Genomic DNA, 61,280 nt, shown 5'->3' with positions numbered 1-61,280 from the left:
AGATGCTATTAGTGTGTGGCAAGGTTTGAGCTCAGTGGACCGAGCAGACAGAGGAAGTGTGATTGAGGCTCTTTATCAGATCCCAACAGATCCAACTGCTAATTACATCTTCCACAGTTTTTCAGGAAAGCCTTACATTTTGGTTTGTTCCACTTTTTGAAGGCAAAAAATATACATTTTTATATCCATCACTTGCCAAATATGATATATTGTGATATAAGTGTGTTACCTCACACTGAAAACAGATCCCAACTGTCACACACTGTATTTAACAGCTTTAACCAGGTACTTCTCTGGGCTTCATAGAATAGATTTTAATAATCTTATGGCATGGTTTATTATTCTTGTTGTCGCTACCGTGGATTTCATGGCCCGCGATGTGTTGTATAGTTCCCTGTGCATTAGCTCTTACAGTGCTTGAGTTCCAAGACCAATATACGTTAAGAGTTTTGTATTGTCTAATTTGTGTTTATTCCGACCACTTGGAAATCTTCTGGAAAGAAATTTTACAGCTGGCTTAGTCGATGCTCCTAAGGAGATCTCCATAAGCAGATGGTGGAGCTTTTCCCAAGGATGTGATTGTTTATGAATTATGTGCATGTGTGTATGTTGCTTGTGGTGTGTGCATTTCATAAAAATACAAATATTTATTAAAATCACATCCATATTAAAGTTGACCATGTGCTGTAGTCACAGCAACCATACATTCCAAAGCGAAATCTGATCCCAGAGAGACAGTGAAACAGAATAAAAACGTGAGGCTACTCGGGAAATGTGGGCTGTGTGGTCTTCATAAGGACTGAGAACCAAAACAGGCCGAACCATCAGGAAGGTAGGAGCCAAGAGGCTGTGATGCAGAAACCACTTATTTATTGAGTTCTGAAAGAGTTTTCTTTTAATACTCTCTTTGACATCCTTTCTTTTATTTGTAATTTTAAATTCTCTTTCTGCCCCTCTTTTCTTCAGGGGGAGAAGGAGGCGGGACAGATAGAAATCCCAATCGTGTTTCAAGGAAATGAGTTCTTCATTTCTACATGTTCACCGATGAGGTGGACCTCTGCCCCCATACTTTCCTGGAAACGATCACAAAGGAAATGATTCAGCTATAAAAATTCTCCAGGAGTGGTCAACTTTGGGCAGAGCTCCGTACTGAGGAGACAGAGCTGCAGGCTAGGCTGGAGGCTCAGTGGAATGAGAATCTGATATTATAATGGCTTTGCTGGGGCTGGTTCCCGTAGTGATGGCAGGGATAATGGAGACCTGGGGATAGAGTACACTGTGTGATCACGGCCATTGAAACACGATCAGCCAAGGAAAGCATAGCACTCAGGAGGCATTTGTGGGTTCAAGCCCCACGTCTGACAGCTCAGAGCCTGGAGCCTACTTCAGATTCTGTATCTCTCTCTCTTTCTCTCTCTCTGACCCTCCCCTGCTCATACTGTCTCTCTCTGTCTCTCAAAAAAAATTTAAAAAAGAAAAACAACGCAACAAGAAACACTGAACTTCCACCCACTTCAGCAGGGAGTCCCTTGGGAATCATTGCGTTAGCCGAGGGGGAGCCTCCGTAATGGCAGGAACCTTTGCAAGTTCCATAGGATGTGGCATTGGCCTTTTGCCCACGTGCATTAACTGAGGCACGTTCCCTTACCCCCAACACACACACGTGTGTGTGTGCATGCACTTTCCACCTTTCAAGTCACAATACCAGATCCAAATTCCAAAAAAGCTATGAAAAAAAAAATTAGAGATGTACCTGCTGGTTTTCCGCCCAACTGCAAGATACATAGTTCAAGCTCGGCTGTTTGCCAAGATTATCCTAAAATAAACAGTAGAGTTCAAAATTGTCAAAGAGAGCAGTCCATGAATCTGGAAGTTCTATGGAAGCTGGAGCCCCAGCTGGCCTAAAAGAAAGCAGTCCATGAATCCGGAAGTTCAATGGAAGCAGGAGCCCCAGCTGGCCTGTGTTCACTAGTTTTCAAACAGCATCGATTGTGAGGCTTTTAGCAGCAGGTTTCTGAGGATGAGGAAGAAGGAACGTCGGCTCTGGTGGTGCGAAGTGAGATGCGTGGTCCACACCGCTTCCCCGGGGTCCTGACCTCCCTCAGCGGGTAAGGTCTGTTCCATGGGCCAGAACTCTCTTGCACTACAGGGCCTTCTATCCAGTCAGCTTCCTGCAGAGGGGTCTGTGCTAATACTTCAGAGGCTGTGACGTTAGAGCAGTCACAAATAGCAACCAGGGGCACCTGGGTGGCTTAGTGGGTGAAGCGTCTAAATCAGGTCATGATCTCACCATTTGTGAGATCAAGCCCTGCTCACAGTGCGAAGCTTACTTGGGATTCTCTCTCTCCTTCTCTCTCTGCCTCTCTCTCTCTCCTTGTCTCTCTCAAAATAAATAAATAAACTAAAAAAAAAAAAAGACAAATGAGCAATTAATATAAACTACAGAAATCCTCTCTGGGAATATTGTGAAGTCCAGGGTAACACATCATGCCTCAAATGAGTCATGGGTCACTCTCCTCCTCCTCGTCTCCTCTATATGGGGAAAGAGGTAAATAAAGATCCATGCGATTTTTGGGATGTAAGTTGCTAAGAAATTAAGAAACATTGGGAAGTGGGATACCTGGGTGGCTCGGTCGGTTAGGCGTCCAACTCTTGATTTTGGCTCAGGTCATGATCTCACCATTTGTGGGCTCAAGCCTCGGGTCAGGCTCTGTGCTGACAGTGCAGAGTCTGCTTGGGATTTTCTCCCTCCGTTTGTGTCCCTCCCTCTTCGCTGCGCGCTCAGGCTTCTCTACTCTCTGGGTGGCTCAGTCAATTAAGCGTCTGACTTTGGCTCAGGTCATGATCTCACGGTTGTTGGTTCAAGCCCTGCGTCAGACTCTGTGCTGGCACCTCAGAGCCTGGAGCCTGTCTTCGGATTCTGTGTCTCCCTCTCTCTGACCTTCCCCGGCTCATGTTGTCTCTCTCTATTTCAAAAATAAATAAAAATAATTTTTTTAATTTAAAAAAAGAAACACTGGAAAGCAAAAATTAATTTAAAAAAATTTTTTTAATTAAAAAAAAGAAACACTGGGAAGTAATTTCTTCCCCACCAGAAATCCAACTCTCCAGACAGTGAAAGGTTGTTTCCGTTCTCTGGGCTTGGGGAGAGGTCAGATGGCTGACAGCGCTGGCGTTTTCCCCCCACCAGCCACACCCCCACGCAGCAGGTGAAGCCCGAAGGCTTACAGGGGGCCCTTGAAGTAAAGCCTTCAGGACCTAACAGTCTGGAAGACAAATAAACAAATATCTACTCTAACAGTTGTGTGTGGCTTGGTTGGCATTTTCATGGACAGCTGATAACAGAGTCCCGTGAGCTCCATTAGCAACAGATACCCCTGCAACATGGGCGCACATGTCCTGTACTAATATTCCAGTATGGTGTGACACGTGGCCACAAACTGAGAGGCTTAAAGCAGGACTCTCCTTATTATCCCACAGTTTCTGTGGGGTGGAAGTCCAGTCCTCTGTTCCGGGTCTTCCTAGGCTGACCTCATGTTGTCAACCAGGGCTGTGGATTCATCTGGAAGTTGGGCCCCTCCACCAAGCTCATTGGCTATTTGGTGGAGTTCATTCTTTATGGTTATAGGATTGAGGCCCTCAGCATCTAGAGGTGTCCTGCATCCCCTGCCATGTTCCTTCTCCACAACATGGTCATTTGTTTCTTGAGCGTCAACAGGAGAACTTCTGTACTGCTTTGAATCTCTCTGACTTCTTCAGTTTCTGATCCTAAACCCTCTTTTAAAAGACTCACCTGATTAGGTCAGGCCCATCCATGATAATCACCCTAGTGATTAACTCAAAGTGAGGTGATTAGAGGCCTTGATCACAGCTACAAAATTCCTCCGCCTTTGCCATATCATGGAATCTACTTTTGGGAGTGATATCAGATTTACAGGTCCTGCTCACAGTTAATGGGAGAGATATTTCATCAGATTGTTTAAACCAACAAACAACATTAAGGACCCAACACTACTGTATAAATTCTCTATGAGGCATTAGCTGTGGATATGCAACCTGGAAATGTTTCTTTATCCATAGCAGTAACCACACTTAAAAGGGTCACTCTGGCAGTGTCAGTAATAAAGCTCTTGTGATTCAAATATTACAGTCCCGGGGCGCCCGGGTGGCTCAGTCATTTGGGAGTCCGACTTTGACTCAGGGCATGATCTCACGGTTCAAGCCCCGCATCGGGCTCTGTGCTGGCCACTCCGAGCCTGGAGCCTGCTTCAGATTCTGTGTCTCCCTCTCTCTCTGCCCCTCCACTAATCATTCTCTCTCTCAAAAATAAACATAAAATTTTGTTTTAAAAATTAAAATAAAGACAAAGTGCTCCTCTGTGCTGGGCACTTGCTCATGCTTCAGGGCTCCCATGAAGTGCAGACACTGGAAGCCTACGGTTCACACCCAGGACTGGGAATGACCAGCCCTCCGTACACCCACAGATCTCTCATATCTCGTCGGGCCACAGCGGCTTGTCTGGAGTGTCCTGCTCTCCTGCACTGAGTTCTGTCCTTTGTAAGATAATGTATACACCATTCAGAAGGGAGATGTTTATTTTTGTTTTGAAGACCCCTGCCCCCACCCCCGCACAGCCTTACGAAGTTTATACTTCCTTTGAGCTCTTCGGTAACACCTCGTAAGCAGCATCGTCTCAAGGAACCATAACAGGAGTATTTTACATTTTTAGTAGCCCCATTACAAAAAAGGAAATAGGTTAAATTCACTGTGGTGATACTTTTATGTAAAGGACTATATCTGAAATGGTGTCATTGCCAGATGTCATTAATGGAAATGAGTTAACGAGACATTTTACATTCCTTTCCCTCTTTTTTGGGCTATGTGCTCAAATTCCAGTATGTGCTTCACACTGACCCAACAGCTCGGTTGCCCAGCCATATTTCAAGTGTCCGAGAGTCCCCCGTCTCTAGAGGCTACTGCCTTAGACAACACAGCTTTGGAGTATAAACCGGAGGCGAAGCTTTCTGCTCTCCTGCCTTGTGTGTGCTGCCCACAGGGCTGCAGAATGAATTTAAAGGAGGCCTGTAGCACATCATCGTGCTGGTCTATGCAGAGACCTTGCACACGTTGGGTTTGGGGCGGGGGGCAGGCAGAAATCCATAAGGCCCCAAACACCTCTCTTCCATAAAGCCCCTGCCCCTTCAAGCTGGCCTGAAAGCCACACTGTTCAAAAATCTCCAAGATTTCCGACCTGCATGGGCCATTTGCCTCAGAAAAATCACAGTTCAGGAATGCTTGGATGGCTCAGGCCATTAAGTGCCTGACTCTTGATTTGGGCTCAGGTCATGATCTCATGGATCCTGAGTTCAAGCCCTGGATCAGGCTCCACACTGTTAGTGTAGAGCCTGCTTGGGATTCTCCCTGTCTCTCTCTCTCTCTCTCTCTCTCTCTCTCTCTCCACCTTTCCCCACCTCTTCTCTCAAAATAAATAAATAAACTTAAAAAAATAATCACAGTTGCACATCTTCCTCAGGAAGGAGGAAGGGGCTGGAATCTCCATCAGCCTTCTTTCTTGAAGAAGGAGCCTGCCGCCTCGTCAGTATGGTGTAGCAGGAACAACACGGCTCCTGGAACAGAAACACAGGATTCCTTGCTCACCTGAGCCTCCCCTAAGCCTCTCTGGTCTTTGGTTCACTCACCTAAAAAATGGAGATCATCTTAATTACGTCCCAAAGCTGTGGTCAGGCTTAAACAGCATGGTTTACATAAAAACAGACTTTGCAAGCCTGTCTCGTGTTATGCAAACAAAAGATTATTTCCAATATCTCTTTGAAAGGCAGACAGAGGCTGACCACAGAGAGCTGTGAGGAGGGGCATTAAGCTCTGGTGATTTTAATGCGGTTCCAGGGGCATTCTAAGCCCTGGGCATTGAGGGGGTCATCAGAAGGACCCCGGATCAGGAAGGGTAGGACACAGTTCACGAAGTACCTATGAGGAAATGAGCAGTCCTGAACAGATTCCTGGCTCTGAAGATTCCCTTCAAGATAATCCTGTTCGTAACAAGATGACTTTTCTTACAAGGCCTCAAAGCACGGACGCGGATGTGCCTCCACACAGACCCTCAGCACTTCCTGGAAGATTCCAGCCCTCTTCCTTGCCTCAGAATCTGGGTCACAGGTCAAGACTCCCATCCTTAGCACACACAGCCCAGAAGAGGGTATGGAATGTCCACTGACCCACAGTGTCGGGAAGACCGCCAGAGGCCCAGGCCTGTCCCACAACCCCCAGGGGCCTTCAGAACTCCCCTGGGGGTGCGGCAGTCCCCGTGGATCAACTTCCCACTGCAACTCCTTCTGGGCCTTGGACCCGAGGCCTGGAGACCAGATGGTCCAGGAGGATGAAAGTCTGGGGAAGCGGGAGAGCTTTATAAATGTGGTTAGTGGGTTCCCAGGGGAGGCCTGCTCTGAGTAACGCTTTCCCAGCATCAAGTGGGTCCCCATGGCGGACTTCCATGTGCCCCTTTCTTCCAGGCCAGCCAGCCAGCAGCAGCAGAATCCAAACACAGCCTGCCCCCTGGGGCTCCTATCAAATTACCCCTCATAGCTACCGATGCCTAGCAGTGGACTTTGAGAGGATGGAATTGGCCCCCTGGGCCAGGCCAGTGATGTATCCACCCCTTGTCTCTGGTCCCAGTCAGTGATTCTGAAGGAGCAGGGCAGTGAGAAAGCACCTGATTACTTCCATTCTCCAGCCTCAAGGGTTAGGGTTCTACCCGCTCGCCCCTCCCCACCCCCATCTTGCCTTATGTCCCGCAGAGATGGATACGGAAGTTGATCCTCTAGCACCTTCTAGAGAGGAAACCATTTTCATAAGTTGTCCCTGCTCAGTGACTATGGGGGATCCCACAGAACAAGAAGGGAGGCCCCACGGGCACAATCCCTGAGGCCTACCCAGTGTCAGGCTCCTGTCATTTATCTCCAGATACCGTTTTCCTGTAGGGGTGGGCGTGGTCCCCCACAACTTCGCTCCAGTCATCTCTGCCAGTTCCTAAGTGATTGGCTAGATATCCATTCTTAACCTTTTACTTTAAACTGTGAGATGGAGAGTTGCAAGGGTGGGGCTCCTGGCTGGCTCAGTAGTGAAGGGTCCAACTCTTGATTTCTGCTTGGGTCATGATCTCACCGTGTGTGAATTCGAGACCCACATGCGGAGCACTGCCAGTGTGGAGCCTACTTGGGATTTTCTCTCTCTCTCTCTCTCTCTCTCTCTCTCTAATCCTGTGCCATTCACTCTCTTTCTCTCAAAAATAAATAAATAAACTTCATGTAGCACCTGGGTGGCTCAGTGGGTTAAGCAGCTGACTTCAGCTCAGGTCATGATCTTACAATTGGTGGGTTTGAGCCCCATAGCAGGCTCTGTGCTGACAGCTCAGAGCCTGGAGCCCGTTTCTGATTCTGTGTTTCCTTCTCTGTCTCCCCCTCCCTCCCCCTCTCTCTTGCATGTGTTCTCTCTCAATAAACATTTAAAATTTAAAAATAAATAAATAAATAAATAAATAAATAAACTTTGCAGGGCACCTGGCTGTCTCGGTGGGTTAACTGACTTCGGCTCAGGTCATGATCTCCGGGATCGTGGCTAGAGCCCAGCATGGGGCTCTCTGCTGACAGCTCAGAGCTTGAAGCCTGCTTCAGATTCTGTGTCTCCCTCTCTCTCTGCCCTTCCCTCTCCCTCTCTTCAAAATAAATAAACATTAGAAAATAAATAAATCAATAAATAAACTTTATATTTAAAAAAAGAGTTGCAAGAGTTGCAAGGTCACCAGGGCCCCCTCTGGACACAGGTGGCGGGGTAGGGGAGAGGTGAGACAGGCCATGCCCTGGGACCTCATTCTTTAATGCAGAGCCAAGTCCCAAGGAGGTAGGCTGGCGACTGTTAACAAACCGCACATCACAAACCCAGGAGCCCAGGAAAAAAAGGCTTCTTCTCAGGAAAAGCAACAGGAACTGATCGGGCGAGTCCCTCGCAGCTCACTTCCTCTGCTCAACAGCCTCATCCAAGAGCGACGGGGGCCCCGCCTTCTAGAAGGCAATTCTCATCCTGTACCATCCGGTGTCCTCCTCCATCCTGCCAACCAGTCTCCACCCCGGATGGAAGCGAAGGAGGTGTTCGATTTTGCTTAACCAAGGAAGAACGTTCTTCTGGAACAGTGCGCGGTTCCCAGGCCCAGAGGCGCTCTCCCGCAGCTGTCTGTCCGAGTCAAAGCGGAACCGACAGGCATCTCCAGCTGGGCCCCGCGGTGACAGACAGCTGGCTTCCTGCTCGGGTTTCCTCCCCAGGCCCGCAGGCTTCCCCTGAGGCTCGATCGCCACCCTGTGGTCATCAGAGGGGACCCCGCTTCACTGACGGAATCTTCTGTATAGAACCAAAGGCGGCCCCTTGGAAATCACCTGGCTTCCCCATTGCAGACAGGAGTCTGTCTGTCTGGAAGGTAGTCTGAGGAAGCCAAATGGATGCCTTCCACTTTTTACAGGGCCTTCACACTTTTCCCGTTAAGACACTTTCCAGAAGTTGAACTAGGGTAGGCTTTATCCCTTATTCTAATCCATCCATGGGAAATTACTGCCAAGATGGGTTTTCATTTTCCACCCACGCTGGACCCGCAGCTGTCCCAGGGCTGTCTGATACACAGCCTACTGCTGAGGCCAGCTGGTGAGTTTCTAGTCTAGCTTCTAGACACTCGTGCGGGAGGGGGCTGCTGGCTTTGCCAAGCAAAGTGTGATCCAACAAGACCCAGAAGAAGTAAACAGTACCAATTGCTGAGAAGGCCGATCCTTGGTGCAAAGGGACATGCTGACCCGGCTTTGTGTAAGGGGACAGGCAACTTATGAACGGGGGACGCGGTCCTATGACTTGGGATATCGCTTACCCTTATATTTCCCTTATATTGGACATCCTTCTAACCGAAAACCAAATCTCAAGGAGAGACGAGGCTTACCATGCAAAAATCTCTGGGAGAGAAGTACACAGCAAATGAAATAAAATTTACCCTCCCATGCAAATGGCTGATAACTATTTAACTATGCCAATATTTATTGAGTTCTCAGCACATGTTTGGTGGTTGTCCTGAACTTTAAAAAAAATTTTTTTTAGTATTTTATTTTTGAGAGACAGAGAGAGAGAGGGAGAGAGAGAGAGAGAGAGCGTGAGCAAGGGTCTGTCAGAGAGAGAGGGAGACACAGAATCTGAGCTCAGGCTCAAGGCTCTGAGCTGTCAGCACAGAGCCTGACATGGGGTTTGAACCCACAAACCGTGAGATCATGACCTGAGCCGAAGTTGGATGCTTAACCGACTGAGCCACCCAGGGGCCCTACCCTGAGCTTTTAATGCATGTAGTCTCATTTAAGTCTTACAGCAACCCCTAGTTGAGTAAATGTTCTTTTTATTTTACAGATGAATAAAGTAAGTACAGAGAAGTTAAAAACTTGCCCAAGGTCACACAGTTCAAGAATGGTAGATGCAGGCACTGAATGCAGAGGGTCTAATCTGGAATGTGGGCATGTCACCACCTCTCTCTGTTGCTTCTTCGTGCAACCTGGTGCATGTGCAGTCCAATAAGAGGGAGAGTTCCGGGTACACAAAACGGGAGAGGCAGAGCAGTAGTGATGGAAAGCGTGGAGAAGGTCAGGCGGCTCCGACCTTCACTTACCTGATGATTTCACACAGGGCCGCCCAGAACACAAGGACCAGTGCTCTGGACAGACTTGGGAGTTGGCTCCCTTCCTTCTTCAGTCTCTGATGGAGCATAAAAGGATTCCCACTGTGTGGCTTTATTGAGAGTAGGTCTCACATTGGCCACCCAGTTGACTTCCCAAATTGGAGCAGCCCTTTCAATCTTTAGTCTTCATTCAAATGAACTTCCCGGAGGTTCCCTTCACCACGGACACTGTTTGCCTCTTGCTGGAGATCTATTAAGCATTCTCAGTGTTGGATGCCATTTAAACACACAGGAGAAAAGTAGGATTTCTCAGAAATGAAGTGTTTCTAAGGTGATGTTTAAATTTTTTAAAATGTTTATTTTTGAGAGAAAGAGAGAGAGAGAGAGTGGTGGAGGGACACAGAAACAGGGAGACACAGAATCTGAAGCAGGCCCCAGGCTCTAAGCTGTCAGCACAGAGAACGACAACGCAGGGGTCAAACTCGGGAACCCGCAAGATCGTGACCTGAGCTGAAGTCGGATGCTTAACCGACTGGGTCACCCAGGTGCTTTAAGGTGGCATTTAAACACAAGTGAAGAATTGAGACGTTTGTCCTAATAAACTTGGCTATGTTCTGATTTCCCATGTCATATGCAGACTGAAGCTGCAGCTGATTTGCTAAGTGAATTATTTGGATTCTCAGTTTCATTTCTGAGAGCGCTGAGGCCTTCAGTGCTGACAGACAGCCAGTTTAGGGACCAGAGAGTGGTGGTCCCATATTTCTACCCTCCGTTTACTCTCTTCACCAGACAGAAATCTTTAAATGTTACTGATGATTTCCTCTGAACTGTTGAGTCACACTTGGTTAAAACTGCCCTAAATTTGTCTAGACCCAAAGGAATCTGTGCCCAACATGAGGCCATGTCTCAATCCTTTCTGGGATTGCAGAACCAGCCTTTGGCAGAATTGTGAAAGGTGGAGAAACATGGGTCTTATCTACACTATCTTATCCCATCTGACTTGTAACTGTGTTTCTTCCATACACTAATATGCACGTATACAGACACACACACATGTACGTACATGCGCACATGCACACACACCTCCCCTCCCCAAACTACTGGTCTTATTAAGCTTCCTTGGTAGCCAAAAAGAGACAATAGATTCTGCTATTCTTTGACCTGACTCATTGTCTCTAGAATCTGCCCACTTTCCTCAAATATCTGAATGGAACCTCAGGATCCCAGGTTCCCCTGCAGCCATAAAATGGGTGACATAGTTCATCGGAAAGGAGGACCTAGAGCAGAGAAGGTGTTAGATTGTCTGTAATTTGCCTGCATGCAGGGCCACGTCGATGTCACGTTACACTGGCTACAGTCCTCAGGTCGCCTCTAATCCACAGCTGGAGGAGGTGAGATGCTTGTCTGCAGTGTTCCCATGTGGTTAGCATTTGAAGGACCCAAAAAGACTGTATGCAGAAATATCTAAGGCAAAAACTTTTCTTTTCTTAATTTTCTTTATGTTTATTTATTTTTGAGAGAAAGAAAGACAGAGCACAAGCAACGGAGGGGCACAGAGAGGGACACACACAGAATCAGAAGCAGGCTCCAGGCTCTGAGCTGTCAGCACAGAGCCCAACACAGGGCTCCACCTCACGAACCATGAGATCATGACCTGAGCCGAAGTCAGATGCTCAACCGACTGAGCACCCAGGCACCCCTCTATGGCAAAAACTTTTAAATATTGCTATCTCAAACCACATCAGACGATTTTCCTAAGTATAAAGGATGGAATCATCTCTTCGTTAGTCAAATGGAATTATGAAACAGTCACAGGAAGAAAACAAGGCCCAGTGAACTGAATGTGGAGTAGAATCTTGGATTACAAGTATATTTGGTTCTGATCTTCCTCACTTGATGGAATATTCCATTGGTTGATCCAGTTAGACTGCTGGCTCTCCACCAGGATGATTTTGCCCCCCCCACCCCCACCCCGGGACATTTGGCAACATCTAGACACATTTTTAGTCTTTATAACCAGGCAGGTGGTGCTATTCCTGCCTGGTGAGCAGAGGCTAGGACACGGCTAACATCTTACAATGCACAGAAGAGCCCCCACAACAAAACATATCTAGTTCAAAACATCAACAGAGCCCAGGCTGAGAGATCGCAGGCTGAACACTTGTCTGTTCTTGGCCTTCAAATTGTTTGGTTGCACATGCCTAGCATGAACCTTCCATCTAAGATGCTTGCTGGAGAGCAATTTCACAGAGCAGAGACCTCTACATTTACAAAACAGGTTAGATGACTTTTGTGGGACTCAATGGATAATAAATACATTGATGTGTGACAGAATTTAGCATCTTGTTTCCTTGTAACATCTGAAGTAAGGGGATATTGGTCCCAAGCACTTCTCCCACCCACATGCTCCAGATATTACTAAAGAACTTGACATTGGTGGATGGCCAGATTGGCTCAGGCGACTTCACAGAAGGAAATGAGCCAGATGAGGAAAGGGGAAAGGACTAGGGATGGGAGGCAGGGGGGAGGAAGCACGAGACATTGTCAGACTCTCAAACTGCTCTGACTGCTTCCCACCATATAAGACCAAGGAGCCAAGCACCTGATACAGAGAATTCTCTGCCTTCTTATGTTGCTTGTCTAAATCCCAAATCCCATACTGCCTAGAGATGACATCTGTATTTCTCCCATCCTGAATGCCTATTTTTCCATCACTACCCCAACACCTCAAAAGAATAAAATATCTTCTCATCCTCCTAGAATGACTGAGAACTTCAGGCTCAAAGAAAAGCTAAATGACATGCCCAATCTATGAAGTGCCCGATTCTTAATCAATAGAAATGACCATCGATCATCAACGGAGATGCACCTAGGTAGTAGGTATGCTGCTGGTTGTGAGAACCTACAGAGAAATATATAAATATTTGACCCACACTCTGGTACCTTCTTATAGTTGTTTTGACTAGCAGGGGTTTTTTTCCATGTTTTTTAATTTATTTTTGAGAGAGACTGTGAGTGGGGTAGGGGCAGAGGGAGGGGGAGAAAGACTCCCAAGCAGGCTCCTCACTGGAAGTGCAGAGTCCCATGTAGGGCTTGAACCCACAAACCGTGAGATCATGACCTAAGTCAAAATCAAGAGTAGGATGCTTAACCTACTGAGCCACCTATGTGCCCTGCAGAGCTTGCTTCTGAGGTAAGACCCTGAGAGATTGTGGAGGGAACAACCTCCAGGCCTAGCTGGAAAGGCAGGGTGGGTTTGCAGGCTGCAAAGCCCATGGGGAAGAAGCTGTTTCTTTTCAATCTGGTCTTTGGAGATAGAAGTCTAGGCTGGTGACCGGATAGTGTTTCCTCTAGTCTGAAAATTAAAGAGTAACATTTGCATGCATTTAACCCTAAAATATGTTCTTACCTTTATCCCACTTTATTACTCTGCACCCCTGAACCTGCAGAGTGGGATGGGAGGAGGTGGTCCACTCTTACTTCCATTTGACCGATTAGGAAACTAAGACCCAGCGACCATGTGATTTTACTAAAATTGCATGGCTGGTTAGATGTACTTGACAAGGGCATCTGGCTTTCAGACCCGTTTTCCATCAGAGCAGCAGTTCCCAGAGCCATCCAGGGACCAGTGGCAGCAATGTCACCTGGGGACGTGTTGCAAGTGCAGATTATTAGACCTACCTTGAGTTACTGAGTCAGAAAGTCTGGCAGTGGTGCCCTCAATCCATGCTTTGACCATCCCTCCAGGACACCAACACACTGAGACTGAAGGTGCTGTTTGCACCTGCTGAGTACTCTCCTCACACCTTTCTATTCAGGGGGTTCTTCTTACCCCATCATGTTTGCTTCCAGCATGGCCATGAAATGTGCGCTTAGAAAGCTGTACCCCAAAGCCTGGACCACTCAGGCTCGTTGATGCATTTTCCTTTACTAAACATCCAGAGCCAGCTCTTCGTGGTGTCTGTGCCAAAGGGGGACTCTCTGCTCTTCCCCACTCACTCACTCACTCACTCACTCTGTCTCTCTCTAAAAATAAATAAACATTTAAAAAAATTTTAACTTTCTTCTACCAGATACTTTACATTTGTTAATATAGTAGTTTTATACATGAACAGTATATAAAATATACTTTAAACTTAAACAGATCTGAGGAAGAGCTTCAGACAACTCTACCTCTACACACATACACACATCTATGTGCAAAGCTGGATACACGGAAGGTACCAACTAAATATTTGTTGAATTTATTAAAGGCCTATTGTTAGAATCAGAGGAGGAGGAAAGCAAATGCCATTAAGTGTGTTGCAAGGAGGAATGTTCCTCTAATCCACAGCACTATTGTGTCGATGCACTGTTATGTGTTGAGTACCATTGTGTCTGATGAAAAATAAGTATTTGATTTTAATATAACTGACAATACAAGTCAGTTGTATGTATTTTAATATAACTGACAAACAAGTATCGTTGTATGTATCTTATCTCCAGTAAAAATGAGAGTTTCAATAACTTAGCTGTTCATTCATATTTATTGAGTCCCATGATGTGCCAGCCAGGTGTGCTCCCAGGCATTGGAGCAAATACGGTAAATGTGGGCCTGCCCACGCGGAGTTTACAGTCTATGGGAAAGACAGCCAACTAAACAAGGGATTTACAATGAGGTGTAATAGGTGCTGTCACAGGATACATTAACGACCTTTGGAACACATGGCAGGGTGACGGAACCATGTGGGGATCAGGGACAGAAAAACTATATGGCCACACTGGAGGCTGGAGGCCTTGCTCCTTGGAGGCCTATTCAAAGCAAGGCTGATAAAAACGGCCCCAAACTGCACTGAGGCCCAGAAAGGAAGATCTGAAGTAGAGAAGGTGCTTCTGTGATCTGGCTGACATCAGCAGGTGGGTCACTGCCATGACTTTTGAGAAAGGATGGAGATGATGCTGAAGGTCAAGAAGATCACGCCAGCTGTGCCTCCGATCATCAGGCCCATGATGCTGCCGTGCACCTGCATGGCCTGACAGCGCTCCCCCGTGTAAAAGAAGGCATGACTGGAGACACACCTAAGGGAACAGGACACAGGAGGATTGTGGAAGCCACCCGAGCCTCGAGCGCTTTGTATCTACAAGCACCGAGAGTGGCAGCCAACACTTACTGAGTGGCCCCACGTGCCTGGTCCCATTCTAGGCTTCATATGAGTCAACCCAATCTTATGCCCTTGAGGTGGTAGTTATTACCAGGCCTTTCTTCTTATCATCAATTTGCAGGAAGGTTATATCAATTGCTTAAGGTCACATGGTTAGTTTTTCACAATTAAAGTTTAACTTCCAGACATCTGTCTCCAGACTGGGGACTCTTGGCCACCATGTGCAAGGCTTGGGAGGAAGGCTTTGGGTACTTAAAGAATATGTTGTCCACACTGGTTCAGACTAAGCTACAAGGGAAATTCTCCAGAAAGAGTCTGATTCAGTGCATTAGTTAGAGCTCAAGAATTTCTAGACAATATCAATTTGAATGTCACTGTAATGTGAGCATACTGGCACCTATATCCCAGGTTGCCCTGGAATTTGCCAGCTCATGAGCACATTGTGCCTATTGTTGTGTTTGGTACACAGTAGGCACACAATGGTCACATCCTGGGTTTGCTTGTTTGTTTTTTAATGTCATTTGGTACAGAGATCAACTAACCTCAGAACCAAGGCATTGAGGGTGATGTTTCATCCCTTCTATGGTAACAATTCTAGCCTTTGTTTCAAACAATATCCTCATCACAAAGTCTAATCACAGAGCCAAATGGGACAATCAGAAGTCACAGACTCCTTTCACTAATGCTGGAACTATTTCTCCTTCCTCATCTTTAGCCTAGACGTTGGCTTCATAAAAATCAGTGCATAACAGCAAGTTTGCTCAATTCTTTTCTGCCCAGTCCCCTCCCAAATACAGATTAATTAATTCTTGAGCATTACCTTAGAGGAGCATATTCTGCAAGCTGTAGGTTTGTGGAAGAGGAATCCTTTGGTTTAGCAGAGGGGGACACACAAGTGGAAGGAAACCACTGGCTTTCCTTACTCTGAGGATGAAGGCAGTTGGGCACATGGAAATCTGGCATCCAAGGACTATCAGCTAAGATGTGCAGACCCAAGGCTGTGGAGCCCTCAAGAAATGAGGAGGACATTCTCCAATAAAAGGAACCAGGCCTCTTGGGAAAAGTGGTCCACTCCAGGACTGAGACAGAGAAACTAAAAGATAAACTTGGAGTGTCCTGTGGTACCAGAAAGTAAGATTGTGTTCATGGAAAAATGAGTGTGTACAAAAATAACACAGGAGCCAGTCTGGAAGAGCTCCCAAAGGCCAGGGCTGGGACAATATGGGCAACTCAGGAAACACTGGCATTATGGAACTATGGCCCATAGAATAAAATCAACATTTGTGTGTCCTTGGCGATAGAAATAAATAATTGCGTGAGTAAATGAATGGGGAAGAGTGGACAGTTATTCTTTACAGAAGAATGTCACTTAATGAACATGGAAGGAGTTGGGGGGAGTGGAAAACCACTCTCGGAATATTATAGTGATATTGTTGCTGCAGGTTCACTGATGGATGTTGACATCAGCGGATTTGAGGAAAAACAGGATGCCTGCATGATCTCTGAATGTCTCCCCCAAGACATATATTAGCAACAGAATAAGGAATGGATGCCCTTTGGTCAGGTGATCAAGGTTAGAATCACCAGTCACAATGCCCATTGATATCAGGTGCCCTTATTCTTGCCAGAGTGTACAATCTCACCCTACTGATGAGAAAACATTAGACACACACAAATTGAGGAACAATCTACAAAATAATTGACCAATACTCTTCAAAGGTGTCAAGGTAGTGAAAGGGAAGGAAGACTGGGGGTTGTCCTAGTTTGAAGGAGGCTTAAGGAGACATGAAACTAAATATGATGTGGGGCCCTACATTGGATCCTGGAACAAAAAAAGGACATTGGTGAAAAGACTGGAGAGATCTGAATAAGATCTGTGGGTTGGTGTAATGCTATTGTAACAGCATTTAGTTTCATTAATGTTCATTTCTTGGCTTTATTAATTGTACTGTGGTTAGGTAAGATGTTAACATTAGGGATTGGGGAGCTCTGCAGTATTTCTGCAATGTACCTGTAAATCTAAAATTATTTCAAAATAGGTGTTTAAAGAAGAAGAAACAAAGTGGAGATTGAAAAGAACTTTGAAGAAACATAGGCGTTTTGAGCCGAGCAGACTGGTCGCTCCCTCTGCTACTCTTCTGCCAAATGAAATTGATGCTTCCATCATCACATATATCCTCTTATGAAATATTTTATGCAAACAGCAAACATTATAAAAAGAACAAATAAATAGAGCCACCTGTGCCGACAGACAGACCTGGGTGCAAGTGTTAGCTCCAGTATTTGCCATCTGGGTAATTTTAGACAAATTATTTCACCTCTCTAAGCTTCAACTTCCCTATGCACCACATGAGGATAAGGAGGGTCCTTATGTCACAGGGTGAATGTGAGGAGTATTTCAGAGAAGGAATGTTTACTGCTCAGGAGAGCCTATGACACATAGCAGGCCATCAAAAAATATCAGATGTTCTTATTACTATTATTGAAAACACAGCTATAAAAATAGTACAACAGAATAAACAGACAACGAAAATCATAATTAACAACAACATTTGCAGTCGATAAAGAAAAGGTTGGCCCTAAGTCTCGCTGAAGCAGGTCATGGAGTAGAAAGTCCCTGGGCTAAAAGCCCTGGAATATTTATAGTTGCTGCAGTGGGATTCAAAATCACAACATTCAAGACCCTGTTGATCACATTGAAGACGTAGGGAAGGGATAAAAATCAAGAGATAGGAGATTTGGGATCTCTTTGCCCCAGCAAGACCCCTGCTTTTCCCTGAGAGCATAAGCCCTCTGATTCAGGGCACAGCTTTGTGGGGTCAAGGACAGCCAGTCCAGTTGACCATCTGATGTAGTCATTGTCCTAACCTGTCTTGTACTGGGGGGAAGCAAATGTTGGGCTCACCTCTGCTGACCCACCACCTGCACCCCCCTCCCCATGGCCACAGAGCCTACCTGCAGCTCGCCATCCCCTTCACGTTCACACAGATGCCTTCATTTTGGCAAGGGTTCGGGTCACATGGGTCTCTGAAGTACTGTGGCCAATTGTCCTCCAAGGGGCCTGTGTTCTCCACTGACCGCTTCTGTCGGCTGGGCTGCCCCGGGTCCAGGTTACTGGGTAGGGCTTTCTCTAATGAGGCTTTTCCTTCTGCTCCTTCTGAGGTCTGCTGCTCCCGGCCTTGGAGAACAAGGCCTTGGGGAATCAGCCTTGTGTTTCCAACTTGAACTTCAGTATGGAGAAGGTGGGTTATATCTTGAGGAAATAGACAAAGGGTGGTGAGAAAGATCTATAATTAATCTGACTACAATTAACTTCAACTTCTGGGGAAAGTTCCCTGGGCCCCTCTATCCCTCATGGATGCCACCTTTAGTGACATGGAAAGGCGGCCTTGAATCCAGCTGATTCTCGTGCTAGCTGTTTTTATTTTCAAAATAATCCAATCACATTTTTATTTATTCAACTTAAAAAAGAAGCACAAAGCTAGCATGGAGACACTGATCAAAATGAAACTGAAGTTAGCCAACTGTCATGTTTGATAAATTATCACAAAAGATGGCACTAACGTTTCCGTTTCTCCCAAGCACAGTTAAAATAAAGATGGGAGTCCTTGAGCAATTGCTCTCCTAGCACACATCTTTTTCGTTGGTTTGTTTTTAACCTGGTCCTTTAAAAAAATGTTTTATTTTCCATGAGATGCTTAAGAAATCAGTGTAAAACCAGTAGAACCCCCAGAGCAAAGGATTAGTTATTCAGGAAAATCAGCAAAAGTACCTTCAAAGTCCACAAAAAGTATAAGGTCATCATTTTTAAGGAAACTCTTCCTTTTTAGCATTTCGTGGGAAAGAAAATTACTCCAGCCCCAGTCGACGCTTCTAAAACAATCACAGTCCTTATCATAGGATCCCCAAATGGACGGCCTGTCCCAGATGATGGAGTCGTTTAAGGCTGCAAAGTTATATACAACACAAAATTACATTACCTCTTTATACTTCACTCTGCAGCTTGTCTTTTATGAGTGTATAGAGCTTCATCAGAAAAAAACTATGTTGGACAAAATTAGATTATTTATGCTTTCTCAGAGAATTAAAACTCATAATTGGGAAGGAGGAGGGGCAGAGAACCAGAGCTCTGAATGGTCATTTGTCCACAATTAGGTCACTTCCTCAGTGAAGAGGGAAGGACAGAACAGTGTCCTTTAAGGCTTCCCTTTAAGGCTTAAGGCTCATTTGAAAATTTACAAGTCTGTGCATTTCTTTATTGATACAAATTGGTTTCATTAACATGCTGATGATCACTAATATTTTAGGAGTCAGTGCATTTGTTCAGCACAGAGGCTAAGAAATTCTGAGTATATGATAAATGATTAGCAGTATCTGTCATTTAGACTGAGTTCAATGAAGCAGGAACTGCCTGATTTGCTTCTATGCTAGGTGCCGAGCACTGAGTTTGGCCCAGTGCAAGTCCTTAATAAATGCTTGATGAGTGAATTAAAAAAAGAGAAGGGAGATACGATGACACTGAAAATTTTCAACTTACTATTCTAACATGATTATGCTGCTGATACACCCAAGGAGGAAATGTGAGAGGAGGTATTAATCTCTCATACACAGATGGGAACAACATCTGTGGGCCCTTTCGGGTTGAGGGACAGATCTTAGAGCACCTACCTGAAGATGTCTGGGACTTGGAGGTAGTGAACACCATGCTTGAGGACATTCTATTTCTGGCATCAGGTTCTTGGTCAAGTATTGTCATTACCGCCTGTCTGTTTTCCACCGGCCATTCCAGGATAGCATCATTCTCCCCACTGCATAGGTGAAAAGCAACTCCTAAGTAGCCAGATGGACCATAGCTTGTTCTGCCATGAGGGTATAAGGTCAACCCAAAACCATATCCCTCTGAATTATAGAATCGAGGGCTCAGAAGCCTGTCCCCTTTAACCGTGCTCTGAAGGACCTTCGAGAAATTCCTTACTGTCCAAACTCCTGCAGGGCATGGGGTTTCTGTCAGGGTGATATCATCCAGGAAAATTCCCCCAGTTGAGTTCTGGGGGTCACCTTTTGAGCCCTGGAAAAGGTAGCGAAACTTCGTTTCTTCTCTAAGTGTCACATGGGCAATTTTCCAATTTTGGTCCAAATCTCCTAAGGACAGAGAATAAGGTTGGTGACCACTGTGGCCAACACTTATTGAACACAGACTATAAGTCTGGTACCAGGTCAAGCACTTTATAAGAATTATCTAATGGAATCCTTATAGCATCCTTATGAGGTAGATACTGTTATAAAGTGGTTAAGGAACTTCTCCAAAGTCACATACCTACTGAGGGAAAATAACTGTCAGCAGATACACCATAATTTATCTTCATAGTCATATTCAAATTTTTTAAGGTTATTTACTTTTGAGAGAGAGAGACAGGGAGAGTGTGAAAACAGAGAGAGAGGATCCCAAGCAGGCTTTGTGCTATCAGCACAGAGCTCGACACAGGGCTTGAACCCATAAACTGAGAGATCATGACCGGAGCCAAGTCAGAGGCTTAACCAACTGAGCCACCCAGACACCCCTCATATTCAAATCTTAATCAGAATTTGTTTTCCATTATTATTCAATTCTATGGGTTTTGTGTTCCTCCCTGGGTTTCCTGGTACAAATGCACCCTTAATGTTTGCACTGAGTACCTAAATATTAGGCTGAACCATATAAAATAGTCATTTAGCAAACCCAAAGTCAAATAACAACAATTCATATGGCCCTACCTATGACTTGATGCCAGGGAGATACTTGATTGGCTCTCCAGTAAATGTTCACACAGAGGACAAGCTAGATCTCCCCTAGGCAAAACAGACTCACCGACCAACACCCAATTTTTTTTCTCTTCTTCATATTATGTGAAATTCCACCAAGTAGGGGATCTATCCTCTTTCAAGAAGCAAATAATACAAACAGAGTTACTACTATCCAGATATTCACATGCTAGTGAAAATTAGGTCTACTTGCTTTTTTTCCTGAGACTGAATTGGAGGTGAGAATTCTGAATAAAGAACTGAGGTAAGAAGTGAGAAGGTCATTCTAGACCAAGAGGTCCTGGGCTGGGCAGCATAACAAACCAGAAAGGAGCTTGGGGGTCCAGGGCTTCTTGCAAAAGTGTATTTCAACCTCACTTAAATTTTTGATGTAGTTTTTGACTTCTGAGTGGTTAAAATATTCTCTGAGGCATTAAAACATACCAGACATTGTGCTGGGTTCTTAGAAGAGGAGGAAGGGAGATGGAGGAAAAGGGAGGAAGACAAGGGAGAGGAGGAAGAGGAAGAAGAGGAGAAGGAACAAAGAGAGGGGGAAAGGGATGAACAAAAGGGGAAAGAGAAGAAGGATCAGCATCCCAGATTTAAGCCAAATCAGCCCCTGCACGAATGTCTCCAGGTACCTTGAAAGGTCTGCACCTTGACCAGCTTGCGAACATTGCCTGTGCTGTCATCCCTCTTGACCCAGACGACCAGTCGATCTGAAGGGCTTCCTGTCATTTTATAGAAAAATTGCAGGCACTGCTGCTTCCTCTTTGGGTAAAGAATCCGAGACTCCAGCAAGGCTGCCTCTTCTGCCACCCCCGATCCAGTGCCAAAGTGCATGAAGTAGCCGGCACCTGTGGAGAGAGCACCCCAATGATCCATCTCCAACTGCCCACACCCCAGGAGGCCCTGAGCACCAGCCAAGTGAAATAGTGAGCAACAGCCATTATCCAGACAACAAAAGCTAGAACTCTCCTGAGGAAAATAAAAAGAAGGTGAGTCATCAGTAAGTCTTCTCTGTGTCTCCATGAACAGACTCCCTGCCTCAAGTCCCAGCTTCCCAGTGCCTCTTCTGATGCCTTTGTCCCCAAGCGTGTAAAGTGTATACCTCTGGCTTAAGGAGACGTGGGTTTCAAGGAAATTTGATGGAATTTAGTGTCTTTGAGATTAATTCTATTTTCCTCATTGGCTTTCTAGGGTTTTTTTATGCCTTTTTTTATTTTGAGAGAGGCAGAGAGCAAGCAGGGGATGGGCAGAGAGAGAGGGAGACACAGAATCCAAAGCAGGCTCCAGGCTCTGAGCTGTCAGCATAGAACCTGACGCGGGGCTCAAACCCACGGACTGTGAGATCATGACCTGAGCCAAAGTCAAACGCCCAACCAACTGAGCCACCCAGGCATCCCATTAGCTTTTTAATTTAAATTAGAGATTCATTCCAAGGAAAAGAGCCAGTCTCCTAGTTGTATAACAAACTGTGGGATCCCAATATTTAGAAACTGGAATTTAAATATTTACAATATAAAGGCTCAGTCTCACCTGTTTCTAGCCTGTAATTAGATGTATTATTGATGGTAAAGAGGCATGTTTAGTGTGCCATAAGAAGGGGCATCCGAGGTATATTAAGGGGACTAGTTGAGGATTTCTCCCCCGTGTAAAGACAGCTTTGAAAGAGCACTGAAAAGGAGACTGGAAAAACGTCTACGTTTGTAACCAAACTGGGGTGTGTCCAACTCCTGTACCTAAGAATTCTCTCCCCCAAAAGAAGCATGCAGCTAAAGGAATATGTCACATAGAAAATCAAACATCAAAGTCAAGCACAAAGAACAATTCTTGCATATAAAGGAGTCCTTTAAACTGTATTACAGAATTCAACTTCTTACCAAACAGCCCACTCAAAATATCTCACAAAGTACGCATGAAGTGAACTTGTAGTGCAGTTCTAGGATCTTGGGTTATATGACTCTCTGCTTCACCCAGCCTCATACCACTGTGCCTTCCTCAACGGCAGCAAGCATCAGTGTTTAAATAAGCATTCTATAAAGCCTAACAATATCATCATGGCTTTAATATTATATCAGGGAAAATTCTATTTTCTTGCACATTCTTTTCAGTACTTGAACTTACTAGCCTGAACTCTCTGCATTGTGAATTACTGAGTACTTGGGTTAAATACAAGAGGTCACATAGCTAAGAAGGTCTCCAGGGGGTCCTTGCTGGGGAATTCCACCCAGGGGCACTGAGGGGTAGGAAATGAAAGTCTAATAACTCAGGCTTGGGAATCAGGGTCCTGAATTCTTGCCCATGATCTGCCACTAACTAGAAGGTGCCCATTCACCTCTCCTGGTTTCTCCAGGCTTCTATCCCAATGGATCCTTCGTGCTCTTTGAGTCCACACATCTACCTTAACACCACCAGTGCTCTCCAGCAGAAAGAATACACTCCCATTAAATGTCTCTCATGGAGGAAGCATAATGACTCATCAAGCTAACTTGATAAAACATTTTAGATATTTCTTTTTTCCTTTTATATTAAGAGGCTAAGGTGTTGTTCCTATTAGGGTACTGGGACCTTGCACATGAAGGTCACCCTACTGTTTAGCCTGAAACTGTACATTAGCCTGGCAGCCAGCCCACAGGACAGACTGGATGAGAAGCTCTGATGGGAATTTAAAGAGGACTTCAGACTTAGATCACCCTTTAGACACTTGAGACTATGCATATGGTAATATGATGTGTGACAGAGACGTTCACCCTTTGCCAAGGCTGGAGGGAGAATGAGATTGTTCTCTGACTTCTGACCCGAGTGGCCTGGCATCTAGGTGACAAGCTGGGTCCCTTCTGTGAAGGAAATATAACCAATTCTCACAGGTAGTGACAGTCTAGTCTTTAAAAACTGAATATAATCTATAGGGTTGAGCTTTGGGACAGGCACAAAATAAAAGGATGCTAAAGTAGAAATAAAAAATGAATGGAACCTCTGGACAGAAAGGGAAGATGGAAACAAATAGGGAAGCTGCTGGTTTGCAGCTGGAGGATTTGTATGCATTATTTCCTTCCATCCTCATGCTTAAGTATCAAAATCCTGGAATGCTCAGAGAGGCTGACAAAAGCAAAGACTTAGGGGAAAAAAGCACCAACAAAAACAACTTTCTGTAGTTACAATTATCAAGTGGTGGGGTTAGATTTCCTGTCCAGGTCTGTCTGACTTTATGGCTTTTTTGCTATACAAACCACACCTAAGAACTATCTGAAACTATACCATCCAAAATGGTGGCTAACAAAGATGGTGATTGAGCACTTGAATTATGACCAGTCCAAACTGAGATGTGCTGTGAGGGTAAAATACATACCAGACTTCAAATAACTAGGATACAATTGTAGAGTAGCTTATTGATAACTTTACTATTGATTGTATGTCAAAATACTAATATTTTGAATATATTGGGTTAAATAAAATATATAAAGGCAGTTTCTCTTGTTTCTTTTTTATGTGGCTACTAGAAAACTTCACATGATGTATGTGACATGCGTTATAGTTCTACTCAAGGGCACTGTTCCAGAGACATTACCTTTATTTACAAAATCATGTCTTAGCAACCACATGTCTGTATTAGTTTTGTCACCACCTAAATGCATCTTGCTTTGGCATGCCCACAACTTACATGTTTTGGGTTCAGCTAATGATTAAGAGATGAGAAAAGTTTTTTGTGCTTGTTCAGATTTCCACGTTGGATAACTAACACTGCATAACATTGCAATTGAGACAAGACATGCAGGCTGCCATTCCCTAACTGAACCTGGTGAACCGCATCAGTGTGCTTACTTTCTGCTTTCACTCACCCGTGCATTGTCCCACCAAGGTGTGATCCACTTGTCCAGGCTGAGAACTGTCCTCATGGACCCAGTCAGCATCATCTCTGGTGCCTTGAATCATCCCACAGATGTTTGCCTTCTCAAAAGCACAGTGGTCCAAAAGGGTGTGAGTTGTGGCTGCAAATGATAGTTGTATCACCTGGTTTAAAGTTTAAGCCTTCTTATTTCAAATACCTGATGTCTCATGCTAAAAAGACCTCATTGTTCAGATAGAGCCCACTTTCTTGACTTTTTTCAAATGCAAATCCTGCTGTCACCTATTATGTGTTAGAATATCCAACCCTACCTACCTCACAGCCCTACTCACCTCACCGCCCTACCCACCTCACAGAATCAAATGATGAAAAGACCTGTCATCATGCTTTGTTATAAATGACAACCAAGAACTCCTATAGATCAAGAAGGAAGTACCTAGTAGATCTCTGTGCATATTAAGTCTTTTGTATGTACATATTAGACAGAATTAAAGAAGGTGTCTCTTAAGTCTAGTGGAGTCATTTTAGAAAACACCCCATCTCTGAGCAGTAGATTACTCTAGAACAACAACCATGGTTAAAGAATTTTGTAGGATAAAAAAAGTACTTCCAAGCTTGTTACCTATCTTAAGATTTACATAATGAAGCACCCTTCAAAAGGAAGCTAAAGAAGTTGGACAATTACAGCTTCTTATATAATTGGTCCAATACTATTACTTTGCAAAACACAGTCAAGTAATTGATCTTCATAACCATCCTGTGAGGTAGGTTTTATCATGTTTTCTACTCTAGTGATAGGCTAAGGTTATGTGGCTTGTCCACTGTCCTTCACTAGAACAGGAAGGAACAGGTAAGGGGCATGTAGGGGAAACTGGAGGAGCAGGGGGAGTTCTGTTGAGGTTTGTTTACCTACTTCTCAGACCCTGCAGTACTCACTGCAATTGTACATTCGGTTCAGCCTCTCCAAGTCAGTGGAGCTGAAATCCAGACGCTGCCCAATGATGGTGTTAAACTCAGGGATCTTGGCTGTGATGGTAGGAGCGCTTTCATTCTTGTTAAACGAGAAAGGCTCATAGTGCATCAAAGACTCGTAGTCATAGGGCGTGTTGAGGTCTGTGATGAAGGTGTCATTATAGGTGTTAAAGTTGTGCTCATAACCTAAGAGAGAGAATCCACAGGTCCTCTTTAGTTACGTCATTTCCCCTGCCATGCCCCCTTAGACTAGCTACTGAAGCAGAGACTGAGAAGAAAAACTGAATATTTGATTTAAATGTATACATACTTAACATTGTTTATGTTAGCATAATGTACATAATATCAACACATATTATTAATTAATAGTAATGGATTTTTTTTAAGTAGGCTTCATGCCCGACACAGAGCCCAATACAGGCTTGAAAATCACAATCTTAAGATCAAGACCTGAGCTGAGATCAAATGTCAGACACTTAACTGACTGAGCCACCCAGGTGTCCCTAACAAATAATATTTTAATTATATTAATATATAATAGTACATATACTTATAAAATTTTAAATATATTTTAAAATAAATATAAAAACACATGTCATAATTAATATGTAAATTTGCACAGTTCATTAAATATATGTATATACTGAAATCAAAGATTCATTTTACAAATAAATGAATAAATAAATTTGTGTGTATATATATATGTATAAGGTTTTAAGAAAGAGAAGATAAAATAATAAAACAAGAAAGAGAAGACAAGACATTAAAGCAGAAGCAGGTGTTCCAAACAACAGGAAAAGGAAATTTGTGAACTCGGGAAAATATTCAGGATTGATACATCCTGCTAATAGGCAATTACCTCATCCACCAAAAGCTGTACCTGGTCAGCAACTCATGGGTTAGAAAGGAAATCCGAGGGGCAGAGGGAAAGGTAAGTAGCTTCCAAGAAAGGGGCACCCTGTCAATCAAGGCTCACATTTTTTTCCAGAAATGGTCTCATGGACAGAACAATAAAATAGGAAGAACAATATTGGCTTTCCTTTCAAAATAGAAAGGGAACTATTTTTATGAGACCAGCACAAGGAAGATAATATATATTGCAATGTGAAATGTTGGAATCAGAAAACCAATCAGGTGTTCTTTTAATCCACTAGCCATCAGGAATTAACTGTTTCAGCTGCAGTAATGCTAAGTTCACAGATTTTTAATTTCCTTCTAAGGGAGTGACAGGAAAACTGAATGAGAATGCTCATAACTCCCCCAGTCATGACTTCCCGTCTTCTTTATTTCTCCCTTTCTAGCTTCCCATCTAGCTGTGTTTAACCACTTTGCAAAGACATCAACACAGGTGCATTCAGGATTGAAGAAGAGTGGCACAACATCACAGTGGTCTAGCAGGTGCTGTAGAGAGTCTCTAAATGCTTTTGGAAAAGCCAATGAACCCTACTGATCAAAACTTGATTTTATTTATTTAAAAAAATTTTTTTTACATTTACTTATTTTTGAGAGAGAGAGAGAGAGAGAGAGAGAGAGAGAACATGAGCGGGGAGGGGCAGAGAGAGAAGGAGACACAAAATCTGAAGCAGGCTCCAGGCTCTGAGCTAAAATTCAGCACAGAGCCTGACACAGGGCTCGAACCCATGAACCATGAGATCATGACCTGAGCTGAAGTCAGACACTTAACCAACTGAGCCACCCAGGTGCCCCAAAACTTGATTTTAACTATTAATAAAAATACCAATGTTTTATCCTCCCAATTCATGGGGATTTCACGGAGACTTAACTGGAAAGGGATCAAAGCATGTTTGAAGGTAGGACAGGACTATAAGAAATAAATGACCCCAACAGAAGGGGAAAGTAACTCCTTTCAGAGCACTTGGCCCTAGGTTGTCCTACCCCAAGGGACAGAACTACAAAGAACATCCAGCCAGTGTGAGGACTGGAGCTTAGTCTGGAATCTCCTGGTGTCCTGATGAAACCTTAAGAAAGGCACTTTCAAAATCACTGGATAGATTTTCCTTAACTTTCACTAAAATCACTGACTTTTAATAGATCATTTTATTCTTTACCATTCAAGGATTCTTAACAGAATGGTTCACCAAATAAATGTTTTGAATAATTTTTACAATTTTATTCAACACATTTTTGCTGAGCCTGCTGTCTACATCCTGGGAGCTGTGCTAAGTGGTAGTGGCCCCTGGCACTGAGTAGGACAGGCCAGGTCCTGCCTTCAGGGAACTCGTAGCTGAGAGCCTTTCAGAGGAAGTAATCTTGTACACCAGAGAGGCCAGTCAGCAAATCTTTTGTGTAAAGGGTCAGGAGGAAATTATTTTTGACTTTGTGAGCCATATGGTCTCTGTCACAACTACTCAATTCTGTCATTGTAGCACAAAAGTAACCATAGCATAGGAAATATGTATGGGCATGGTGTGTTGCCATAAAACTTTATTTACAAAAGCAAGTGGATATGGCCCACAGGCTGTAGTTTGTGGAATTCCGCTTGACCTCAGAGATTGAAGCCTTTCCTTGATGGGAGAAAAAGATCCAGAAAACGTATTTCTGGCTTATGAGATGGAGATGGATTTGGAGAGAGAAGTACATTGTCAGTATACTATCTTCTTAGGTTGAACAATTAGATTGGCATCTATGAAAGAGGAGGTGTGATAAAAGTTATAAACTACCCTGAGCAATAATACTGCCCTTCCTTACTGTAGTATTAATTTGATCTCATTTGAGAACAGTTCTCCAAAGAGAGTGGGCAATTTAGATATATGGAATTATACCTGATGATAATCTAGGGAGGAGGTAAGCAACATATGTTGAGTAATTCATGTTCAATGAGCTGAGCAAGTCTGTAAATTACCCTGGCAAATGAGTTGGCTCCCTCTGAAAAAGGGAACTCATTGGCCTAAAATAGTTTTTTATTTTTTTTAATGTTTATTTATTTTAAGAGAGAGAGGGAAAGCATGAGCTGGGGATGGGCAGAGAGTGGGAGAGAGGGAGACAGAGAATCCGAAGCAGGCTCCAGGTTCTGAGCCGTCAGCACAGAGCCTGATGTGGGGCTCGAACTCACTATCATGACCTGAACTGAAGTCAGATGCTCAACCAACTGAGCCACCCAGGCGTCCCTGGCCTAAAATAGTTTTAAAAGCACTAACCATTGTGTTCTTCAAGACTGATAAATGTGAATGTTCTCTGTATCCTTATTGAATGTTCAGCAGAACCGAGTCTATGTACAGGGAGGTAAGAAAGTCAAGTCTCTGGGCAAATACAAGCACAGTCTAATAGTTCCCTGAGCCTTGGACCAATGATCCCACTCTCCTTTCTCTCCTACACAGACCCAGTTATAAAACACTTACATCTAGGAGAGAAACACATTAAATTTGATATGTTATCTCATGTCTGGGTGAATACTTTCTAATACTTCTCTAGACTGGACTGTGAGGCAAAGAAGAATATCAGTTTAGCTCCATGGTTGGGTGGTAGGATGGATGGAAGTGTGTGTATGGCGGCGGGGGCAGAGTTCAGTCACGGTCACGTATTAGGTTTTGGCAAACCACACAGTTTTGCTCCTTCCCCCACCACTTCACATTCACCGAAATATCAGAACATGAGGTGGTGGGAGGGACCCAGACTGAGAAACCGCTTAGGTGATTTTGATATGACTGGCCATCACTATCCCTACGTCATGTAAAAATCATTGACCCATCTTACTTCAAAATGAGCTAGTTCTGGCAGAAGTCCTTTGGAGATTTGTATTTCATTTTAAAATATGATGAGTTCTTACAAATCCCTAAAAGTCAAATCATTATAGATGCACTGCTGTATATGAACCCATATATGAAACTGGTATCTAAATAAAACAGGTAATTATAAGGCAATTACTTGCTTTGTGAAAACCACAATTGGTAATTATAAAAATATATTAATACATAAAAGTTTTATTAATCTATTGCTGCCAGAAAGAATGTTTTCCCACTTCTTAAACTAATTCCTAATTAAAAACTAGATGTTTTCAGAATCACAGCATTGGCTCTTTTCCCAGCACATTAGGAAGCTGTTCAGTAAACAATTGTCTTCGTATACTGGAGAGCACGACTTAGTTGTCTCAAACAACTAGGAAAGGTGATGCCAAGGAAGTCGAAGGAAACTACAGAACACAGAAATTGCTAGAATAACATACCCGCATAACAAGAAGTGAAATAAGTCTGTGTTATCCCTTGCACAATGTGGCTGGGGGCAGAAGGAGAGAAGTATTTAGGTAGAAGGAGGGAGGGGAAGGAGGGGAATACGAGGAGGAAAGACCAGTAAATTTTGACTAACTAGAACTCAGACCATCAGCCAGAATTAACACAACTGGGGAGACAATTTCAGATGAAATAATTCATTTTTGCTGTTGTTATGGTTTGTTTTTAAACACCTATCATTGATTTGGTAAAGCACCAGAAAAGTTTTTGAGTAGAATATATTAAAATCATAGCTTGTTCAACTAAACTTCATGCAGACTCCTAGACCTACATGAGATTTCACATCCAGAAAAATGGCCATGACATCCCCAGAGGCCTAATTCAATTCCCTATGACAGGATGATAGATAGCATTTTAGATGGATTTTCAACAAAAACACCCAAACAAAGCAAAAGCTTCCAATTAACTTTCAGTTGACATTGAGTTAGCCAACACATACTGCTCCCTAAGGCCCTTATCTGGGGTCAGTTATGATCAGATGAGCACAGCCCACAGAATAGGCCAACAAATCATAAACCTTTCCTTAGCTGGGTTCCCCGCTGAAGCTTCTATCTACACACCGATGTGGCTTGGACATCCCAGGGTTGGTCCCAGCAAGTGATGAAGATAAATCCCACCCAAGTCCTGTGGGTTCGTACACACCTGGAAGAATTTCATCCCACCAGATGTTCACATAGTCATCCCGGTCAGTTCTTGACTGCTCATGGTAAAATCCCAAAGCATGAAGGATCTCATGTTCAATGATGGCCTTATAGTCACACCCCTGGCCAATGGAAAGGTTCTGTCCCACATGTTGATCACCAACCTCAGACCAGCACCTTTAAAGAAGAGAAGAGGGAAGTTTTCTCCTAAAGAACTCTCAAGGGGCTGTAATTCATGAGGTTCCAGAACACAAATTTGAAAGAAGTGAGGTTTGATTTTAAGAAAGAAATTATCAATAGCATTCTCATAAGCTAATAGTTCAAAATAGGGGATAGTTAAATGAGCAATGCTCCTGGCAGGGAATAATATACAGTCTTTAAAAGGGGTGGTCCAGTGTCCCCTGGCTTAGTCGGTTAAGCTTCCAGCTCTTGATTTTAGTTCAGGTCATGACCTCATGGTTTGTGAGTTGGAGCCCTGCATCGGGCTCCATGCTGACAATGCACTGCCTGCTTGAGGTTTGCTCTTTCTGCTTCCCCCCACCCTCCACAGGCCACATATGTTCTCTCTATCTGTCTCTCTTTTTTCTCTTTCAAAATAAATAAATTAAGTTAAAAAAAATAAAAGTGATGCTTTATTATCAATGTGGTACATACTCGGAGACAAATCAATCCTAATAATGCACCAGGTAGAAAGAATTAAAAATTGGCATTCTTTCTCACCTCCACAAACTCAAAGGACACTATTGCCTTTGTACCACAATATTAAGTTGTCTCTGGGGGGTGGCTGTGGTTGATTTAAATTTTCTCCTTTGTACTTTAATGAATTTCCAAATTTCCTATAACAAGCAGTTATAAATTTTATGATCATGAAAAAGAACTTCATTAAAGAAGCAAGTCCACTTCTTTGGCTGTCAGCCAATCTGCGACATGATGAAAGCACAGAGTTGGCTGCCTACCATTTTTGAGAGGCTCTGGACAAGAAGCACTCGTAACCTCCTATAGAAAACAATAGACTCAGGAACTGCTGGCAGATTCTCTGCATATATCATGATGCAGTTTCTTGCCCCCTTTGTTCCCCAATCATTTTTTGTCTTTTGTCATAAATCCAACTTTCTGCTCTAGTAGCAAATTCAAAGCTTTCCTCCTCCTACAAATTGTCTCCTCAGCTTTAAGTTGTAGAACAGGATCCATACTCTAACCAGCACTCAACAGAGTAAGAGATTTGCTCATACTTTAAATTTTTTCTTAATGTTCATCCAGTTTTTAGAGAGAGACAGAGTTCAAGCAGGGAGGAGCAGAGAGAGAGAGACACAGAATTTGAAGCAGGCTCCAGGCTCTGAGCTGTCAGCACAGAGTCCTACGTGGGGACTTGAAATCATGAGCCATAATACAAAGTCTGAAGTCCAACCATCTGAGCCACCCAGATGCCCTGCATACTTTTAAATGTGACCAACGGACTAAAAGTTCTTTGACAATCACATTGTTTTACCTGCCATTATTTCCCCCAAGATTGCTAACATCATATACCTTCAAATGCTAATGGGTTTGATTTATACTCAAAGGTAGATCTTAATTATCTTCCAACAACTTTTTAAGGTATAATTCACATACCATGAAATTCACCAATTTTAAGAACGCAATGCTCTTTTGTAAATGTACTGAGTTATGCAAGCATCACATGATCATTTTGCATCTCTGACAGTAGCATTTTATTCCAAACTAGATTGACTCTGCAAAATATCCACAACCCAGAGGAAGCACTTATTTATCTTTTTTCAAACATCCCTCCCCTAACGGAAATATGTAAGTTGCAAAAATGCCACAACTCCACCATTCTGACTCTTTAACCTTGTCTTTGGAGAAAGAGTCCAGTTAACCACCCTCTTCCCCCTTCAGGGGACTGAAGGTTTTTGGGTGCTTTGGTCCAGGTTTTTCACCTTTCTTCTGTATTTTTCCCTTCCTGTAACTTAAGGCACAGGCAATAAGAATCTCCCAGACTCAGATTTTAGGAGAAAAAACATCCCTTAAAACTGACTTATCCCTTCCTCATGTAATTTTGGATTGAGTTTCAAACTGAACAGGAGCCCAGAGAATTTTACTAGGAAAAAGAGAACTTTGGAAAGTGGTCATGTTAGCTTCATTTTAGTTTTAAGAGAAAAAAAAAGAGAGAAAAGTGGTAGCTAAAAATGGAAATAAAAGTGTTAAGAAAATGAACTTTTCTCCCTGAAACCTTCAGACGAGATCAGGCGCGTTCAGGGTGGTATGGCCGTAGACCCTGAAACTTTCAATAAACAATTCAAGGTTTGGGTACTTTCTTGAAACACAAAGGTTGCCAAGGGATAAGATGAACACGTCAAAAGCAGAGAAACTCTAAGATCTATGTTCTTGGCAAGGCCCGAGGTATCCTTTATAAGTTTTTCCTTCTCAGAAAAAGGAATGTGTGGACACTGTTGGTTGCCTCCACTTCCATGACCCACAAGAACCTCAGAACGTGTCCAGGAGCACATTCACTATCCCAAAATCAGTTCTTCTGGCAATATCTCAAAGCTCAGTGAATGAAGTAGCCACCAGCCAGTCAGTGAATCAAAAATCTTAGAGACACCCTTGATTCCTTGTTCTTCTTAACCCTTCACATCAACTAACCACCAGCTTTGAGAAGTTCCCCTGTTTTCATAGTTTTGAAACCCCTTCCCTTTTCTCTATTCCAACTGCGTCTTTAGCACGTGTCCATTTTATTTCTGTCCTGGATGATTGGGACATTCTTTAACGGGTCTCCCTTCACCAGTCTTGTCCCCACTTCAATTCTTTATCCACGGTTGCCAGAGTAATCTTTTTAAAATGGAAAACTGAATGTATAATGAGTCATGCACAAAAGAGTGGATTCCCTCACAAGGGATTTGGCTATTACCAGGCTCCTGCTTATGGCCCTGGCTCCACGGTTCATCACGCTGCCCTTAAATGCCATTTACATGAGCTCTCCACGTAAGAATGTTTATGTTTGCTTTTCTCTTGTCTCTCTCCTCTTCCTCTTGCTCTTCCTTCTTTATCCTTCCCCCCTTCCTTTCCCTCTCTACCCATCCCCCACTTGGTACCTCCCTCTCCTCTGCCTCTATGTCCTCTCCCTCTTCATTTAACACGCAGAGTGGCTGTCCCTGATACTACATTCCACACTACGTGAGAGTCCCTGCTTCTGCCCTCTTAGGCCCACGGCGCTCCCCTCAGCATATATAACTACTGTTTTTCTCCACCACCCCCCAGCTGCCAACTGTAAGCCTCGTGAGGTCTGAGACCCTGTGGCATGCTTCTTTGTGACTAGCACACTTCCTGGCTCAGAGTAGATGTGCATAAACTGTACTTTTAATGAAAGTCTGAGCTAAGAAAAAAAGCCACTCGGGTAAGTAAGGAACTTGTGTCTAAGTGGTCGTCACAATTTTACTTTGTTCACTGCTATTTTTTGCATATTTTTTTCCTTGAGAGGCTAAATCCCGTGCTAACTTCCTTCCCCATCTCTTATCCATCCATGATTAACAAAACCCCCATCAGAACTAGACAACCAAAGCCTCGCAACACCTAGAGGCGGTTTAGGGAACTGCAGCACGAGGAAATGTCTCTGTTTTAAAGACACAGGTGAGTCATAGCAGATGACAGCTTCGCTTCCCCACCTCATCTAGCCCAGGTTGGTTGACATAAATACTACTGGGGAAAAAAAGAGCTTCTTTCTTGATGTACCATTTATTTCTCCCAGGAAACAAATACCTACAAATTACACATAGAACTTTTCAAAGAGGTTCAGCCAACAGAGTACTATAATTTAAAACGGAACCATAAGAAGGGTGTAATTTATACTGTAATACACCTGACTTAAAAAAAAAAACCACACATTATACAAGTTAAACCATGACCTAAACCCAGGACAAGAATTGACATAAACCTCCCTGTTGCCCAGAGATATCCAAACAACTCCTCCTTCTTCTAGAACATTGAAAATATGATAGTTTCAAAATTCACAGAGCAAGATTTGATTCTGCTTTTAGTTTCTTTTCAGTTTCTTCTTTTGGAAGACATTCATTACTTTTTATAAATCAAAGGATACATGATTACACATGTAAAATTTTATACATACCCAGAAAACTTCTGAAATATGATATATGAGCTCTCTCCTTCATAGGGCTTGAAATCTACACAGGACCTGAGGCGGAACATTTCAAAGGCATAAAGAATGGCTCCTTTGGCATTCAGTCCTACAAAAATCAGTAAAAATATCAATGAGCATTACTTAGATCTTAAATTACATACATAACATGGTTCATAGAGAATCTTGCCACCACATGAAATCCACAGAGGTCTATGATATATTTTTTGGTAGGTAGTAGATTCCTTGGAAACTAAAACTATAAAACTAGTCCTGTATATAAACATTAAGTGCAGGGGCACCTGGGCAGTTCAATGGGCTAAACTTCCGACTTTGGCCCAAGTCATGATCTCGCGGTTTGTGAGTTCAAGCCCCACTTTGGGCTCTGTGCTGACAGCTCAGAGCTTGGAGCCTGCTTTGGATTCTGTGTCTCCCTCTCTCTCTGCCCCTCCCCAGCTTGTGCTCTGTCTCTCTGTCTCAAAAAGAAATTTTTTTTAAAAAACACTAAGTGCAAACTTTAAATACCTAATGTAAACATAACTACAAAATTAGAATATACTCCTATGCGTAGCTGAACAAAATTATAAACTGACTTCCTCATTTCCTCCCTTCCCCTTCCCCCATTCAAGCAGAGATCATGAATGCAATTGCCTCAGGAGAGTCACACTGCAAAAGAGAAGACACAAGCCATTTGTCTTCTGTGAGGATAAAGTCTTGGAGAGAAATAGTGAGAATGGTGCTTACGGTGGTCTAAAAAGATAACCCTTCTTGCTGGAGGAAGACAGCAGAGTTTGGAGAGATTTATGAGTTCTGAGAGCATGAGTAGCACATATGGTATTTTGCCCTGCCTTCCCTGCAAGGCTCCTGGAGAGATGGCAAGACTAGACAGGTAGGGCTGGAAACAGCCTTGGGAAAGATTTCCTTTTTTTTTTTTTAAAGAAAAAAATTGTTAATGTTTATTTTATTTTTGAGAGACAGAGAGAGAAAGTGTGTGCAAGTGGGGGAGGAGAAGAGAGAGGGAGACACAGAATTGGAAGCAGGCTCCAGACTCCAAGCTGTCAGCACAGCTTGACCCCGGATTCAAGTCGGATGCTTAACTGACTGAGCCACCCAGGCACGCCTGGAAAAGATTTCTATAACCCCAACTTGGAACCACGGCAGCAGAAGCCTAATGGACCTAAAGAGACCAGAATGGATGGTTACTTGTAACCTGTAGGTTAGGACCAATGACCAAAGATCAAATGTCTTTCCTCTCCCTTAACAGGCACATACGCTGGCATTGCAAAAGATAAGCATGGGGTGGAGAGGAAAGATACTCTGGAGGAACAGAGATTATGTTTTACTTAGTATGTGGTTTCTTTTTTCTCCTCTCAACTCATTGAAGTTAGAGCTCTAAGTTAAAAATTAAGCTGTGTTATATAAAGTTAAATTATACTTCTTGTACACTTGATTTTGTGCATTGTCTCAAAGAGTTTATACTTCTTGGTCATTTACCTAGTACTCACTTTACGGTTTCCTGGCCCTATTTCATTTAATAAACTACCAAATGGAAGATTCTCAGTTCAGATGCCATAAAATTATATCAAGTTCATTAAATAAACAATCAATGGAATAATCCATAAATTACTTATGGAAACAACACAGATAACACAGAAAACAGCACAATTAAACTTACTGAAAATTTTTCACAAAAGTTGTCAAAAACTGGGACAAAATATTTGCAAAATACACATCTGACAAATGAATTATATCTAGAATCTGTAAAAAAAAAAGTGAACATTGGTGAATCTCCAAGGCATTTTACTGGGCAATCAAAAAAACAAAATTATGAGTCTATTCATATGCAATTTTAGAACAGGCAGCAAAAACAAAGGAGTTGTTTCTGGAAGAGTGAGAATAACCATGGGAGAGCATGAAAGAACTTCCTGGGATAATAAAAGTGCTCTCTCTTTTTTTTAAGTTTATTTATTTGTTTTGAGAGAGAAAACTAGAAAGGGAGGTGAAAGAGCAGAGAGAGAGGGAGAGAGAGAATCCCAAGTCGACTCCATGGTGCCAGGGCAGAGCCTGACACAGGATTCAGTCCTATGAACTGTGAGGTCATGACCTGAGCCAAAACTAAGTCAGAGGCTTAACCAACTGAGCCCCCCAAGGGGCCCATAAAAGTTCTCTTAATAGGAATTGTATGAATATGTTTACAGTGTATAAGTGTACTATATAAAACCCATTGAACTGTATACTTAAGACTCATGCATTTTACTCTATGTGCATTTTACATTAAAAAGAACTATAAATGGGGGCGCCTGGGTGGCTCAGTCAATTAAGCCTCCGGCTTCGGCTCAGGTCAGATCTCATGTTTGTGGGTTCGGGCCCCGCGTCAGGCTCTGTGCTGGCAGCTAGCTCAGAGCCTGGAGCCTGCTTCCAGTTCTGTGTCTCCTTCTCTCTCTGCCCCTCTCCCTCTCATGCTCTGTCTCTCTCTGTATCAAAAATAAATAAAACATTAAAAAAATATTTAAAAAAAGAACTAAAATAAATATGAAACTTCAGTTAAAGATATGCATGCTGAGGTGTTTGGGAGTAAAGCATACTTGTCCCTGCAAATCACTTTGAAACGTATCAATACTAGAATGTATTGATAGGAGTTTAAGAAGATAAACAAGATGGATAGATAAGATAAAGCAAATGTAGCAGAATGTCGTTTGTACAATGTAGGTGAAGAGTATATGAGTGTTCACTGTACAATGCTTTTAGTTCTTTGTATATTTAAATTATTTTAAATAAAATGTGAAAAAGAAAAGGACAATAATTAAAACTTTAAAGAAAGAGAAAAAAAAAACCTATTGACTTAAATTATATTTCCAGTAAAATATGTCCTTCAAAATGAAAGCCAAAAGAGTATTTTGAAGAAAGAAGAGAATTTGTCACCAACAGTTTTGCTGTACAAGAAATGCTAAAGGAAGTTCTTTATGCTAAAGAGAGGTGACAGCAGCTAGGACCTCAGAGCTGCAGGAGGAGTAAAGAACACCAGAAATAGCAAGTAGAAAAGTGAATATGAAGACAACCTTTTTCATTCATGACTTTAAAAGACAGCTGATAAAAGCAAAAATGATAAGACTGTATTATGAGGTTTATAAAGTATATAGTTGAAAAGTATAAATCAACAATAGCACAAAAGGAAGGGATATAAATATTCTAAAATGCTTACCTATCACAGTGTTTTGAATAGAGAATGTATTCAGTAAATAGTCTTTGAATGAACAAATAAATGACTAACTTAGACCACTGGCAAACAAAAATAAAAATAAAGAAATGAATAAAATGCTTACATTTTATGCAAAATGGCACAATTTAAGTCTAAGGGTACTGTCACACATTAAGACTAAAAATTGTAATCCCCAGGAAAGCTCCACAAAATAATACAAAAGGATAGAGCTAAAAGGCCACTGCAAGCCCCAAGTGAAATTTTAAATTCTTGGATTTAAACACAAGAAGGCAAGAAAAAAATAAAAGAAAAAATAAAAGACAAATAATAACTGTTAGTTCTAAATCAAACTATATCAATAATTACATTAAGTGTAAATAGACAAAATATTGTAGTCAAAATTCAGAGGTTGATAGACTGGATTAAAAAAAGTAAGACCTAAATATATACTGTCTGAAAAAGAGACCCTTTCAATATAAAGAGGTTGATAGGTTGGAAGTAAAAACTTGAAAAACATACACAGTGCAAACAGTAAGTTTCATTAAGTTTGTGTAGCTAGATTTAAATTAGACAAAGTAGACTTTAAGACAAAGAGGATTGCCAGACATAAACAGAAACTTCTCTAAATGAGAAGAGTCAGTTTAGCAAGATAATATAACAATGTTTTTGCACAGAAGAGCAGTTTACAAAAGTGCTAAATTATAGGTAAAGATATTAACACCACTCTGTCAGTAACAGATAAAGCAATTAGTCCAAAACTCCATGCAGTTATAAGAATTTGAACAACAAAATCACCTTCACCTATTTGACACTGATAAAATAAATAACATGCCCCGAAACAGCCAAATGCAAGTTCTTTTCAGTGAACATGGAAGAGTTACAAAGATAGACCACAAAACATGTCTCAGTAAACTTCAAAAGATTGAAATCGTAGAGTATGTTCTCTGACCTCAACAAAATTGAGCCAGAATTAATAATAGAATATCAAGAAGAGCGACAGACATTTCTAAATTGAAAAACACACTTCTAATTTTCCATGGACTTTTAAAATTTGCAACAGAAATTAGAGCATATCTAAACTAAACTTTAATAAAGATAAAGCCATATCAAAATTTGTGGAAAACAGTAAAAGCAGAATTTCAAATAAAATTTACAGCTTTAGATGCCATACTATAGCATTATACTATATTCAAAAATGAAGATTTAAAATTAATGATATAAATTTCCACCTTTGTTATTAAAAAAAGAAAAGCAAATTAAACTGGAAGTAAGTAGAAGAAAGGAAATAAAAAGACAAGTGAAAAGCAACAAAATAGAAAGCAGACACGCAAGAGAAAATTAACAGGTAAAAAGTTGCTCCCTTGAAAAGATTAATAAATCGATACACTGCTTAAAAAACAAAACAAAAAAGGCAAGTCACAGACTGGGAGAAAATATTCACCATAATAAATAAAAATTTTTAAAAATCATAAGAGTGAAACAGGCATTTCATAAAAGAAGATACACAAATGTCTGATAGCACATGAAAATGTGGGAAATATCATTGGTCATTAGGAAAATGCAAATTAATATCACAATTAGAGTCCATTTTACAACCAACAGAATGGCGACAATTAAAATGATTAGCTCTACCAATGTTACTAAAAATGTGGAACAACTGAATCACTGCTACATTGTTAGTGAGAATGAAAAACTGCACAGCCACTTTGGGAAACTCCTTGGCATTTTTTACTGAAGTTAAATATATATTTACCATATAATCAAGCAATTCTCTTTCTAGTCTTTTGCCCAAGATAAACTAAAAAATACATATTTATGGGGCACCTGGATGGCTCAGTTGGTTAAGCATTCCGCTTTAGCTCAGGTTATGATCTCAGAGTTTGTGGGTTCGAGCCCTGAATCAGGCTTTGTGCTGACAGCTAGCTCGGAGCCTGGAGCCTGCTTCAGATTTTGTATCTCCCTCTCTCTCTGACCCTCCCCTGATCGTACTGTCTCTGTCTGTCTTTCAAAAATAAATAAAAAACTTTTTTAAAAAAGTACATATTTACACAGATTTGTACACAATGATCATAGCAGCTTTCTTCATAATGGCCCCAAAGGTAAAACAACCCAATGTGCATCAACTGAAAAATGGATAAACAGCTGCCATACTACTGAGGTATATTACTGAGTAGTAAGACAAGAATTAACTACTGGGCCACAACAATATGAAAATACTTCAAAAACACCTTGGGCAAAAGAAGCTGATACAAAAGAGTACGTACTGTGTGATTCCATTAATTGGTGAACCAGGTAAAACTAATCTATAAGGTAAAAGAATTAGAATGGCCGTGTCTTTTGGAGCGTTGGGTAGGGATTGGCTGGAAACCAGCACACGGGAAATTTCTAAAGTGGTGGGAGTATGGGTTACATAAGTTTATGTATTTATCAGAAGCCATGGACTTTTACACTAATTTGTGAATTTCACTCCATGTAAATTTAATGTTAATAAAAGAATTGTATACAAATATGAAACTCTAGTATGTTTGTTTTTCCAATGGGTTGGGCCCAGGCATCTGAACTATTTTTAACCCTAAAGGTGATTCTCTTGTGCCACTACTTAAGAATCACTATTGTATCCTTACTGCTTCTACCTTATTTCAGGCCATCTGTCTTCCAACTTGCTCTCTTATCTGTTACCTATCTTACTGCTAAAGCGACCTTGCTACTTACTGAAGCTATGGCCAGCAGACCAAGAACATTAGCCTCAGCTGGGGGATGGTACAGAATCTCAGACCCCTCCCCACCCTCTCTGCAATTTCACTCCCTCAGGGGAGCCTTATGCACATTAAAGTCTGAGAGGCTTGACTTTCGCCTCATAGAGGCATGGTGAACCTTAAATAAAATAGCAGATGACCAGCACATATTGGTGATCCAAAAATCACGTCTATGTCTTGATGGAAGGGGGACAGAGAAGGTGCGACAGACAGGAAGAAAAAGTGGAATGGGGAAGAGGCCCCTCTCAAAAGTTAATCTTTCTTCAATCATATTCCATTTATGGAGCACCAACTTATGGGTGTTCCATAAATTTGCAAATGTGCTGGCAAACACTGGGGGAATAAAAACTCAAATTTCCAAAAAAAATTTTTTAAAAACCCAGTAACTGAGAATAACAGCATTTGTTCATATCTAGCTCTTATCCAGAAAAGGGACCAGCACTAATAACAGTGGTGGAAAATAAGCATAAGCTATATCTCCGGAGAGCGGGAGTAGCCTGGCAGGCCACCAGGATGGAGCAAGCCTGTCCCCGCCTCTGCTCTCCCCTGACCCCCCTCCATCCGTGTGGAATGTGCCTCACAGCATTGCACCATAGCGGCTGTGCAGCCGTCAGTCACCTGCTTGAGGTCAGCCAATGTCCACACGTGACTTCGAATATTTATTTATTTCCCCTAAGTGTTACTTCTAGCAATGAGTGAACTACAACTTATCCAGTCCTTTATCTTAAGAGGGAAAAGAATTGAAATGATTAATACTGAGGAGGAAGAGCTCTGGGCATGTGAAACACAGACTTTTCTATTTCTCAAAAGTGTGAAATTTTTGTTTTTAATTTTTAGATGTTTATTTACTTTTGAGACAGGGAGAGACAGAGTGTAAGTGGAGGAGGGGTAGAGAGAGAGGGAGACACAGAATCTGAAGCAGGCTCCAGGCTCTGAGCTGTCAGCACAGAGCCCGATGTGGGGCTCAAACTCATAAACCATGAGATCATGACCTGAGCTGAAGTTGAACACTTGACCAACTGAGCCACCCAGGTGTCCCTAGAATGTTTGTTTTATAACAACAGGGGAGAAAACCAGTATGCTGAAAATATATTTAGGTTCATCTGTACTATTATTTAAAGTGTAAATGTTTCATCATTGTGAAGCCAAATTATATTTCATTGTGTTTTTGTTCTTTATGGTGCTCTTGGTTTTATTAACATGTTAATGTGTTCTGCATTTTTAGAATTGTTATTTAGTATTCTGTAATTTTTAAAATTGCCTCTTGTATCTCCAACTGGTTAAGCACTGATGTCAATATAATGTTATACATTTCATCCCATGGATTAAAGAATCATCAGGACTTGGAACCCTCATATGCATTGGTGTTACTCCCAATCTGAAGCTGATAAACAGGAGGAGTTGGGGGGATGGAGGAGAAGAGTAAAACCCAGAGCTTCTAATTAAAACAATTAATATTACCCAGATTGTCAGCCAGAATGTAAGGGATGGGGAACTTCCATCTGGTGTCAGGGTTTCTCAGCCCATTTCTGGAATTCTGTGGAAACAAGGCAAAGATGACTGGGAAGGCAAGTCCTCAAGGCCCCCTGGCCTCCTCTTTCACTAAACTTTCACACCACAAACAATGTGTCACACAATTCAAACAATTTACTCGCATTTGTCTTCTGATGACAAAAGCAATAGAAGTTCATTACAGATAATTTGGAAACTTCAGAGAAATTATTAAGGACAATGTTTAAAAGACCTGCAATTTCCAAAAGTTGAGATAGTCACTTTCAGCATATTGGTACATTGGGGCACCTGGGTGGCTCAGGTGGTTAAGTATCTGACTTCGGCTCAGGTCGGTGCCAAGAGCTCAGAGCCTGGAGCCTGCTTCGGATTCTGTGTCTCCTCTCTCTCTGCCCCTCCCCTGCTCATGCTCTATCTCTCACTTTCAAAAATAAATAGACACTTAAAAAAATAAACATATTGGTACACTTCATTCTCTGATTCACTTACTAGGGAAATTGGGAGAACATGTAATATGGTAATTACAGACTGTACTGTTTACTTATTTTTCATCTCTTTTTCTCATCATCAACCACAGTGGAAGCCCTTGTGGGTACAGATGATAGATCAGATTTTTTCATGTCCTCCACAGTGCCCATCCCAGGGCTGGACACAGCGGAGGCTCCCAGTCATAAAAAACAGGCAGTCTTGAGGATCTTCATTGTGTCCTTGGCAGGTACTCACCCTTTGGAGGATGTCCCCTTGAAAAAGATTCAAGCCTGCAGCTAGATGAAGATTTTAAAAATATATATTTGAGTGAGCATTACTAAAAGGCATCTCTCATTATAAAATTTATCTTTTGAAAGGCATCTCTCACAATAAAATTAATCTTTTCCATTGTAAATTTTTCAGTGTTAATATTTATCTGATAAAGTTCACTTTGAAATAAGGCAGAATTTCCTTTAATTGAGGAAATGTAAATAACCCATGAATATCATGTATTATCACATCCTTGGTCTTCATTTTAGAACAGGAAACCTGGTCCAAGAATCTTTAAAGTAAGAGATGAATTAGAAGGAATCTTTTTGATCACTGACTCCAAATCTCTCATACTTTAGGGGAGCACAAGGGAATCTGGAGACAGGAAGTAAGGCAGTAGGTGGTCAACAGTTGAGTGAACTTGAGAACTGCTAACTTCCAGGGTACTTTCTGCTCTTGTTCCATCCTTCTTCATGATTCCAGGTAAATGGGTTGATTTGCTCTTCCCCATGAATAAACAATGGTACTCTCCAAAGCTAAACTCAAGATGATGCCCTTGCAATAAAGACCAGGCAAATATGGATAGATCCACTCAAACTGTATCTCTAAATATCTATCAGGAGCTTAGCATGATAAAATTTCTCCCTGATGGTGTTCTTTGAGTCTGGCCTCATAGTGTTTCTGAAAATAGAATTAAAAGGGGAAGATTCTTGTGGGAAGAATTATGAGCATTTAAAAGAATATCTCTTCTTATCATAACCCTCATATTTGATAAGCAGCCACCCCTGTAAAACACAAAGTACCTCAAACAGTGTCAGTGAATTATACTTCATTGTGAGAACAGCTCCTGATTTAGAGCTGGTAAATCAAGCTAGAGAATTATCACTGCAGCCTCACATGGTAACAGGGGTCCCATTTGGTGAAGCTGATGGCTCATTCATGGTAAAGAACACCACTGGGGTTGTACGTATTAGGAGGAGCCATGGTTTTGCTTGCTAATGGCTAAGGCTACCCCTGCATCATCCCTTTTCCCTGCACACATTTCTTTGTGTGGTTTTTTTTTAAGTTTATTTCTTTATCTTGGGGAGAGAGTGTGTGTGAGGGACAGAAAGAGAGGGAGAGAGAGAGAAAATCCCAAGCAGGCCTCACACCATCAGCACAGAGACCAATGGCAGGGCTTGAACCCACAACTTGCAAGATCATGACCTCAGCTGATCTTAACCAACGGAGCCATCCGGGTGCCCCTCCATGCCCACATTTCTTAACTTCATAAGCCTAACCTACATCTATAATAACAGCACAATTAAACAAAAACCAAAAGCAATGACACCACTGCCTCTTAAGCAGTAGGACCCAGGTTTTGAATTGCCTTGTTAATAGGGGTGATATGTGCTGGTCTAGCCCCTATCTGACTTAGGCTTGTCATGAACAAAGGCATACATTTCCTGACCCCTGGTCTGGATTAAGGATGGAGGTGAGAGCTGGACTCTTCCAGAGTGATATGAACAAGCCCATTCAGACCTTGGCCCCCAGGTTGGTCAGCATAGATGGGGTCATGGAGGGGTAAGAGAGTGCAGCAGCTGGGAGGAGGAATTCTCAAAGAAGTACATATCCATTAAAAAGGAGCCTCAAGAGATTCACTACCCAGTTTGCTCACGCAGCATATAAAGTGCCTAATGTGCCCTAGACTTTGTTCTACATGCTGGGAATGTAGCAGAGCATAAAACAAAACCCTCAAGGGGTGACATTCTTGACTGGGAAGAGAGGAGAGACAAACAAATAAATAAATTTGGAGATGGTGAGAAGAGCAATTTAAAAAATAGACAGTAGAAGGGAAGGTGTTGACTTTGGGAGGGTTGATATCTTATAAAGGGTGGTGAGGGGAGGCTTCCCTGAGAAGGTGGCATTTAAGCAGAAATCTGATGGAATGGAGAACAAAGGAAAAGTATTGAAGGCAAAGGCAACAGCAAATAGAAATGAGGAAAGCCTTGATGTCTTAGAGCAGCTTCCCCAACTTTAGCATGAAGGTCTCCTGAGGGCTTGTTAGACACAGATGGCTAGCCCACCTCAGGGCTTCTCAGTCAGCAAGTCCAGGGCAGGGTCTGAGAATTTTCATTTCTAATATGTTCTCTGGCGATGCTAACGCTTCTGGCTGGGGACGCACACACTGAGAACCACCTTTGTAGAGGAATAGCTATGTGGTCAGAGTGGCTAAAAAATCCAAGTAAATAAGGGAGAAAATAGTAAAAGAAACAAAAAATGAGATCAGATGGCTGGCCAGGGTCAGCTCATCTCAAACTTCAATGTGCAGGGAATCAGCTGGGGCCTGTCAAAATGGAGGCGGAGGGTGAGATCCAAGATGCCGCATTTCCAGAAAAATCTCTTAGGTAGTTCAAATGATAACTGACCTGGGGAACACATTTTGGGAATCAAGGTTCTAGGCCCTTATTCTGTGTTGGACAAAATGGCATTCAGCACTGGTCAGTGTTGAAGGATGGAAGATTGGATAAGAGAAGTGACATGGCCTGAATCATATCAGAAGGAAAGTTCTGCCTACTTTGGGAGGAATAGCCTTGTTCAGGGTGAGGGCAGAAAGGCAAGAACAAGTATAAGGCCACTGGAAGAACTTGGCCAAACCCAGATGCCTTAGATGGGGACTTCAGGGAAAGTGCAGAAAAGTCACAACTTGTAATATAATTTGATGGCAGACCTAACAGCATTTGCTGAGAGATGGTGTGTACATTGGGAGAAAGGTAAGAGCCGGAGCAGCCCTGAGGTTCTGGAATGGGGGAATTTCTTTAATTGAAATGAAGAGTCTGAAAGAAGCAAATCTCAGAAGAGAAAGGTTAAATTGTGAGGCATGGAGACAAGGTAGGTAAAAAGATAACAGTTCTGTGTGTGATTTTTCCTGAACAGTTTTTGTGATGTAGCTTGGTTGGAATGACCTCAAAAGAGAAAAAATCCACATGATAAAATTTCTTCGTTAGAGTCACATAGCTCAGAGAGGGTGGTGGAGATGAAGAGTAAACAATGGCGCTAAGGTAACAGAATGATCTTGTCTAGAAAAATAAGGATGAGATGAGGAAAAAACTCTAACTCTAGTGCCAGCCCTATTTTAAAATACAGCAGATCCTCTCAGGTACAAATGCCTAGAGTGCCTGACCAAGAGAGATGATTTCATGCCTGGTTCTGAAGTCTTGGGGCCCATTCACCCATTTACCTTACCAAACCATTTCTTTAAAACTATTTCAAGCTTCTCCAATTATATATCAACAAGCCTGCCTTTCCTGTAAATGGGACAGAGTCACAGAAATTCAACCCTTAGGTGTGGGGTTTTCCAGTTTTGTAGTCTGCAGATAGCACTGAGCTGAGTCAGAAGACCTGGAGGTGAGTCCGTCATCGCCATATGTGATCTGGGTAGATGACCTCCACCACAAGGAGTTTCCTGCCCCTTCTTGCAAAATGAAAATTAGCACTTACTCTCTTATAGAATTTGGCAGTTGGATAGGAAAGCTTTTGATAAGGTATTTAAGACCATGAATATCTGTTTCCCACCAATCCTAACCAAAGATACCCAGAATGTAATGGCTTCTCCTTCATTTTAGAAACAGATCAAGAGAAAGAAAAACTTCTCTCTCCTCTCGGTAATGGACCAGATTGCTGGAGTTCTTCAATAAAAATGTTTGTAGACAAGATGTTGAAATGGAAACATCTTTACACACTTCTCTAAATCCTAAGCAAACAGGGGTTAATGATTATGACACACCAGTAGAGGGGTTGGGTTTTCCCCCACTAAATATAACCCTAGGCATATATTACAAATATACATACATGTACATACAAATATATATATTATATATAAAGCAAGCAGAATAATCATCTTTTCTTTTTTCAAAACAGAAACAGGAAAACTAAAAGTTTTGTAAACAAAAATCATGATATATATTTCTAAATCCTGGAGCACACACTAGTTTCTCTAGAAAATTTGGTCTATCATTTTTTCACATTTCCATTTTTAAGAAACGTTGCAAATTCTAAAAAAGCACTGATAGATATCTCTCTCCTAAAGTGACCCAATGCCCTATCACGAAGATAAGAGCTTTTCAGCAATTGTATAGATTTAAAATTATTTCAAGGCATTAATAATGCAGAAATTGTACCCACCAAAATTGATTTCTGGAATATCCTTCTGTTCATCAAAATCTTCATCATGTACTGTTAAGAACAGGAAAAAATTGTTATTAATCTTGCTGAACAAAAGTTCAGAAACACTCTCTATGCATTTCAATTGAATCTTACCATTTCCATTAGAGAGATGTTTAATCTGAAAGAAATAAATATACAGAAAGTGGATAACATATACCAGCATTTATATTTCTAAATACTCAGAACAGAAGAACCTTACTTACAGATACAGCTGCTATGTGGGCACAAAACAAGGCGAAAGAGAGAACACAAGTGGGTCTAATCCAAATCATCGTTGCAAGTGAACACATTTAGCAAAGACACCTTGTGATAAATACTTTTCGGACCTTGCCCTGGCTGTCATTTTAGAAACTTTGACCTTCACATATGTACTGTGGCATTAAAAAAAAATGGCCAAAGGAAATGGCATTGATCCTTTTAAGAACAGATACCAAGTTTAACATAAAATCTCAAGCTCCCGAGACTAGGAAAAGGTTTGAAAAGGATAATATTGAGATTAATATATAAAAACCGGTAACATTTCTATACACCAGCAATAACGTTCCTATATAGCAGCAAAACCTATTCATGTAATATAACAGATAAAAGATTCATTTCACATTAGAAATCGAAATAATGTATAAAATATCTATAAAGTACTTAAGCCAGCCTTGTAACCCAGGAATGAATCCACTTGATCATAATGGATAATTCTTTTTATATGCTGTTGAATTCAAAATGCTAGTCTCTTGTTGAGTATTTTCACATCCGTATTCATTAGGGATATTGGCCTGTAGTTCTCTTTTTTGGTTGGGTCTCTGTCTGGCTTAGGAATCAAAGTGATATGTGCTTCATAGAATGAGTCCAGAAGTCTTCTTTCCATTTCTATTCTTTGGAATAACTTGAGAAGGATCTGTGTTAACTCTGCTTTAAATGTCTGGTAGAACTCCCCTGGGAAGCCATCTGGCCCCGGGCTCTTATTTGTTCCAAGATTTTTTGATCACTGATTCGGTTTCTTCACTGGTTATGGATCTGTTCAGATTTTCTATCTCTTCCTGTCTGAATTTTGGTAGTGCATGTGCGTTTAGGAATTTGTCCATTTCTTCTAGATTGCCCAGTTTGTTGGCATATAATTTTTCATAGTAATCTCTGATGATTGCTTGTATTTCTGAGGGATCTGTTGTAATAGATCCATTTTCCTTCATGATTTTGTCTATTTGAATGTTCTCTCTTTTCTTTATGAAGAGCCTACCTAGAGGTTCATCAATTTTGTTTATTTTTTCAAAAAACCAACTCTTGGATTCATTGATCTGTTCAACTGTTTTTGTGGATTCTATCTTGTTTAATTCTGCCCTGATCTTTATTATTTCTCTTCTTTTGCTGGGTTTGGGGTGCTCTTTCTTCTCCCTTTCTAGTTTTCTTAGGTTCTCTGTTAGGTTTTGAGTTTGCGCTTTTTCTAGTTTGTTGAAATAGGCCTGGATTGATCCAATAAAAATAATTAAAATTTTATGGAAATGTTTTGAGGCAATTATTAGAAGACATAAAAATATTTATACACACACACATATTCATATATACAAAATATTCATGAATGGGAAGACTTTATGTAATAAAGATGGTCATTATTTTGATATTTGTCTATAAATTAAATGATATTCCAATAAAAATCTTACAAGGCTTTTTGTGGAACTTGAGAAACTGACAAAGTCTTTCTGAAATTTACATGAAAAAGTAAACTTTTGAAAACAGACCAGAAAACTGAAAAGAAAGAAGGAGAAAGGAGCTGCCCTAACGGAATATCAAGAATGTTTTGAAGTTATAGTAAAGAGTGTGATATTGCCAAAAAAGAAAAAAATGATTAGTCTACATAATGGAATATACTATCAAAACAGATACAAATATATATGGGAATTTCACATGTTAGGAGCCAAAAAACCCATTGATCTTTCAATAGTAATGTGGAGACAACAGCTCTTCCATATGAGGAAAAAATTAAATCCATATACCATTCACCCATACACACACACACACACACACACACACACATGCACACAAACACACAGGCACACAAACTGAATGGATTAAAGATATATACGCAAAAGTGTAAACTTTGAAAAAATATAGGAAAATACTTTTAACCTTGAGATCAGAGAAGGCTGCTTAAACAAGAAAAACATATAAAGCATAATAAATTTAACTATATCAAAATGTAAACATTTTATGACAAAAGACAACACAGCATAATTAAAAGGTAAGCCACAGACTGAAAAGAAGATGTCAATACTGCATATAATTGAGTGAGAGTAAGTTATGTGGAGTATATAAAGTAATTCCTATAAATCAATACGTAGTAAAAAAAAAAAGAGAGATGATCTGAGAGAAAAATGGGCAAAGTATGAATAAAAAATTCACCAAAAACCTCCCAAATGGATAGTAAAACATATAAAAAGATTTTCAACCTCATAAGTAATCAGAAAAATATTAGTTTAAATAACAGTGAATCCCACCTCAACCTCAGGTTGGCATAAATGAAGAAGGCCGGCCATACCAAGTATCAGCAAAAAAGTGAGGAGACAGGAAATCTTACACACTGCTGGGAGACCAGCAGTCCAATGCTATCCAGTAAGTTGGAATGTGCATAGTTTATAAGCTAAAAGTTCCACTTCCAGTTATATACACTAAAGAAATTCACACGTGTGTACATGAAGTACTATATAACATATTCATTGTGGTATTTTTTTTTCTAATCGTAATGAACTGGGAAAATGTATGCATACTGGAAGAAAAAAATTACCAGTCATCCACAGATAAACATTCAACAACCAGATCTTAGAGGGAACAAGCTCTTATGTGTAGTGTTTGCTGATCTCCTGGCTGTAAATATCCCCACGATGGTTAATTCCAAGGTACCAACACGATGTCACTGAATGCAGTGTTGGGAAGAGGCATGCAGTGTGGGCTGTACTTGCCCCCAGCATGGACTGCATGCATGTGCACACCCTCCCGCTCTCACATGCAGTAGGTAGGAGAATCTTGGTATTAGAGCAATCTTCAAAGTCCAGGGTCTGCCTGTCTCCTTCTCAGACCTAGTTTGTGGGCAGGTGGGCCAGTCCTGTGGTCAGAAGAGCACTTCCTATCAGAAAAACATTTCCTCAGGCAGAAAGTAGGCTTCCTGACCAATAAAACAGGAGGCATGACAGCCAGGAGCTGTCAGAGATCTGTGACAGACTTCCTTTTCACCGCAGCCATTGACTGTGAAGTTGAAAGGTGAAGGTAGAGAGCCATCTCCCACTGGAGAAGCTCCCAGTGTTCTCCAAAAGAACCCAAACTTACCCAACAGCTAAACAATGGCTTAGATCAGCAATCTTAATGATTAAAAGAAGAGCTGGGAAGGGACTAGATACACAAGAGACTTCATGAGAAACATAAACTTTCTGAGAATAAATGGCTCTGAGTATAAGAGAGGAAAACATAAGAGACTTTAATTTCTTAAGTGTATTGTTTAATTTTTCTCAAATTTCAAAACAGTTAAGTTCTAAACAATATTTCAGAACAAATTTCAAAACAATTCATTACAACTCATTCATTGTAATGAATATTTGTTCATTCCAGAGCCAGTTTGGTTTAGGATTTTGCTGCTTTGTTATCTAAAGAAAAGGCAACAGTCCTGCCTTGGTCCTCCTCCTGCTAAAATCCCAGGGGTTAGTTTTTCAAACAGGCAGCTGTGGGGCTGTTGAACTCTCCCCACCTTTCCCTGCCTCCTGATGTGCATTTATCTTTTCCTTCCTTCTTATACGTATCTAAACAATATCCTATAACAACGGCTTTGGAATCAGATGGACAGGAATTTAAATCCCGCTTCTGCCATTGACTACCTGTGTCATTTTGAGCACCTGCTTTCTGTGGGTAAAATGGACAGCAGTGCCCAGTTAATGAAACTAGTGTAAGGATTCAATGAGATAACCTATGGAAACCACAGGTACCAGAAACAGGGGAAGCGCTCAGTAAACTGTAGCTCTTTGCAACCATGCACTCTGCCTTCTGGCAAAAAACAGGCAATAAGAATTCAGAGCCCAGCACACTTCTTGCTCAGAGGAACGTCCCCTGACGGGATCATAGGTCTTCAGCAGACACAACCTGTCCCTCATGACTTTTTTTTCATGATCTTGACTGCAGATGTTAATCAGTTACCAGCTATTTACAATCCTAGGCACTTTATGTCCCTGAGTGTCAAGTGAGCAAGGCTGGAGTCTTAAGTCCCAGGATTAAAGAGTTTATGGCTTTGCAGTTCAAACCTAGATTAGGCACTCCACAGCGCAAGGGTCACATTTTACTTTCCGTATCTGCCCCAGTGTCTAGCACATGGTAGACACTTAGCAGCCATGTTGGATGAAATACAGTAAAATAGAATTTTCTTTGAAGCTATTGGGTGCAGCGATTTGCATTGATCTCAGGGAGGACATTGTACAAACTGACCAATTGAGAAAGCGTAGTGAAGTTTGGAAGAGAAAAGCCATTAGCAGGTGAATACGGGGAAGCCCTCCCCTGTTGTCACACATGCTCCAGCCTCATAAACGTGGAGGCCAGGACCCCCTCCAGACGGCAAAGTTCTATCCCTCCAGCCCCTTCTCAGGGATGTTCCTTGCCCTCTACGTCCTCCACTTGCCACTTTCTGCTTCACTCACTGAGCTTGCCCTCAACAAACTATCAGACTGTCAGGTAACCTCTAACACAACCACCTTTGCTGTTCCTCCAGGCGATCAACGTTCAACCCAGGCTCAAAGGCATTTAGAGCAAGAATTGGCAAACTGTTTCTTAAAAGGGTCAGAAAGTAAATATTTCAGCCTTTGTGGGCCAAGCGGTCCTCGCAGCAACCATTTTTCTCTGCTGTTGCAGGGAGAGCAGCCCTAGATGATAGCAGAAAAGCATGAGCATGGCTACGGTCCAGGAAAAACTTTCTTTACAAAGACGGGCAGAGGGCCGTAGTGTGCTGACTCCTGTATTTGAGAGAATGGACACCCCGGTGGTGGAGGTGGCGATAACAATGGTAGCAGAAGTTAGCAGCAGCAGCAGCCGCCCCGTCCACAGCTTTTACTGGGGGCCAGACACTGTTCTGAGGATTTAAAGTATAATTATTCATTTAACCCTCACAATTCTGTGAAGCAGGCACCCCTGTCATGCCCATTGTAAAGATTAAGAAACTTACACAGAAAGATTAAGGAACCTGCCCAAACCCACACAGCTCCTGGCAATGTTCCTAAAATACCACCTGTGAGTCAGCTTTCTCCACCTACCAGCAGCCCAGGGGTGAGGCTCCTCCATCCATGTAGAGCCCTTATTCCGATGACGTCTGTCTCCAACCATTTACGAAGAAAACTTAGCCCCCAGGAAAACAACTAGTGTGTCTTTCAAAAGCCCCTGGAAAGTCATTAAAGTACAGATTCCCAGGGTATCTGGGCGGCTCAGTCAGGTAAACCTCACACTCTTGGTTTTGGCTCAGGTCATGGCCTAATGGTTCGTGAGTTCAAGCTCTGCATCTGGCGCTATACTGACAGTGTGGAGCCTGCCTGGGATTCTCTCTCTCCCTCTCTCTCTGCCCCTCCCCCATTTGTGCTAGCTCCGTCTCTCTCAAAATAAATAAAGAAATACTCCTGGGCCTGGGATTTGGACAGTCTAATTCAGGTCAGCGGTAAGAGCCAGGAATCTACCTGAGGGTGAGAGCCAGAGATTCTGTGGAAGACATTTTGATAAACAGGACTCTAAGGAATGGATGATAACCAGATGCTTCCACTCTGATTGTGGTTAATAGTTAGTTTACCCTCTGTTCTTTTTTCATAAAAAAAATCAAAGGATCATTACAGCCCCCAGTTTTCCTAGCAGGGACATATAAAATATTAAGAATTAGAATGATCTTCAGTGCAGAAATGCACTTCTGAATATTTCCAGGAACAGCCTCTCTGGGGTGCAGCTTGAAATTTTGCATTTTTAACAAGCACGAGGGTGAATCCTATATGGAAAATATGAGACCCATTGATCTTTGCAGGCAACACCATGTTGCACTGTACCAAGACCAATCATGGCAGCGTCCATTGGAGACCCAAGTAGAGACCTCCTACTATCTTGGGCACTGAGATCCCTAATAAACTACTCTCCATGTCCAGATGAACATTAAGCAGCTTTGGTTTCAGCTTTTCCTTCTTTGTGGGATCTAAAGAGCATACAATCACTCATCTTTCTTACTGTGGGGAAGAATCAGACAAAAGACTCACTTTTCTGTTTGCCAACTCCCTTCCTACATATTGAAGTTGAAACAGACTCAGTGGAAAGATACAAGATTACCCCTGATTTTAGGAAAAGTCTATAACCTATGCTAATTATAAAGGTCATTACTGCCCAGGAGGCCAAGTTAGACCATGGCACCTAGGAGGAAGACCAAGCACATGGGAATTACTGAGTAAAGGGGGAGACTGGGTTGGGATGGACTTTCCTTTGAAAGGAAACATAATTCTAAAGAGGAAGAGGTCTGTTTTCTAATGTCGAATGGTAAAAGTAAAACAACTGGTAAATAGGTTTAATGTCCTCTATCCAAGGGAAAACAATCCACAGATTGGGGGAGCACTGTGTCTCGTGAACAGTGGAGGGCTCCTCCCAAGGGGATTTGGGCACAAGCGTGTTCCACAAAGCATTAGAAGTGGCAACACAGAAGCAGGGCATGATCGACTGGGGTTGCATATCCAACCTTATTTAGATCAAGAAACAAGGAAATAATCATAAAGCCCAAGGTTGGCAGTGGTTGGAGACTGGCTGACTGGATACATTGCATTCTGGTCAAGTGGAACATTTACAAGATCACAGAAGTTCCATTTACTGGGCAAGAGTGGCTCCATCTGGGCTTGGAAATTTATTTCGACACTGCTGTCCTTGAAGTTAGGGTACAAAGAAACAAGCTTAAATTGCAAAAGGGATGCCTAATTATTAGATACAAAGACTTTCCTGGTCATCTGAGGATTCTTGGACTCTAAAATGTCTTAAGGAGGAAGACAGTGTTAGCCATAGAGAATAATGCCAAAGCTACAGGCGAGGGTGAGGCATGCGTGGACAGATGAAATTTGTCAGCAAGAGATGATGTAGGAGAAAGAATGGGTGAGGCTTGGCTTGGGGATTTTTTTTTTTTTTTTTGTCCTGGAAGAAGTCATTCAGTTTTGAGGTCATTTAATGGAAGCAAGATGATGGTAAGTCACACATGTAACTCAATCCAGAGAACAAGAAGGTCAATCGTCTTAGAAGACAAATGGGAATTATAATCCTATTTCCCCTTGAAAACCACAAAATTGTTTTGGGGACAGGAGAATCTTTTATGCAAGTGGCCAGGCCCCCTTTTCAGGGCCAGTTGCGTAATCTGGCACCTTAATAGGAATCTGAGTTAGCACAGGGGGGAGGTAGGAGGAGGGCCTATGTGGAGGCCTAACTGGACATTCTGAGAGTAATTAGTCCAAGTAAATAGATGAGCTAAGAGGTGTCCCTGCATTTCATATGTCAGGTCTGCTCACATTCATATGCTGAATCCAATTTTTAAGCATAAATTCATCTTATAATTATCAATGGTGAGAGCTTGAAGACTACTCTTGCCACCACTTTGCAAAACACACATGAGAACAGGTCTGCACAAACATGCAAGCAAGGATGCCAGTCACTGACATCCTGTGAATGGATGAGCTGAGTGATGCTACATAACAGGAAAGGACAAAAAATAGGCATACCCTGGTTTTTTAAATAGAATTTCTGGGAAGAGCAGTTGGCTAACTGCCTACAAAGTTTCCTACCTTGAATGCCATTTCATCTTATCCAAATAAAAGCAATTATGATGATAATACCAGATGACTTACTAGGCACTTATTATCTGGCAACGCACTGTGTAAGATGCTTTATATAAACCATTTCATTAAATTCTCATAGCAATCCCATAATGTAAAAATTACTGTCCACATTTTATAAGACTGAGCTCAGCGAGGTTGTCTATAGTACCTAGAACCTGAAAAATATCAAAATAAAGAAGTGAGCTTAATAATGTGGCTCTCTTTCCAGGGCAGTTTCCCTTCTAGTTGATTACAGACCACCATATTGTGTTTATTCACTCCTTTGTTCATCTATGCATTTGTCCACAATTTTTTTATTGAGTTCCAGGTATTGTTTTAGGCACTGTGGAAACAGCCGTGAACCAAACAGACACTGTCCTTGCCCTCATGGAGCTTAGCTAGAGATAAATATCATGGGAAGGCAAGCATCCCTCAGCATTATGAGCAGATCCCAAAGTAAAGATGGGTCAAAGATAAACAAATGAACAAATTGTGACGTATTCATAGATCACAATAGACTTCTACTAGGATAAAATAGAATGCACAATAAAACACTGTCACCATTGGGTACTACTAAGCGATAAAAAACAATTGGCCTATTGGCATACACAGCAACATGGATAAATCTCCAAAGCGTTATGCTAAGCTTTCAAAACCAGATACAAGAACATATGTTGTATGATTCCACTTATATAAAATACTAGAAAAGGTGAAACTATAGTAATAGAGTCCAAATCAGCAGTTTCCAGGGACCAATGGATGGGAGTAGAAGGAACCTGACTATTAAAGACAAAAAGAAACTTGTGGGGGTAATGAAAATATTTTACCTCCTGACTGTGTTGGTGGTTGTAACTGTATAAATGTCAAAAATCAAGGAGCTGTACACTTAAAATTGGTAAATTTTATTGCATGTAAATTATATGTCAATAAAACTGACATATAAAAAAAATCAGGAACCCTGGTGTTCAGATCCCATCTCTTCCACTAATGTACCAGATGACATAGGGCAGAAGAGTCTATGTTTGGATTGTTCTTTTATAATATGGGGCTTATGAGACTTGTTCTCCTTCTTTTCTTACTAGGTCAAGGGAATTTTAAATGTGAAGAAATTCTTTACAATATGCCAAATGCTTTATAAATATGTAATTTAACTGTTATTATTTCTGTACTGAGGACTGTGCTGTCTCCATTCTCAGAGGCCTAAAATAAATTTAATTTGACAGGTTTCCTAACAGCTTGGGTTTTGATCTTGTAAGAAGGGCAGACTCTGAGGCTCAGACAGGGTTTCAGAGTCTTGGGTCCACATGTTTTAGAGAAGACACAACCATCTGCTTTGGATTTGGACCATCAAGTGGCTGAGAAAATGGAAACAACATGCCTTGATGCTTTTCTCCAATCACCGCACATCCCTACATCATTACCAAGTCCATGTCCCCTGTCTGGCTGGATGGGGACAAATGCTGAGGGTGGGCCCATAGATCCTGATCACAAAACTAAATAAGCAATTGACAGTTGGCTGTATGTTTAGAAAACTCTTGATTCTCATCCTGGGATTTATCTCTTTACTGCCAGCTATTTTTCTGAAGAAACAGAAACGCCCTATTCTCAATTCTGAAAGCAATTCTTATGCTACTCATTTTTATTTAATTAATTGATTTAGTTGAATATGTCACTGATTTCAATTTCTCACACTGAGAAGAAACATGATCAGCACAGGAATCCACCTTGATATAGTAACCATCCCTCTGGTATTTGATCCAGTTACTAAAAGCCACTTGGGTCCATGGTGGTTGCTAAGGAGAAAACCAAGAAGAATATTGAACATTTTTGTCCTCAAGGCCCTTAAACTTAGCTTTTGCTGGGAGTTTGGCCTTTTTACTTACTGGATCAGGAAAAAATATATACTTATAGTGTAATAACATATACATTATGAAGTATTTAATACTTAAAATTTTTAAATATATTAAAAAGAAGAGAAAGGTCACCTAAATCTCACTTTTGACATATAATCAGTTACCTTTCATTTAAAATAATTTTGTATATGTATAATTTTTTAATAATATAAATCTTTGTTCACTTAGTTTTTGACGGTCAAGTCTTTCAAGGAAATATTGGGTTAGAATTCTATCTATTTTTCCTAAATTATCCTTCTTGAGAACATATATCGTGCTTAGTTTTCTCTTAACTGGCTCTCACCAATGAACAGCCCCACCAAAAGAACAAAAACAAAACCAAAAAGCTGTGGCATCCTCAGATGCCTCAGCTTTTTAAAAATAACATTTATTCAGTTTCATCTTAAAATTAATTTATAGTTATAAACTTACTAGTTTATTTTATAAACGTAATTAGTAGTTATTCAATGCAAAAGACTGGAAAACACTGTAGGAAAATGCTAACTTTAATCCCACTACTGAAAATAACCACTATTAGCAACGTGGTATATGTCCTAGAATTTTCTCCATGACTTTTTTTTTTTTAGACAAATGCTAGTTACATTACATTCATAACCTGGCTTATCAATGTTTTCCCATGTCAACAGATATTCTTCAACAAAAGAATATCTATCTCCTTTTCAGGAGTTATGAAGAGTTCCATTGAGCGGCTTTACTGGATTTAACTAATGAAGTCTGTGTTGTGGATAGAGAGGTTGTTTTCAGTTGATTTTGCTTATCATGGTTACTAGACAGTAAATATCTGCATTTGCAGTTGTACGTACTTCATGTTATTGCCTTAGAACAAATTCCAATAAGTGGAATTCCTGAGTCAGTGTGTTGAGTTGTTTTATTTGCTTATGTTTTGAGGAATGTAATTTTAAAATGATCTCTAATCTCCGCCACAAAATGGTGAAGGTGATTTGAAGTCCTTTAGCCAAAGACCCTGGTAATGCAGAATTAACTCTTTAAGAGGGAAACGGAACAGGACTTTTCAAGGCATCATAGAAAGATTCTAAACTCACCTTCTCCCACAGACACACTGAATTTACAACTACATATGGATCAATTCCCTCTGAAAAAGACCTAAAAACTAGCTGAACAGGCTCCTTCACAACAAACAGTAAGAAGTCTACATCCAAACACATAGGAGTGACAGAGACACTGTCTCACCCCAAGCCCCACCCACAGTGCGGCAATGCACAATCAGGAAGTGTCTCATGAATCCAGAACTTCTCCCTGAAAACTGGGAGTTTGTGCCTTACATCAGGCACTCCAGCCCTTGGGACCTGCAGTGAAGAAAGCAGCCCCCAAAGGGTCTGGCTCTGAAAAACACTGGGAATCCTGTCCAGGAGATACATTTCTTAAAGGGCTTGTGCAGACTCACTCACCCCAGACACCGGTGCAAAAGTATCACTTTAGAAAACACCCAGATGATATGTGAAGGAGATTCATTTGTTGATCTTAAAGCATCTGCCGGAGGAGCAGAGGCCTGTTGAGACTCTCCGGAGATGGAGGCACTGGTGGGAATAAGCTTTATGCTCTCCCTCTATCTTGATAGTGCCAGTGGGTGTGCCCCAGCCCTGCGCTCTCCCACAGCCCTGCCCTGCTGACGGTCGTGGGAACATGCAGTCCACACAGGGGACGCTCCTTGATTGCCTGGCTCTGGGTCAAGGGCCTGGTACTCCTGGGCCCCAGAAGGCTGTAACTGTAAATGGAGAGAGAGTTTTTGTCAGGCTGACACCCTCAGGATGCTACACAAGCAGCAGACTAAAAATATGCTCCCTTTTCTATGAAAAAGGCCTATTTACTTGCTTTAGAACTTCAACTGAAGAGGCAGAATTCTGTTTTTCCAGACATCTAGAGGCTATGGAAGAGATCTCAGGGAATACAGGCTGGGAAATGCCACGTTTGTGCTCTCTCTTGGCCGTGCTGCAGCTGCTGCTGTCCTCCAGAAAGGAGCTCTTTACCCAGGGAACATCTTCAGCTCTCCTGATCTGGAGGCACCACAGTCCCACAGGACTGCATATATTTGCATGCTTCTGCTTGCAAAGCTTCTGCTAAGGTCTGGCTTCCAAACAACCTGAAACTAAGTGCTGACTGAGATGCATCTTGCCTGTCCCTTTGAAAAATTGATAGGTCTCGGCACGCCCTCAACAACGTGGACCTTTGAAGAATAAATCAACTTGCTTAGATAATCACAAAGGCTTAAGAGACAACCAAGAGCTAGGGCAAAGTTGAAAGATAAGGCTCATCTCCTATACAAGGCCATTCCTTGAAGAATGAAAGGGGTAGCTGCTTTGCCTTAATAAACACAAAGAGAAAAGCAAATTGAAGAAACAAGAATATGTTCTAAATAAAAGAATAAGATGAAACTTCCCGGGGGCGGGGGGGATGTAATGAAACAGAGATAAGTAATGTATCTGATAAAGAGTCTAAAGCAATGGTCATAAAAATGCTTACTGAACTTGACTGAAGAATGGCTGTAAACATAGTGAGAACTTCAAAAGAGACAGAAACGTAAGAAAATACCAAACAAGTCCCAGAGCTGAAGAACACAATAATCAAACCAAAAGATACACTAGAAATATTCAATAGCAGATTGATGAAGCAGAAGAAAGGATCAGTTACCTAAAATACAAAGCAGTGGAGCTCACCCAAACAGAACAGCAGAAAGAAAAAAAGAATTTAAGACAGTAAAAATAGCTTAAGAGGCTGATAGGAAAATATCAAGCAGAAAAACATTTGCATTATGGGGTTCCCAGAAGAAGAAGAGAAAGAAGGGGATAGAAAGCTTATTAGAAGAAATGATGCCCAAAACTTCCCTCACCCAGGTGGGGAAAAAAACAGACATCCAGATTCAGGAATGACAGAAAGTCCCAAATAAGATGAACCCCACACAATTCACACCAAAACACATTATAATTAAAATGTTAAAAGTTAAAGAAAAAGTCATAAAAGCAGCAAGAGAAAAAAAGCTTGCTATATACAAAGCAGGCTCATAAGACTATCAGTAGAGTTTTGTTTTGTTGTTTTGAAGAGACAGAGACAAGAAACGAGAGGGGGAGGAGCAGAGAGAGAGGGAGACACAGAATCCGAAGCAGGCTCCAGGCTCTGAGCGGTCAGCACAGCGCCTGACAGCGTACTGGAACCCATGAACTGTGAGATCATGACCTGAACTGAAGTCAAACCCTTAACCAACTGAGCCGCCCAGGCGCCCCTATCAGTAGAGTTGTTTTTTTTTTTTAATCAGACTTTTCAAGGCACAGAAAGTGGCAGGATGTCCTCTAAGTGCTGAAAGGAAAAAACTTCCAGCTGAGAATACTCTACCTGGCAAGGTTATCATTCTGAATTGAAGGAAAGTTAGAGCTTTCCAAATTAAAAAAAAAAAAAAAAAGCTAAAGGACTTTATTACCACTAAACTGACCTTATATGAAATGTTAAAGGGATTTCTTTAAGCTGAAAAGAAAAAGCATTAATTAATAACAAGAAAGCATATGAAAGTGTAAAACTCACTGGCAAAAGTAAATATATGCTAAAGGTAGTGGACTAATCACTTACAAAGCTAGAATGAAGGTTAAAAGACAAAAGTAGTAAAAATAATTATAACCACAATAATCAGCTAAGGGATACAGAAAATATAAAGATGTAAAATGTGACTTCAGAAACAAAATGGGGGAGTAAAAATGAAGAGTTTTAGAATGCATTTAAACTTATATCACTATCAACTTAAAATAGACTGCTAATATACTATAGGGTGTGAACCTCATGATAACCACAAAACAAAATCCTATAGTATATACACAAAAGTTAAGAAAGGAAGCTAAGCCTAACACTAAAGAAATCATCAAATCACAAGGGAAGAGAACAAGAGAAGAAGAAAAGAACAGCCAGAAAACAATTAACAAAATGGCAGTAAGTACATACCTATCAATAATTACTTTAAATGTAAATGGACTAAATTCTCTGATCAAAAAATAGAGACTGACTAAATGGATAAAAAGCAAACAAAACCACAAGATCCATCTATATGCTGCCTACAAGAGATATACTTGAAGGGGCACTTGAGTTGCTCAGATGGTTGAGTATCCAACTCTTCAGCTCAGGTGATGATCTTACAGTTCATGGGTTCAAGCCCCACCCTGGACTCTTCACTGGCGGTGCACAGCCTGCTTGGGATTCTGTCTTTCCCACTCTTTCTGCTTCTCCCCTACTCATACTCACTTTGTCTCTCTCAAAATAATAAAAAATGAAAGGACACACTCCAGCTATAAGGACTGTAAGGACACACACACAGAATGAAAGTGAACGGATGGAAAAAGATGTTCTACACAAATGGAAACATAAAGAAAGCTAGGGAAACTATGCTTATATCAGATAAAATAGGCTTTGAAACAAAGACTGGAAAAAAGACAAAGAAGGGCATTACATAATGACAAAGAGTCAACCCAACAAAGGGGTATAATATTTGTAAATATTTTTATATAATGTTTGCAATATTTTATGCACCCATCATAGGAGCATCCAAATACGAATACGAATAAGCAAATATTAACTGACAGAAAGGAAGAAAATGACAGCAATATAATAATCATAGGGGACTTTAATATTTTACTTAGCATATCAA

The 61,280-nt window shown here is 41.5% G+C and overlaps 1 protein-coding gene across 1 annotated transcript; it reads right to left on the bottom strand.

Moving 5' to 3' along the window:
- Positions 1-14,222: 14,222 nt before the first annotated feature.
- Positions 14,223-47,159, bottom strand: MEP1A (meprin A subunit alpha). The gene is given in 14 exon segments (XM_029944947.1): positions 14,223-14,773; positions 17,812-18,109; positions 18,629-18,802; positions 19,525-19,998; positions 21,279-21,494; positions 24,480-24,629; positions 25,424-25,645; positions 30,349-30,524; positions 34,471-34,588; positions 41,896-41,971; positions 42,667-42,707; positions 46,846-46,896; positions 46,981-47,068; positions 47,070-47,159. Coding segments are annotated over 14 exon segments (2,331 nt in total). The 3' UTR covers positions 14,223-14,616.
- Positions 47,160-61,280: the final 14,121 nt, after the last annotated feature.

Source organism: Suricata suricatta, chromosome 7, assembly GCF_006229205.1.
Source record: "Suricata suricatta isolate VVHF042 chromosome 7, meerkat_22Aug2017_6uvM2_HiC, whole genome shotgun sequence".
NCBI classification, from domain to species: Eukaryota; Metazoa; Chordata; class Mammalia; order Carnivora; family Herpestidae; genus Suricata; species Suricata suricatta.
This window is presented reverse-complemented; position numbering and strand designations above follow the sequence as displayed.